Below are 70,643 nucleotides of genomic sequence, written 5' to 3' on the forward strand. Positions count from 1 at the left end.
CCCAGAGCAGCTTCGCTCAGCCCAGGTTTCTTTCCTTCAGGGAGGCAGGTGTTCACTGGGAACCCCAGCTCCTTTTCTTTTCTGGCCCACTGTCCTCAGTGTCAGTTTCACCCTCATGTACGGGAATGAGCCGGCTCCCTTGTACTTTTCCAAGTTGAAATCCAAAATCTGTCGTAATTACTTGCAAAGAATGTACTCTCTAGTGCGTTTTAAATATTGACGTTTTAAAATAAAATTCTTCTGTTACTCTTTTTAGTGTGTCCAACGGAGTCTAAAAAACCATAACGATTTATCTTCCATTTTTTCCATCTTTTATTTAAAAAAAAAATTAATGAGCTTTACACTAGCAGCCCAAAATCATAAATCCTGGCCTTTTTTCTTTGCATCTATATTTCCCCCTCCAGTTTTATCCAAATTTAAGGTAATTTTAACCTTGAAAATCTTTTTTGATCATCCTATCATGATTCTCTGGAACCAAAATATTTCTGTGAATTGAAATATTTTAAAAATGAGTTTCTTGTGACTTTTATTCTTTCTTTCTTTCTTTCTCTCTCTCTCTCTCTCTCTCTCTCTCTCTCTCTCTCTCTCTCTCTCTTTATGGCTGCGTTAGGTCTTCGTTGCTGCCTGCGGGCTTTCGCTAGTTTCGGTGAGCAGGGGCTACCCTTCGTTGCAGTGCGCGGGCTTCTCATTGTGGAGGCTTCTCATTGCAGTGGCTTCTCTTGTTTCTGAGCGCGGGCTCTAGGCGTGCAGTCTTCAGTAGTTGCAGCACGTGGGCTCAGTAGTTGTGGCTCGCGGGCTCTAGGCGTGCAAGCTTCAGTAGTTGTGGCGCACGGGCTTAGTTGCTCCGCGGCATGTGGGAATCTTCCCAGACCAGGGCTCGAACCTGTGTCCCCTGCATTGGCAGGCGGATTCTTAACCACTGCGCCACCAGGGAAGTCCCTCTTGTGACTTTCAGCATTAAACATTCTTGTTTAGGATTTTGTTTTCATCACAATTATTATCATACATGATCGATCAAAATACCGTGTGTATGATATCAAATAATGGACAAGTAAAAAGCACAAATAAAAATCGTTGGAAATGAATCTTTTAATTTGATAGAAGACAGACTTTGGGTTTTTTTTCAATTATTTCATATGATCATTATTACTTATTGCTGGAATAACATGGAATTTGACCTCAATTTCATTCTCATTTTCCATTTCTGTTGATGTAAAAGCCAAGAAGCCTTATTTACAGAAATGATTAGATGGAATGGAAGATCTGTTATGGTGATGTCACCCGGGGATTTGAACACCTGCCAAGCAAAGTATATGTTCAAAATCACATGCTATTTTATCATCAGAAAAGTCTTTTCTTGCTCTGTCTGCTGACACGTCCAGTAGATCCTAGTCAAATTTGTTGACAGCAAAGACTCAGAAGCTGCCGGAATCAGCAAAGCGTGTATCATCAGTCGTTGGAGTCACACTTCTTCAGCTTCTGGGAAGTGTATCCAGAGGTCTTTTCACCAAGACCTGTGAAAGGGCGATTAATTATGCCAGTGATTCTTTTTCTCAGAAGTGCACTGTTAAACCCATTATCACGGAAGGAAAGAAAAAAGGAGTGGAAGTGGGACCATAGCTGATTTCAATATGGCTTGGTCAACACTGGTGATAAAAATCTTCCAACATATCATATGTTTACATATATTTCTTTCCACACCCAGAAGCTATGGGCTTCATTCATCCAACATATAGGAAATTTGCACCATATAACAACATAATCAGCAAGGTCAGTCCCTTACTGACCTTACTGATGATCAGGTGAGAGATCAGATTATCATCAGAAGACATCTAACTGCATTTTTTCAATTCAAACAAGTGAGTTAATATGCGTCTCTATCGCAAAAATCCTACTTGGGAATTTTAATTCTGAGAAAGGCCATAGGTGGACACATCTGTAAATAGAGAGAAAGGACCAGACCTCTGCCTTGAGCTGGGAGCCTGCTGGTCTAAGGGACCTCTCTGTCAGAAGAAGTGCATCTTTGTCAACTGTGGGATTAGGGAGACAGGGTCATCGAATGGAATCGTCCTGCCTCTGGCCCTCTGCTCCCCAGGGCAGGCCAAACTGCCTTTCTCCAGCCATCCTTGACCCTAGCAGGAGGCTGCTTCCAGGGAGAGCAGGGAGAGCAGGAAGGAGCAGGAAGGGAGAGCAGGAAGGGAGAGCAGGAGGAGCATCAGCTGGCACTTCACCTTGCACCTTTGTTTGCTGCCCTGAGGCTTCTGCACCAGAAGAGAGCTCCCGGGGCGATAGCTACCTGGAGAGGTTTGGCACAGAAAGCTGAGCCTTTCTTTTGCAAAGTGGGAGGAAGACCCAGTGAACAGAGATGGGAGGGGTCCATCCTAGGAGAGCACACGCTTCGCAATGGGTCCTCTGCTCCTATTCACCAGGCCAGAGGTGATGGGGGCTTGGGCTGCAGGGGTGGCCCGGGATGGAGCGGAGGAGAAGTTCTGGAAAGGCATTCCTTCCCTTTCTGGCCTGGTTATCCCCTACTCACCTTGCAGACCTCAGCTCGACCTTGACCTTTCAGGGAAGCCTTGCCTGACCTCTGAAGTCCAACCCCCATCACAGGGTGGCCGTAGGAAAGTCCATCCTGGGGCTTCTAGAAAAACGAGGTGGTCTAGACTCTGGCCCTGGGACGAAAGGGGCACACCTGGGCCGTTCTGGGCAGACGGGGACTCACACGGACCCCTTGCCTGTGTCCCATCTTCCACCCACTGAGTCCCCGAGAACGGCCCGTGTCACTGGCTTGTGCTCACGCTGCCTCCAGGCGGGGACCCTGGTGCTCCTGGGGAGGGCGCAGTGCACTCGGCCCCCCTGGTGGCTGGCTCCTCCTTGGCCAGTTGGGATGCTGGCTACAAGACACCAGTATAAAGGGCTGTACTCGGCCCTGTGAAAAGGACGCAGGGGACGGAGGCCAAATCTGGGCAGGATCCAGCAACAAGCCTGGGAGCAAGGATGCTTGAGAAAGGTGGCCTGGCCACGGGTGGGCTGGTCTGGACCCTGAGCTCTGTCTCACTGGGGCTACAGTTGGTGCGGCCAGAGCACAGCCTCACTGAGCCAAAAGTGTCCGGAAGTCAGCGCTCGTTCAACCCCTAGAGGCAGTTTTTCCTCCACCTTCGGCCTCACTGGCTGTGTCCTTCGTACCCACACTGTGCTGCTCACCAGTCCCTACTCGGGGCGCACAGGGACACGGAGTCCAGCCCCCAGGTGCAGGGACGAGGGAATCCCTCCCCCATCCCCCGCCTCCTCCAGGCTTAGTAAACAGCAGGAAGTATCGCCCGCAGTAGGTAAATTAATGTTTCCCCATCACCATTGTTACATTACTGCTGCCACTGAGGGGGGGCGCCACACAGCCTCCTGTGGTCCATTCTTGGGGGCTGTAAGGACCGTCTGACTCTATCCATTACTCTGGCTGTGAGACCTTGGGAACATTCTTACCCTCAGCCTTCCCATCTGCAAAATGGGTAACAATGGGGAGGAAGATTTCAGTTAATGCCTAAAGCAACAGGCACTCCATTCGCCTGTGCTCTCCTGAGCCAGTCCTGCCACTGAGTCACCCCATGGGGCCTTCCCGCAGCTCCAGGCCTGGGGTGCTAACCCTCCAGGGCAGCCCAAAGGCCTTCCCGGGCCCCTGGTCTCGATGACAAGAGGCCTTTTTCTGCCTCTGCCGCCTGCTCCTTGACATCCCACGCGCCTGCCTCTAAGCCTGAGATGCGCTTCTAAGCCGGGGCAGACCCAGCCTGCTATTCTGGGGTCTTCTTTCAACTATTTTGGCAAAGACCAAATGGCAGCCTTCTTTAAAATAGATGCTCCCAGCCCGGAGGTCATTCCCTGAGAACCAGGTCAGACCAGGCCCGGACTTCTTCCCAGCAGCTCATTCAAGTTAAACCCAGACCCTGGCATGTCGTAGCTAGGACGAGTGCCCGACTGAAATACCGGCGGCAAAAGTGAAGCAGAAGCCAAAACAAAATCTGGCAGACCCCCCAAGATGCCTCGGGCTTCTCAGTTTCACAGATGCTCTGCTTTTCTTTGTGAAATCGCAGGGGCCAGCCAAGGAGGCGGCCAGGAGGCCAGAGCGAATTTGAATCCAGCAGCCATGGCAGCCCAGCCCGCTCGAGTTCGGGGTCACCCCATGAGCACGCATCTGGGGAGCAAAGTCTCCTGCCACTTGAGTCCCAGGAAGCCCACACAGCAACTGAGTTTCTGAACAGAGCGGAGCTCTGATCAGTGAGCCCCACTTCCCCTCCATGTCCTTTGCCAGAGGAACGAGTTTGCTCACCTAAATATTTTTGGTCCCTTAAGATCATACACATGTAATCGCGGAGGAGATGTAAAAAAATACGGAAAGGAATTCCAACTATAAAGTGATGCTACGTCTAATTTTACTAAAGATCTCGAGCTGCCGCATCCCAAAGACATCAAATTGCGAAACAGCTCAGGTGCGCATCCTGTCACCTGGTACCTGAAGTGCTGGCCATTGACTGAACAGGTTCCACCCCTTCGGCTCGAGTGGTTTTCCTAAGTATTTCAGCAGGCTTGGCCGTGCCCTCCTTCCCATTCTGACCTTGGTAAGATGGTCTTGTGATGGTGTCAGGCCAGCAGGGCAGGGAGTATTTTGCCCAGGGTTGAAGCTCACTAAGTCATTCAACAAACGTTGACTGTGCTCCTGCAGGTGCAGGCTCTGTTCCAGGCACGGGGACGTGGCAGAGATGCCGTCACCACTCCTGCCTCTCGGAGCTGCCTTTCCACGGGGAGGAGACACTGAGCAAGGAGTCCCCCACGGGGTGGGAATTTAGAAACGGGATCCGAGTTCCTCCAGGTGGGTGGGATGGGGGCGAGGGGCCCTGACCTGGTCTGGGGGTCAGGGAGGCATCCCTAAAGAAGTGGTAGCTGGTTGTCCTGAAGCTCTGCTCGGGGTGGGGCAGGCGACCTCGGCCAAGTGCAAGGCTTGGAGGTGAGACCCGGGGGCCTCTGGCATGAAGGGCAGAGAGCCCAGAGGGACAGCCTAGGGGGCGCTGATGTCAAGGGGCTGTAGGGACTAGCAGGGCTTTGAAAAGGCCCCAGGGCAGAGCCCTCTGGCCTCTGTGAGCCCTCTGGCCTCTGTGAGCCCTCGGGGGTGGGGTGGGGAGACTTTTGGAGGGAACTCAAAGGAGTCTGGCTTAGGGGCAACAGAAAAGGCTCTACCTTTCATGCACATTAAACCAAATCCCCAGCAGCTTCTGACACTGAGGGCTGTCAGCCCCTCTCCTCCCTGCAGTGTCTGGGCGGCCCCAAGGGTCCAAGCTGGGCCCTGGGATGTGTTTGACCTGCTCACCCATGGCCAGCCTGGGCTGCCCTTCACCCCATGGCTGAAGGAGCACATGTAGGAAACAGGGGCTCAGGGCACACAGTGGGACGGAGACATGGGAGGTGGGTCGCGGGGGTCTCCTGAGCCCCGGAGAGGCATTTCTATCTTGACCACAGAGTGAAGCGGTTGGAGCACTGAAGCTGGAGTACGGCTCCATCCCGTCTGTCTTTCTGAGAGCTTTGCTGCCACGGTGCAGGGCAGGCACACAGCTTCAGAAGGAGCCAGGCAGGAAGTCTTAGCAGCCTTATGGACACATGGCCTCTATCCTCGCTGCTCAGCTCTGCCACATGTAAGTTAGCCACACGAGCTTAGGGCAAACCCAGACATCTGACGCTGTGATTTTCCATCATCATTTCCCAGGGCCCCGCCCACGCCTGATTTGACCGCGTTACTTTGTAGTAAGTCGTCTTTACTGAGTCTTTCCAAAGCCAAGTCTTCGTGGGCCCTCAGCTCTCTTTTTGCCTTTGTGTTCCATCCATGTGTTTTACACTCCTTTAATTTCCCAGTTGCCCTGACAAAGACAGTGGGCCCAGGCGACTCGGGAACAAACCCAGCAACTGTTACTGGAGGGGATGGGAACATATTGATGGGAGACCTGTATGGGGTTCCACTCTGCTAACCACTTGCTGTGTGACCCCGGGCAAGGCGCTCACCATCTCTGAGCCTCAGTCCCCTCCTACCCTCCTGGTAGGAATTCAGCAAGAATGAGGAAGGTAAGAGCCCTGATCTTTCTTCATGGGCACCTTTAAGAGCAGTGAGGGCCTTTGTGGGCAGAAGGATCCTGCACTGCAATGCAGCGGAGGGGCCCAGAGTTTCCTCTTCAACACAGATGCTCCGGGCCAGGGTGAAACGGGCTTCTTGCCAACCTCGGTCACAGCCCAGGCCCCCGTGTGGCTCTGCTTCCCAGGACCCAAGCTTCGGTGAGATTGGGCATCACGTCAGCCCGGGATGTTTGGTTTCTCACGAGCCATTGTGGTCCCAGGGGGCAGGGGATGTGGACATGCCAGAAGCAGTGACCGTGCACTCAGAAGGGGCCCGGCCTCCGTCCATCCTGATCACCCAGGCCGGGAATGCAGCAGCAGAAAGGCCCCATGAGATGGAGTCTCTGATAGGTTCTGAGGGGAAGGGCCGTTTCCTCTGACCGAGGCCGCGGGTCACGGTGGATGGGCTGCCACAATGCGAGAGGGGCGGCCAGGGGCCAGAGCCCAGGCGGTGCCTCCGGAAGCAATTTGATCTGGTCACTGCCTCTTTTATTTTTTTTAATTTAAAAAAATTTTTTTTGAACTATAGTTGATTTCCAATGTTTCAGGTGTAGAGCAAAGGGATTCAGTTATATATATAGTCCTTTTCAGATTCTTTCCCATGATATGATTACAAGATATTGAATATAGTTCCCTGTGCTACACAGCAGGTCCTTGTTGTTTATTTATTTTATATAGAGTGTGTGTGTCTGTTAATCCCAAGTTCCAAATTTCTCTCTCCCCCCATTTCCCCTTTGGTACCCATAAGTTTGCTTTCTATGTCTGTGAGTCTGTTTCTGTTTTGTAAATAATTTCATTTGTATCATTTTTTAAGATTCCACATATAAGTGATATCGCATGGTAGCTGTCTTTGTCTGACTTACTTCACTTAGTATGATAATCTCTGAGTCCATCCATGTTGCTGCAAATGGCATTATTTCCTTCTTCTTTATAGCTGAGTAGTGTTCCATTGTGTATCTGCACCACATCTTCTTTATCATTTGTATGTCGGTGGAGTGGTCACTGCACCTGTACCCTCCGTGTCTCCCCTTGCCAGACGGAAAAGATCCGATGGCCTTGCCTGTGCCTTTAGGTCTTGTCTTCCTGCACAGTACCCACCAGATGGGACTCCGTCCACTCCACATTCCCCCCTGGAAAGCCCATCCCCACCTTCTCAGGAGGCGACTGACTCAACATCGGAAAGTCCCTCCCCCGCCCCAGGGTCCAGCACGGTCACGTCCATGGACACCCTTACCCCAGGGGCTGATAACCGCTGGCTCTCTGGTCCGCTCCTCCTAAGCGTAGGGGCAGCCTGGCACAGTCAAGGCCTCAATAAATATTGATTTGCTGAATAAACAGACGAATGTGTGAACCATCCTGCAAATACAATTTTTGTTTTCACTTAATAAATACACCCTGTCATCGTCCCACATCACTGCGTGGTCTTTGTAAACTTCCTCACTTCTGTAGACAGGATGGATGTACCATGGTTTACTTAACCACTCTGCTCCGTTAGGTAGTTTCTGAGGTGTTTTTTTGTTTTTTATTTTTTGCTTTTCTATTATCAACAATGCTGTGATGACCATCTTTGTGGATAAACATTTTTTTCCTGCATTTGGGGTGTGATCTTCAGAAGAGGAATCTCTGGATCCAGGCCAAGAATTTGGGGCTTGAAGTTAACGGTCCTCGAAAGCACGCGTGTACGCTGACGGCACCGTGTCGGAGGCTGTCCCACATCTCAGCAGCTCTGGGTTAAGTCGGTTTTGTTCTGGTTTTTTTCCTGCTATAGTCTTTACTAATTTGACAGGCAAGCACTGATACTGGATTTTTAATTTTATTTGTTAATAACTTTTCATTTGATAGTAGTTTTAGATTTATAGGAAAGTTACAGAGATAGTACAGAGAGTTCCTTTATGTCCCGCACCCAGGCTCCCCATTACAGAATTAACATCTTGCATGAGTGTGTTACACTTGTTCCAATTAATGAACCAATACTGACACATCGTTATTAACTAATGTCCAAGCCTTAAGCAGATTTCAGTAGTTTCTCCCTACTGTCCTTTTCTGCCCCAGGAGCCCACGTCACATCTGGTTGACTCCTCTCCTTAGGCCCCCCTTGGCTGTGACAATTTCTCAGACCTGCCTTGTTTTGATGACCTTGACGGTTTTGAGATGGCTTTTGATTTTCATTACTGTCTTTGACAGTGGCCGGGGCTGACGCTGATTCCACGAGTTGCTTTGCTGCGGGTGTCCCCTCCTCGAGGCCCCTTTATCTCTTGGGGTCTCTATGCTTCCCCCAGAAATCTGAGTGACCCTGAGATACTGAACACGAGCCCTCGCTGAGCACGCTGAGCCCCCCACACTCTATAGGCACCTGTTTTCCTCTTTTTTAAAATAATTAATTAATTTATTTATTTTTGGCTGTGTTTGGGTCTTCGTTGCTGCATGTGGGCTTTCTCTAGTTGCGGCGAGCGGGGGCTACTCTTCGTTGTGGTGCACAGGCTTCTCATTGCAGTGCCTTCTCTTGTGGTGGAGGACGGGCTCTAGGCGTGCGGGCTCAGTAGTTGTGGCTCGCGGGCTCAGTAGTTGTGGCTCGTGGGCTCTAGAGTGCAGGCTCAGTAGTTGTGGCTCGCGGGCTTAGTTGCTCCGGGCATGTGGGATCTTCCCGGACCGGGGCACGAACCCGTGTCCCCTGCATTAGCAGGCGGATTCTTAACCACTGCGCCACCAGGGAAGTCCCAACACCTGTTTTCTTCTTCAAGTGGGTCTGTTGCTTGGCAGAACTTGGGGATGGGCTTTCAGGTAGATGGCGCTAGGGTAGTCAAGGAGCAGAGGCAATACTGACATTGATTTCCTCAGCTTTGGAGGAGATCAAGCGAAGACCTGATCGGGGGCTGGTGGGAGGTTAGCAGCTACAGGAGTGACACCAGTCGCCTTTAGGGAGCAGTGGGGGTCTCTTTCCCAGGGCAGGCCAAGGCAAGGTTCCCAAACCTCTGCCTCTGCCCTCAGAGCCACAGCCCCAGACCCGGTTCCTGACCACACACAGGACAAAATGCAGAGTCCCCAGCACGGCCCTGCACGGGCTGTCCTCCCTGTCTGCCCCCACCTCGTGCCCCTCTGCCCATGCTCCGGGTGGCCCCTCAGCTGGCCTGGCTGCCTGGGGCCTGGGCCAGGACTCTCCCGACCACAGGGCCTTTGCACTTGCTGCCCAACCCGGCCATCATCACTCAGGTCTCAGCTTGGATGTCTCTTCCCCAGACAGATCTTCTTGGTCAAAGTATTACCTGTTCCCCTAACACATCACTCTCCGAGCTATACTGTATGACATGGCACATCTGAAAGTAGCTGTTTATCCCTTGTATATCTTAGGGGGGCCTCCATAGCATTGGCTGCACAGGTTGGGGAGCCAGCCTGGCCCGCTGTCCTCTCTCCGCTAGGAAGGCGCCAGGCTGGTGTGAACAGGATGTTAGTGAGTATCTGTGAGGGGAGCGAGAGTGGGCGGCGGGCGGGGAGTGTAGATGGCACTAAGCAGGCCTTCCCCACTGTCAGGGACACAGCACCACCTGCTGCCGGGGGAGGCCTCAGCGATGGCCGCCGCAGAGCGCCAGCCCTGGGGACAGAACTCCATCCTTGTGACGGGGACACTGGGGTGGGTTCGGGGGTGGGCACAGTGAGGAGGGCCCAGCACTGGACAGGGGTGAGTTTTTCCCAGTGACAAGGGGTTGCGTCCTCTTTGACCAGGACTGCAGTTCCAGCCTCATCCCCCTCAACAGCATGTCCTACAGGACCCCAGACTCTTAGGGTGGGCCAGCTCTCGAGAAACCCACCTGGGCCCTTGTGGACATCACATAGGGACTGGAACCAGTGACCTCTGGGTCTGCCTGCCTTGGGGACCCAAGGACCTTCTCACCCGAGTGTCTCACACTGCCTTGTTTACAAGATTGTCTAAGGGGGGTGGGGCATTGTTTTTTTTTTTTTTTTTTTTGCAGTACACGGGCCCCTCACTGTTGTGGCCTCTCCCGTTGCGGAGCGCAGGCTCAGTGGTCATGGCTCATGGGCCCAGCCGCTCCACGGCATGTGGGATCTTCCTGGACTGGGGCACAAACCCGTGTCCCCTGCATCGGCAGGCAGACTCTCAACCACTGAGCCACCAGGGAAGCCCGGGGGTGGGGCATTTTACAGGGAGAAACAGGCTCAGGGGCAAAGCAACTGTCCCATCCACACAGCAGTGAGTAAGAGGTGGAAAGATCGGAATTCACGTCCGTGCTCTGACCATTAAGAGCCAGTGCTGTGTGACCTTGGGCCGATGGCTTTGCCTCTCTGAACTGTTCCTCGGTGGAAAAACAGGGATGATAATAACAGCACATACTTCTTAGGCTAATCCTGAGGCCCAAGCGAAAGACCATGTGCCCAGGGCTCAGTGAGGCCAGCATCTCATGTGGCTGGTAGCCAAGCTGGCAGGACAAGAACTCCCGCTCCTGGGCCAGTGCCCTCCTCCCCCCAGCCCTCTGCCCTCCAGCCCTCTCGAATTGTGGTGCATTCTGTTCACGGGGAATGGAGCTGCCTGGTTCTCTCTGCCAGGGAGACGCTACTGAGCTGGAGCCAAAGTCCAGCTGTGTGCCCACTGCAGGCCCCAGCTGAGCCCCCATGACCACTGCCCCACGGAGGGCTGTCCAGAGATCACACACCGCCATTACTCTGCACCCACCTTGCCAGCATCTCTCCTGGGGGTGCTGAGGACCGGGCCCAGGAGGAGCCAGACCGGGGACTGAGACCTAACACCTGTCCCCCGCAGGAGGTGGCCGGAGGTAAGAACTTCCAGCACCCACGGGGGGCGGGGGTCAGCTCCTGGGCCCTGCACGTGGCCTCCCTCAAGGGCTGGCAGCCCCTCCCTGCCATTCCCCTGCTCTGCCCCCCGCCACTTCCTTGGGTTGTGATTCTGAGGAAGGTGCTGGTCTGGCTGGCGGCCCTCTAAACGGCCCCACCCGGGGGGGAGGGTGGGAGTGACAGGTGAGGGCACCAGCCCCTGCCCCTGTCCAGGGAGGGGCCTCTGACGACAGCCGCTCAGGGTCCTGTTGGAAAAGCCTCTATGCATCCCTTGGGCCCTGGGTAGGGAAGCTCCCATGGCCAGGCTCGGGGTGGGACCGGCAGGGGCTCTGACCTCCAGCAGGTGGCCTCGGGCTGGGCTGGCAATAAATCTTAACTCCACTCTTGCAGCAGGGAGGACACCCAATGGGCCACGCATTCTTCTCCCGTGCTCCCGACATTTGAAGAAGCCGCCAGGGAGGAAGGACTTGATGGCTCCAGGAGGCAAACAGGTGGAGGAGGTATCATGGTGTCCACCCTAAGGAAGCAGAGACCCCTGATATCCTTTCTCTCTTTTCTCCTTGGTAATAGAAACTCAGAGTTTTGCCTGCTGTAATACTGTCTGGAGTAAAGACTACATTTCCCAGCCTCCCCTGCAGCTTGGAGCAGCCATGTGACTAAAGCCTGGCCAATGGAAGGTAAGCAACACTAGTGGGTATTCTGGCCAATGGGAGGTAAGCGACACTAGTGGGTGTGGCTTCTGGGAGATGTCCTCTGAGGTTGGGGACATGCCTGTCTTCTTTGTTACTGTTGCAGGGAATGTGAATGGGATGGCTGGAGCCCGAGCAGCTATTTTGTACCATGAGGTCAAACCCAGATGATTACTATTAAGGAAAAAGATGGGAGGAAGCTGAGTCCCTGATGAATGTGACATAGCCTTGTCACCCTGGACCTCCTTTACATGAGAGATAAATGGTTTTATCTTCTTTAAAGTACATTTATCTTGAATTTTCTGGCCTTTGTAGCTGAGCTGAATTCTAACTCCAGAGGGAAAACAGATACTCTGGGAAGTTTAACTGGGGCCAAGATGAGCTATGAATCCAAATCCATTTGGTTCCAAAAGCAGCCTCAAGGTGGGGACACAAAGTGAGCATTGGAAGGACCCAATCTGATGCTGCTGGGGCTGGGGATGCCCCAGACTATGTGTTGGTGAGCTATAGGGGAACTGTTATCCCCACTCCCACTCCAGCCTGTCTCCTTCCAGCAGAAGGCCCGAGGTAGCCCCAGACAATGAGGCCCATATTTCAGTGGCAATGACTTTCTCAAGACCCACGTACCTGGGTGAAGGTAGCAGTTTTTGCCCAGCTCTCCACCTGCCCTCTAGCCCACAGAGAGAGAGAGTACACATAATGGTGGGGGCAGCCACGTACCCCAGGGCCATCATCTGTCCACAGGGCAGCAGGCACAGCAACCTCTCAGACCCATGCCTCACCACTAGGGACTTGGGGCTTTACCTCTGAGCCTCAGTTTCTCCACCTGTAAAATGGGGATCATAACCACCAGCCTTGCAGAGTGACTGGGACAGTTCAGTGCGGTGATGGGTGGGAAGCACCCAGCTCGTAACAGTATTTTATGTGCTAAGTTAATACATGTGAGCAACCCATGGAGATGTCCCTCTAACTCAAGGGTTCCCAAACGCTAGCGCATCACCTGGAGGGCCGGTTAACACAGACTGCTGGGTGCCTCCCCTGGGAGTGCGTTTCCAGCCAAATCCCAGGTCAGGAGACCGCATTTTGAGAACCACTGGTTTAATCAAGGACCCTAAGACAAAAATCTGAAATCGAGGCCCTTTTTAAGACCACCTGAGCCCAAGCGAGGTTCTGGAACCAGGTGGCTGGGTTGAATGCAGGCGCCAACCTCGGAAGCTGTGTGACCTTAGGCAAGTGGCCTCCCTTCTCTGAGCCTTGCCTCCTCACCTATCACATGGAGAGAATTAGAACACAACTCAGAGCCGAAATTCAGATCAAAGTGATGTGGGAGGTGCCCAGTATGTGCTTCTCGTCTTCCTCTTCCTGCTCCCACCCCTCAGTGTTGTCACCACCACCACCATCATCTTGTACAGGTAAACACCTTCTCGGCAGGGAGAGCAGCTCTCTGTCTCCCGTCCAGTCAGCAATAGTAGGTACCTGCTGCATACCTTCAGGACCCACGCCCACTGCCTGCTCCTTGCTTTGTGGCTGGGGAAGGGGCCCTTTGCCCTCCAAGCATCATCCTAGGCGGGCAGGTTGGGATGGCCTGGCAGAGTCCAGTCCTCCCGGGTCTAGTCAGTCCTGAACTGATGACCGACTCCTTCCCGACTGCCTGACCCAGGGTGTGACCCAGCAGGTGCTGCGGGCACGTCACCAGCAGAGGCACCACCTTCGCCCACCAGGCTTGGGCAGACCCTGTGGTCCTCAGTCAGCTGGGCCCACCTGGGGCTTGTCTCTGAGGTCACTGCCACCTGCTGGTGGGCAGTGGTACTACAGTCAGGGGTGCCCTCCAAGACCACTTGGGACAACCCAGTCCCCACCTTCTGTCCCCCACTTGCCGCCAAAACATAGGAGGACCCAATCAATCCCACTCTCATAGAAAGACTTGCAGCCCTGGCTGTGACGATCAAACATTTAATTAATTAATTAATTAATTAATTTATTTATTTATTTATTTATTTATTTGCGGTACGCGGGCCTCTCACTGTTGTGGCCTCTCCTGTCGCGGAGCACAGGCTCCGGACGCGCAGGCTTAGCAGCCATGGCTCACGGGCCCAGCCGCTCCGCGGCATGTGGGATCCTCCCGGACCGACACGAACCCATATCCCCTGCATCGGCAGGCAGACTCTCAACCACTGCGCCACCAGGGAAGCCCCTGATTTATTGATTCACCCATTTAAGGTGTCAATGGGCTTGTATTGTGTTGTGCGGCCATCACCACACCAGTGTTAAAACATTCTCTTCACTCCCAAAAAGAAACCCCCATACCCATCATCAGTGTCCCTCCAGCCCCTGGCAGCCATCAGTCTACTTTCTGTCTCCACGGATTTGCCAATTCCGGACTTTTCATATAAATGGAATCATAAGTATGTGGCCTTCTGTGTCTCGCTTCCTTTGCTTAGCATAATGTCTTCAGCCTTCATTCATGCTGTAGTATTTACCAGAACATCATTCCTTTTTATGGCCAAATACTATTTCATTGTATGACTACAGTATTTTGTTTCTCCACTCATCAGCTGATAGACATTTGGGTTATTTCCATTCTTTGACTACTGTGTGTGCAGGCTTTCAAGTGGGCATATGTTTTCAATTCCTTTGGGTCCATACCTAGGAGTGGAATTGCTGGGTTATAGGTAACTCTGTGTTAACATTGTAAAGAATGGTCATACTGTTTTCCATAGCAGTTGCACCATTGTGCCCACTCCTTGATGTCCTGCCTGTCCTTGGGGACCATGCAGGGTAGTAGTACAAGCACTGGGGCCCAAGGGACCTTGGGACCAGCCCAGACATGCTTTTCACTGGCTGTGTGACCTCAAGGAAATTGCTTACTCTCTCTGAGCCTCAGTTTTCTCATCTGCAGAAGTGATGACAGGATGTAGCAGATGCTGTTGGTGTTCTGTCCATATCCACTTGGCCCTCACTGTCCTATGCACTTGGACCCCAGGGCTTCCTATCACAAGCCCTTGGGTTTCTTCGTCTGAGGAGAGTGGGCCAGACGTTCAGGGAGTGACTGTCTCTGTGTTGGCGGATAAACAGGCCAAGTGCCTCACCCCTCAGGTGGGTGATAGGGATAGGTGGGGGACCAGCAGTGAGTATACAATTACTTACAGATTGCGTCTGGTTCTATGAACGAAAATAACAAGTCACTGCGAGAAAAAATAAGAGGGGACCCCGATTTTGGGTAGAATAGTCACAGAAGGTCTCTCTGAGAAGGCGACACCCTGAGAAGTGAAAATCAAGGAACCAGTGAGGTGAAGAGTGGAGAGAAGAATATTCCCAGATGGCAGCATGTGCAAAGGTCCTGTGGCGGGGAAGAGCCTGGTACAGACCAGCAGTGGGTCCGGAGTTAGGAAAGGGAGAAAGAACAGAGGATGTGGGAGGCAGGCAGGGGCTAGAAGAGCATCTTGGTGAAGAGATGACCCGTTTGAAAAAGCCATTAATGCTGCATGCTGGGAGGTTCAGTCTGCTCTCCTGAGACAAGAATTTGAGCTTGCATGGGAAGACTCATAGAGACAGGAGGTCAAGGAGGAATGTCTTATAAAGAAAAAGGAACCCAGACCTAAGAATCAAACGGGTAGGGCAGGTTTCCCCTGACTCTCTCCTTTCCTTCGCGTATTCAGCCAGCATTCCCCAGGGGCTCCAGGGATGGCCCCATCCTCCTTGAGAACCAGGGGGCAGGCTCTGGAGCCTTCTGTCTGGGCAGGAACCCCAAGTACCGTCTGGCCAGCCTTGCCATTTTGCCCTTGTTCTGCATCCACTCTGAGTGTCAGTTTCCTCACCGACTGGTGGAGACACAACCCTTGTCTCCTAGGGTTGTTTTCAGACAACCCGAGTCATTAGATGGAGGGAGTTTGGAGAACACGTGAATTGCTTGGACCGGGCTGGCCTTGAGTCAGTGCTCAGTGAGGGGGAGATTTTAATCATACTCACCACGACGGTCTCCGACCCACACCACAGCCAGGTGGTGACATCACAGCTGACATAAGAGCCCTGCCACCTGTGTGCCAGGCACCAGCCTCCACTCCTAAGCTGTACTGAATCTTCAAGACGGCCCTGTGACGTTGGTGTCATTAATTGTCCCCATTTCACAGAGGAGGAGACTGAGGCTTGGACAGGGCAGAGCACCTTACCCGGCTCCACAGCCTATGAATGGGGTTTTAAGACTGGGTGGGCCTCGATGGAGACCCAGCTTGGCCCAACTCCAAGGCCTAAGGTCCTAAACAGCCCTCGCGCCATGAAGCCAGTTCTCCTGCCCCATCTCCCACCTCCATGCCCCCGGCCCAGTCTTGACCTTGCCCTGTGCCAGGGTGGCTCCCAAGGGGTATGGGGATGTTGTCAGGTTATCATCTCGCTGGTGGTCACAAGGCACTGGCTCTCGAGAAAGGGGTCCTGAACGACGGTGTCCCATTGTCCTGACTGGAGCTGATCTAGTTTTCCTGAACTTCTCCAGGTCGCTGCTCCCAACCCGCTCCTTTAGAGAGGCGCCCCTGTCCCCCATAAGGCTGCAAGCCCCCGATGGACAAGGTTAGGCTGTTTTACCTGTGTAGCTGCTCTGCTCAGCAAAGGGCCCGGCATTTGGCTGGTGTATGCTCAATGGGTGGATGGTGGATGGGTGGATGGATGGATGGATGGATGGAGAGATGTTTGGGGAGAAGGATGGATGAATGGGTAGATAAATAGATGGATGGATGTGCGAATGGACGAATGTATGTATGTATGGATGGACGGATGGCTGGATGGATGGAGAGATGGAGAGATGGCTGGATGGATGGAGAGATGGAGAGATGGCTGGATGGATGGAGAGATGGAGAGATGGCTGGATGGATGAATGGACGAATAGCCTGCCCAAGGCATAGAGTTTCCCAGGAATTCCCGCATTGCCATCAATACTCACTGTGTGTTGCCCCACGAAACTTTCCCTTCACTCCGCACCTTTGAGCCCGTCAGAGGCGAGCACCGCATGGCAGGCACCTCGGGGAGGCTCGCTCCGTTCTCGGTGGGTCTCCCAGATCTTGCTGGAAAGCTCCATGCCTGGCCTTCTCCTCCACCCGCTCATGGCTGTGCAGCTATTTTTAGAGACCAATCACCCCTTGTGTCTCCTCAGTGGATCTGGACGATCACTGTGGGAGCCCACTTGACAGATGAGGACATTGAGGCTGGAATGGGGAGACAGGGCTGATCCTGGGCTCCCACAGCCAATCATGAGACAGCAGAAGTGGCCGAGGCCGTGTTTGAATTGGTGCGTCTGAACCCAACACCTGTGCTGCCTCTCTTCCCACTCAGTAGCCCGTCTCCCAAATCCCATTCCAAGGGATGGACGTGCCGCCCGACCCGGGCGTTCAGGCACAAGTGTGGCCGCCCGGGCATTCCAGCTATTGCAGCTGAGAGGGGCTGGGGGGTCAGCTCCAGGGCTATATCTGGCTCTCCCTGGAATGTGGCCCAGGCAGGGTCGCCCTCCAATGGGTGGGCGCTAATTATAGACCCGCTTCTTCACCTTTCAGAGTCCTTCAACCCCCTTTGAACCCGCCGTGGGGTTCAAAGGCCTGCTCCCAGCAGCTGAAGCTTGGTTACCCAGGGCCCGTCCTGCCTTGCCCATTACAGGCGGAGAGGGACAACAGGGCCGTCCAGGGCCAGGGCTCAGGGGCCAGCAGTGGGTCTGTTGGCTTCATGCAGGCAGCGGGCGGACAGGGCCTGGGAAAGCAGAGCGGCTCACAGCCCCCAAGGCCAGTGGCTGCCTCTCCCATCAGCTCTGTGCAGGGAGGGGTGACCGACTGGCCACAACTAAAGATTCTTTCTTTCCCAATTTATTCAGCACTGTTTATTGAATGCCTCTGGTGCTCCTTCTGACTTTGGTGGAGAGGACAGTGAGGCCAAGACCACGGGTCCTGCCGTCCAGGTGCTGCAGCTGCTTTTGCTGTTCTTTTACAATTTTATCCACTTTTCCTTGTCTTCAGCTACGACAGCAAAAGAGATCATTTATTGTCCGCATTTTACACTCAGCCACAGCTGAGAACAGAACTAGTCCAGAACGTCACAGGTTCAGGGCAAAGGACCCAAAGGGACCATTTTGATACAAGCCAGGTGGGTCTCTCAAAGGTGGCTGAGGGGATCAGAATGGCCATCGATGTTCTAGATCCATTGAGACAAGTTCTAGACGGTGGGCATGCCGTCCAGCAATTTGTATGAGTGCTCCTGGCCTCTGGCGTCCCGTGTTTCTGCTCCTGTGGCTTCCATGGGTGAACAGGTTTACTTGGACCTCTGCCTCATCTTTTTATTTGCACTTCAGCCTGTGCATTCGCTTCCTCCCCCCACTTCACTCTTATGGCGCGGAGGTTTCTCAGAAGGTGGCGCGAAGGCCAAGAGCCGTTTTACCCACTTTTATTTTCTTTATTTATTTTTTTTTTCATTTTTCCCACTTTTAAGCCTACAGTTTTGTGGCCCACATTCTCGAGCTTGTGTCACCGTCATCACTATCTGTTTTCAGTACTTTTTCATCATCCCAGATCGAGACTCTGTCCCCAGGAACCGCTAACTCGCCCTCCCCCTCCCCCAGCCCCGGGCCCCCACCATCCTTCTTCCTGTGTCTATGCATTTAACTACACTAGGGACCTCAGTATATGGCATCATGCGGGATTTGTCCCTTTGTGTCTGGCTTCTTTCGCTGAGCATAATGTCCTCCAGGTTCATCCACATTGTGGCCTGTGTCAATTTCCATCTTCTTCAAGGCTGAGTAATGGTCCATTGTACAGACGGATGACATTGTGCTCGTTCGCTCATCCTTCGACAGACACCTTTTGATCACTGTGATTCACCCTGCCGTGCACTAGGGTGAGCAAACACCCATCGAAGCCCTGCTTTTGCTCCATTTGAGCCTCTGTACCCAGAGGTGGGGCTGCTGGACCACATGCTTATTCTGTGCTGCACTTTTCAAGGAACTGCTGTCCTGTCTTCCACAGCATCTGCCCCATTTTAGGTTCCCACTTGTGCAGGTTCTGACCCAAAGGCCCAGAGACCCCTGATGACCCCAGACCTGCCCCATGCCCTCCAGTCTCTCCCCCTGCCCCGGCTCTTTCCCCCTTGGCTGGGCAGGTGTGGGGGAGGGAGTGAAGTTGTTGATCCTGGAGCCTCTGGGACGCCCTGTCCTGGCTCAGGTGGCAACACGTCTTGGAGCTCAGGGACCCGGTCTCCAGCCTCTGCCGCTCCAGGCATAAGCAGGAGAATCCAGGGTGCTGGGCTCACCGGGCTCCACCCTCGTCCTGATTTCCGTTTCCGGGGACCTTGCCTGCTCCCACCCCCTCCTGCATGCAGCCCCCAGCCCCTCCCCCATGAGGGCCCTTTGGGGACTTGATGTTTCATGAAGGAGAGAAGGCAGCGATTAACACAGGACCAGAAGGTGGGCTTGGAGGGTCCGGGGCCTCCTCAGTGGAAGACGGGAGGAGGGATAAGATGCTGGCTATGGACAACGACGTCTCTTGGGGCTGCCCGGCCAGAGTGTCACCCAGAGAGACCCCTACCAGATTCGGAGTCCTGCAAACATGCCAACCGGACAGAGGGGAAGCCAGGCGGCTGGTGGCTCTGGGGTGGGTGGGCCTCGCTCCCCGGGTCGGGGGAAGCAGCGTCTCCCCTGGCAGGGCCCCTGGGGCCTCCTGGGGGCCAGGTGAGGCAGGAGGGGAGGTAGAGTGGAGCAGGGCAGAGGCAAAGCCACCTTTCCCATGAACCCGACTTGGGCCCAGGAGCCCTGGCAGCTGGTAGACACCCACTCCGTGGGGACCACACCTGGCCAGCCCTCAGCCTCCCTCCCAGCATCGGGCAAGTCACACTCCAGGGTCCCCTTCTGTGAGACGGGCGTAGCTGTGGCATTGCCACACGGGTGACCCCCTCTCAGGTACAGGGCCGTCTGCCCGAAGTCCCAGGGACGCAGCAGCTCTTAGTGACTTGGGGGCCGGAGCCTGGGTTCCACTACATTCACTTAAGTGCTTGTAAACTGACACACGATGCTTCTTCCCTTTGGGGTTCATTTGCATTTTGCTTAAAAAACAAAAAGCTGGTTTCAGGGGCGTGTCTGGCGTTCAAGAACAGAAAGGGACGGGACCACGTGTGATGGCCCCTCTTTGGAAATCCTCCGAGGCCCCATCCTGAGCACCCCAAGGCCCCCCAAAGCCCATGTGAGATGGGCCTGGTGTTGGCAGCTTGGCGGACGCTGCAGGTTAAGCTTGGGGGCCTACCCTGCTTTCTCCTCAATCAACAACAGCAGGGTCCCTCTCCCTTTGGGGGGGGTCACCTGAGCGGATAGGCAGCTGGGCCCCTTGTCTCCTGTATGAGTTTGCTCAGGCGGCTGTAACAGAGCACCCCAGAGCTGGCGGCTTAAACAACAGAAATGTATCGTCTCCCAGTTCTGGGGGCTGGAAGTCCAAGATCTGGGTGTGGGCAGGGTGCGCTCCTTCTGGGTGTTGTGCGGTGTGGAATCTGGTCCAGGCCCCTCCCTAACTTCTGGTGATCTGCAGCGATCTTTCCCGTTCCTCGGTGGTGGAAGCGTCACCCCAACGTCTGCCCTCATCTTCACGCGGCATTGACCTTGTGCTCAAGTCTGCCCTCCTATCTCCCTTCTTACAGGGACACTGTCATATCAGAGCAGGGCACACCCCGCTCTAGCACGGCCTCATCCTCACTTGGCTACATCTGCAACAACCCTATTTCCAGATAAGACCCCATTCTGAGGCACCGGTTAGGTACTAGGCAGGATTTCAACATATGAATTTTGCGGGGGTGTAACTCTCTCCTGACCCACACCCGAAATGAAGCTGCTTGGCCTGCAGAGGGCTCCGGACTGACCCAAGCACAGTCAACTACGGAAAACACACTCGTTTTCAATATTAACCAAGATCCCAAATGTCTCCCTCTGCCTTGTTTAGGGTCTGTCGGTTAACGGTGTAGCAATGAGTGCCGGGGTGGATGCCGCTGCATCGTCCTAAGGACACGCGGGGACCAGTTCACCTGCTGAGTCTCAGTTTCCTCATCTGCAAAATGGGAGCAGAGGTAGCACCTTCTGCATCTTATTCCAGATACATCACAAAACTCAAGGGGGACAGCCCAGTGTGAACTCCTGCTCGTGATCGTACCTGTGAATGTGCATTCCTGCACGTGAGGTGGGGGACAATTCCTCGGAATCTGACTTGCTGAGGGGGCTGTGGTGGGGGGGCAGCGTCCTTGTCTTTATGCCCAGCAGCTCTTTGCCAGGATTTTCACATGTTGCACAGGTGTTGGTGCTGAGCCGGCCTTCCTGTGTGTTTGGCTCGTGTGGGTGACCCCAGCAGGGGAGCAGTGCCGGTCCTCTGTGGGCACAGGCTCAGGCCATACCCCTCACCTGGGCCCCAGCCGTGAGGGAGGGCTGCCCCCTGCAGGATCCAGGAAGAGTGAATGCACTGTCCGAGCCATTTGGCTCTCACCTGGGCCTGCCCCAGGCGACCCCCACCCACCAGCACTGTTGGGGAAGCAGGCATTGGGGGGCCGGTAGGGACGGCAGCTAGTCGGGCCACCTACTGGCTGTGGCCTCCAGCAAACCGCATCCCCTCTCTGAGCCTCGACTTCTTAGGCAAAGGCAGGACCGCTCAAGGCCCTGGTGGTAGGTTGCGAGGATCAAGGAGATGGGGGATGGCCATACCTGGCCTGCAGCCCAAGTGCACAAAATAGTCCACGCGGGGCTTCCCTGGTGGCGCAGCGGTTGAGAGTCCGCCTGCCGATGCAGGGGACACGGGTTCGTGCCCCAGTCCGGGAAGATCCCACATGCCGCGGAGCGGCTGGGCCCGTGAGCCATGGCCGCTGAGCCTGCACGTCCGGAGCCTGTGCTCCGCAGCGGGAGAGGCCACAACAGTGAGAGGCCCGCGTACCGAAAAAAAAAAAAAAAAAAAAAATAGTCCACGGAGAAGCACACAGCTTCAGGAGAGAGGGAGTTTTGGGGATTTCTAAACAAAGTAGATCTCTCTCTTTCTCTTTCTCCACACATGTGCACATCTATGCACAACCAGGAACACACAAACACACATATATATGCATACACTCACGCACACACACACAGGCACAGGAACGTATCCACACACACGCAAGCACTCAGGGGAATTCACACACACACATGCTCGTTAGCTTCTTCTTTCCATCCACACAAACCATCCATCAGTTTCAAAAAAGTCCTGCCTTTCCAACCCAGGGGATTAAAACGCGTCTTTCTCCCAGTTTCTCAGAACACAACCTTACATCTGAAAACATCGATCTGGCATGGACTCTGCCATCATCATAAGCAAATATGTGCAAGTCAAAACTGCAAGTGTTTCCTCAGGCTGCATCATTATCTGTTAAATAACAACGTAGAATAAAATACTTTAATGTTTTGATCCCACACATCCCCCGCCCGCATTGTCCCACGTCTGCCCTGCAGGGAGATGCCTCCGTCAGCCAGACCTGGGTGGTTGGGGTCCTCCTGGCCGACGTGAACCCACAGGTGTCCTCGTTTAAAGCGGCCCCCTCCGAGCCACAACGCGGGGCCCCCAGCTCCCACGTGACCCTTGTTTGAGAGAAGCAGGAAGGGTTGAGAACGTGTTCTGTTGGCCCTGGAAACAGCAGCTGGGTCTGATGCACCCAGGGGCGGGCAGAGGAGAGTCAGGGACAGATTCCTGCACACACTGGGTCAGCTTTGACCATGGACACTGGGCGTCCGTCGGCTGGTCCGCACCCTCCAACCAGGCGGCCTGAGCTCGGAGCCCAGCCGTGGGGCAGGGATGCTCAAAGCCTCCGCTCCCCAGGCTGGGGCTAAGCTCGGCCTCCCCGAACCCGCAGCCTCCTCCACTGTCGCCGCCGCCGTCAGGGCTGGGTGGCCCTGCCTAGAGGCCTGGACTGTCTGCGGCGGAGCCCGGCCGCGCCCTGGAGCAGCCTCACCATCTCGTGGTCCTTGTGGTCCAGCACCCGAGGCAGGAACAGCGAGGACTTCTGCGTGCGGCGCGTCTTGAAGCCCCTGCGGGGCCGGCCTTTGCCGTTCACAGACACGTACCACAGTCTCTCGGCGCTGGGCTGGCGCCGGGCCCCACGCCCGCCGGGCACCGTGCGGTACAGCCGGGAGGCGTACGTGTTGTAGCCCAGCTCGTGGATGCGCTCCACGAATTCACACTCGGCGTTGTAGCTCTCCTGTGGGGCGGGCAGGGGCCAAGGTCAGCGGCACAGAGGCCACGAGGATGTGGGCGGGGAGGGATGCCCTTAGCAGGGGTCTGTGCCAGCCCAGGGCAGGGTGGGGAAGGTGGGTCCCTACCCTCTTGGAGGCGGGTGTCTGGAGGGACGAAGGTGCAAACCCAGAATGTAAGGAGCTTTCACCAGTGTCCCCGCAGGCGGCTGTGGGGTCTCTCCAGTCAGGGGCTAGAGGAGGGGCGGGTATGCCTTACGCCAGCTCAGCTGTGGGTGGACGGGCATGCCACGGGCCATCCCCCAAACTGCTTCCCTCCCCGCGCTGTGCCAAGGGGCAGGGCTGGGGGCGCAGGGAAAGCTCCTGGGACTGACCGCGGGGCAGGAGACCCTCGGGGCCTGTGCCCATCTGCAGAGGGGGAGGGGAGCAGCTACTGATGCAGGTGGCCCAGCGGCCTGCAGCCCCATTCTCAGGGGTCACAGGTTGTTCGGGGCCAGATCCACGCATCAGGCAGCTTGGGACCCCAAAAGACCTCAGGAAGCAAGATGTTAAGCACCGAACACCTGTTCCCAACGACACGGGAGCCCAGAGATAAGGCGGGAGAGCTCTGGTTGAAGCGGGGTGGTGGTACCTCCCCCATAACTCCAACCTCTCCTCTCTGCTCTCCAGACCCTCGGTGGATGCCCAGAGCTCCTTGGATCTGAGTACGGACTCCATTGCCCGAGACCAACTTCCAGACTTTACAGATGGGGAAACTGAGGCCCAGGGGTGGTACCAGACCCCAGGGCACAGAGGGGTGTGATGCCCTCCTGGCCTGTGCCCTCCCGCTGCCCTCTGGGGTGGGTGGGCTCGGGGCAGACCTGCCCCACCCCCACGCCAGGCACGCTGCATTAGCATCTTATCCTTCACCCCTTCACCCCCCCCCCCCGCATTGAGTCTTCGTGAAAAACTCAGCGGCTGAACCAACTCTCCTCCCGGGCCACTCTGTCCTGGAGAAGGTACGTCCTCCAGGGCTGAGGCCCATCGCCCAGGGGTCCTGGCGGGCTTGCTCTTTGCTGGGACACTTGGGGGGCCACCAGAGGGGTACAGTCCTGTGAGCCTCAAAGGGCAAGGGGCTCAGGTCCTATGGAAGGGGTTCTTGGGGACCGGGCACTTGTTTGCATCTTGTAGGGGCTCCTGGGTTGGGGGGGGTCTAAGATCACCTGGAAAAAGGCATCACAGACTCACCGTGACAATAGTTCCCAATGCCAGTCCCGTCCCTGCGGTCCCGCCTCAGACTCTGCTCCACACGTGCCGCCCCCAGGGTCCCCCCAGCCCTGGGCTCCACCAGCTCAAATTCTATTTGCTGCTGTCAGACTCCGCCCCCCGGGGGTGCCGCTTTCCCAGCTCGGCCTCGCCAGCACCTGGAGCTGGTCCAGGAGAGCCCGCCAGGGCAGGGCGGAGGCGGGGACCAGGCAGCGGTGCACAGAGTGGCCAGATAGCTTCCCAGCGGGGCGACACTTGGAGGGGAGGGCATTTTCTGGTGGGCATTTGGTAGCCGGGACACTGCAGGCAGTGAGAGTACAGGCAAAGGCGTGGGCAGCGGGCGACGGGCAGCAGCGCTTGCCCTGGAGGGCCAAGGGGTCCGGAGCCTGGAGTGGGGTCACGAGCTGTGCAGTGATGGTGGGACGTGGGGGCAGAAGGTGCCCTGGGTGGTTCCTCCGTGAGCTGAGCTGAGGAATCCGGGTGATAATCTGTGGGTAATGGGGAGTTCCCAGAGGCCATCACATGAGTGGATTTTCATTTTAGGAAGATCCCTGAGCAGGTACCTAGCATAGAGTATGACATATGGTAAGTGCCTAGGACAGTAAGGAATGAAGGAATGAATACCAGATGGATGGATGGATGGAAGGATGGAAGGATAAGTGGATGGATGGATGGGTAGGTGGATGTTGATAGATGGGTGGGGGGATGGATGGATGTTGATGGATGGATGGATGGATGGGTGGAAGGAGAGGGAAGGGAGGGAGTGTGGACTGGAAGAGGGAGACCCTGGAGCCCAGGAGCTGGGTCCCAAGGCTGTTGCGACGGTCCAGCTGGGAGATGATGAGGGCCTGAGTTATAAGGGCACTGGCCACAGGAACAAGGCAGAGGGAGGCAGAAATTGAAGAGAGAGATTCAGGAAGTATATTCGAGGACTTGGAGATGGACTGAACGTGGGGCTGAGACAGAAGGATGTGTCCACCAGGACTCCTAGCTGACCTTGGGCTTGAGTGAGTGGCCAGTGGGGTAACAATTACGGCAGAGGAGTCAGGGGAGTTGCTGGGGTCTGTTGGGTCGTGCTACCCTCTGCCAGAGTGGTCTCTGTCCTCTGCTGTCAGGACATTTCGGGGGCATCTATAACTCAGAAGGGAGATCAGGGCTGGAATTGAGGGCTGTGAGGGTGCAAGGGCCACCGACTCACAGAGTGCATGAGCTAGCCTGGAGGGTGGGAAGCACGGGAATGGCAAAGACCAGGGAACTCAGACAGCCAAGAGGGCGGTGGGAGCAGGCGAAGGTGGTGGCAGGATGGGGACGGGGGCGCAGGTGGCAGGGATGGCACCTAGGCTGCCTCACTTCCCAGGTTATCTGCAAAGCGGCGAGGCCTTCCCTGCTAGGTGCTCTGCAAAGTTCCACCCCATCCAGCTGGACCTCCTGGCTATCCCGGGTGGACCCAAGAACCTTTTCGCCGTCTCCAAAGCCACTGCTATCAGCTCTCAGGGATAGAAGCCACAGGGAGATTCTGACCCACTGGGATCCCCCAGGGCATGCTTTGTTCTGTCCCCCAAAGTCCTGGGCCTGGGTCTTCCATGCAAGAGATGGCAGAGACCTGAGGTTTCCCTCCTGATTCAGCCCTGCCTGCCCCCCTCAGTGAACTTTCCCAGCGTGAACAAAGGCCCTCTCTGGTCCGTAAGACCTGCACGAGCACTGCAGGCCAGCAAGGTGGGTCCTCTCCATAAGGGATGGGAGCAACTGTGGGAGGTCTGAGGCCATTTCAGGGAAGAGGAAGTCAGTTCTTCTCACTTGCCACCAGGGCCGCAGGGCCGGAGGGGTCTGGAGAGCCACCGTCCACCTCAAGAAAAGTCACACCAGACCCCGGGCTAAGGGCATGTCCTTATAAACCACGACTGGTGTTTGCAGACTCTAGAAGGACATACAGAAAAGGCTGGGCATCCAAGGGTCCCTCCGCTCAGACACAGCTTCTGTCAAGGGGCCTCGGGGGTCAGAGAAAACAAATGGGTACATTCCAACTTCCGCATTTCCCTTAGCAAAGCCGTGAAAACTCTGCGATGAAATCATCTGCTTGAAGGAGGATATTCCCCTGCAATCCTTGATCGCGCTTTGCCTGACTTCAGAGGGGCTGGGAAATGTTGGTGTGTTTCCCCTGCAAACGCGACTGAATGGAGAAAGGTAATTGCAGGGAGGTGGTCCTCGGCTGCGTCGTCTAGGTGATGTGTGGATGGAAAACCTCTCGTTGCTCAGGGAGTATCAGCCAGATCGCATGTAATGACGAGTTGGAGGCAGCAAAGTTCCCAGCACGTGTATTTTACTCCACGTATCCCCCGCCCTTGGGGGAGGGACACTGCCAATGCCCACAGTTACAGGACACTTTTTGTTGCAGAGACGCAGGCGGTGCATAGCCTGGGCTCCAAAGCTGTGTGTCTGGGACCTGGGTCCTGTCTCCCTTCTTCTTGGTTCCCTTTTATGAACTCACAGCTCTTGCCTTTCCACCCTTGGGAAGACCTGGCTGTGCTGTGCCCTGCTTCTTCCCCTCCTCACTCCCAGGAGAGCTCTGGGGGAGCCCACAGAAGAGCTTTTGTTTTTTTTTTTTGGCTGTACGCGGGCCTCTCACTGTTGTGGCCTCTCCTGTTGCAGAGCACAGGCTCCGGACGCGCCACAGAAGAGCTTTGGCCCAACGCACATCCCTGCTTCATCCCAAGGCCTTCTAGAGTCCATTTATCTTGGTAGAAATTTGGGGGACAATCTCTCCCGTACTCTCAGCTACCTTGAAGGTGACCACAGAATGGCTGGAGGAACATTTTCTAACCGGACAGCACTGGAGAACATAGGACGTGTCTCCCCCCAGCCAAGAGCTGCCTCTAAACAGAAGCAGCCATTGGTCGAGGGGCCACGGGACCTGGGGTTCCGGTCCCAGCTCAGTCCTGCACGTCCCCGGACAAAGCATTCTACTGCCCACGTCCCCTTATGTCCTCTGATGTGATGCTCAAGGGAGACGGCCCACCCGCCCCACATGAACAATTGGACTCACCGAAGCATAGAGCCGTCCCTTCTTGTTCATGGCCAAGTACCGCCCGGAGAAGAGCCCTTTGATGGCCACAATGCCCACCTCCACCGCTGTTATCTCCAGGATACCTGGGAAGAGTCAGGAAGGCCCATCACTCCCTCCACCTCCCACAGAGCCCAGAGGTGAGGGCTGAGCCCCTGATGGCCCTGCCCAAAGCCAAGCCCAGCTCCGGGAGGGGGAGGTGAGGGCAGCACACGCCCAAAGGGGGTGACTTTGGAAGTTCAGGGGAGGGAGAAATGCCTGGGTGGGAGGTGCAGGAGAAGAATTCAAACCTGGGAGGGAAATAATCAAACTAGTATTTCTCCATGCTGACTCTCTGCAGGACATGGAGCCCCTTGGAGCCTCTCCGCTACTCGGTGAGCTAGTTTCACGATGGGCCAGACAAGCAAGCTGAGACCGCGGGGCTGTGTGACTTGCCCAAGACCGCGCAGGTGTTTGAATTGGGATTCAAAGCCCTGCTGCAGATGGCGGGGTCTGGACTCCCCTGCTCACGGCAGCACTGGGTGCTAGGAGAGGCCCCGGAGAGGGAGCTAGGCCCTTGCTGAGGTGAGTTGATAATGGAATCCACTGGTGCATTTTGGGTGCCACCCAAACCCGCTGGCAATGTACGTGGGCGTGAGATCATTGTCTCGGGCCTGTATGCAGGTTACAGGATGTTGGCAGGAGGCCGGATTAGACCCCGGAGCTCACAAAGGGAAGCCACCTGCGCTCACCGCTCTCCACTGAATGTAAGAAAGGTGAAATCTCCCCCAACGCCTCCCTTTTGGACCCGAAAGCACTTTTTCCGGGGGCCTGCAACGAAGCCCCAGGTGGGGCCATTGTCCCCCGAGAATGGCTCTGAGGAAGGGCGGCTGGGGTAACAGCCGGTGCCCTCTCCAGGGGGCGCATCTCTGCCAGTGCGTCTGGCCCCGAACACGTCAGCCATCCTAGGGCACAGACGCGGGCCGCCGGAGGCTTGTGCAGAGCGTACGGGGGTGCAGGATGCTGGCCTCTCGCGTCCCCGGACGCAGGCTGGGCGGATTCCGCGGCGCCGGCCCGAAAACCAGAGAAGCGCGCATCTGGATGCGGGACAGGGGCGGCTGCAGGCGCGCGCCCTCCTCCCTCAGCCTATGGGCTGCCCGCCCTGGATGCCTCAAGAATTTGGATGCTCTGCGACTCCAAGGGGGAGGCTGGATTTGGAGAGAAACGAGGTATCGCTACTAGGCGAGCGCAGGCGCTCCCGTAACCCCGTCCTGAGCGCGGGGACATCCTGGCAACATTTGGCTCCCACCGCGCGGCTCCGGAGGCGTCTGCCGAAGACGCCCTCGCACGACTGCGGCTTTCCTGGAGGAAGTAGAGTTTTCCGGCCACCGCCGTGAATCCACCGCACCACTTCCTGCGCCCGGCGAGGGAGCAGAGCGCGGGTCGCAGTGGAGGACCCCCGAGACCCTGGCCACACTCCCACGCTCCCCACTGAGTTCCTGCCTCGGGCCTCCAGCTCCCCAGCGAGCGGCGCTGCTTCCAGTCACCCTGGCCTCGCGCTCCTGCAAGGAGGGCTCAGCATGAGCCCGGGTCCCCCGGCCGAAGGAACCAAACCTTGGAGCCTCGCGGGACTTCGGCTCCAGCGCAGTCCGGGCGCGGGTCCTGGCTGCTGGGCGCCGTGAAAGTGTATCTGCGCCCCCAGACCCAGGCAGACGCCCCTGCGTGCTCCTAAGCCGCAACCCGCGGCCCCCCACCCGGCGGTCGGGGCGCGCACCCGGCCTGTCTCTCTGCGGCCAAAGGTAGAGGCGGGAAGCCTGGGGATTCCGGTCTGGGGACACGATTCTCTATCCGTGCGGCCGCCTCCCCAGAGCCCCGCTATGTCCGCGCGAGTGTCCTCCGCGCACAGGCGGCGCGGGGCGGCCGCGAGGGCGGAGGGGATGATGGGGCGCCCCGGGGCGGGCAGCAGGAAGAGAAATCGTCAAAATTAAATAAAGAGGATGAGAAATGCCTTGTCCGGGGCCTTTTCTCCGAAAAACTCCAAAGGGTCAAACTTGGCAGGACCTCCGAACCCAGCCAAGCAGGGAGCCCCCGGGCGGCCTACTTCGCACCCCCTCGGACGAACGGGCGGGGTTGGGGGCAGGCTGGGCCAGGCCAGCCGGCCCGACAGCGGGCAGCCACCGCCCCGAGCCCCCTTCAGACGTGTCCCGCGCCCCACCCCAGCTCCACTCTCGCTCTTCTCCCGGACGCTGAGGGAGGCCAGGGGACCCCGGCGGTCTCCCTCTGGCAGCAGGGCTGGTCTGCGTCCCTGGGCACCCTTCGCGCACCAACCCCTCCTGCGATCCTCCCCGGGGATGCCCCGCGCGGCGCCGCGGGGCCGCACACTCACTGTAGGCGCTGTTCTCTAGGCTGCCGTTGACGCGGCCGCTCGGGTGAAGCTGGAGGTGGTACTTGGTGGCGCAGTAGAGCTTGCGGCGCCGGGGCGCCCCGCCGAGGTGTTCGTAGACCCCGCCGCGGCCGCCCGCATCGCGCCGCAGCCGCCCCCCGGGGCCCGCGGCCGGCCAGCCGGGCTCCAGCAGGCCGAGCAGCAGAAGCCAGATCAGGCCCATCGCGGCATCGCGCCCGCCCCGCGGCGGCGGCGGCTGCAGCAGAGCGCGGCGCCCATGGAAGGGACGGCGGCGGAGCCGCGGCGAGGCGCTCGGAGCCGGCTCCGCGGGGTGGGGGGAGGGGAGCGAAGAGGAGGGGCGGGGGCGGGTGGGAGAGAGAAAGAGAGATCCTTTAATTTTCACCCAGGATCGGGTGAAATTTCCGTTGTTGCGCAAAAAGCTGAAAGAAAAGACGGTTGGGCAACAAAAGGCCGACGTGGTCCCCAGGCGGAGGCGCGGGAGGGGCGGGAGGCCGGGCGGCTGGGGAGCCCGGCGGGGCGCGGGGTTCGGGCCGGGCGCCGCCAGAGCACACTCGACCCCCGCGGCCAGCCGTCGAGCCGCGGCTCCGCTCCGCCGCGCGGCCCGCGCCACCGTGCGCCCTCCCGGCTCTGAAAGGTCCCTTCCCCGCCCCTCCTCCGCCCCCTCCCTCAGACCAATTATGCCTCCGAAAATTATAGACCGAGGCCTCGAGGCGGCCGCCCCAGGCCCTGTCACCCCCTCCCGCCCCCCATCAATCCCAGGGCACAATGGGAACGCCGCCGGTGACTGATGTCCGCGAAAACAACTTGCGGGGAAGTCGCGCTGACAAACGCCCATTAAAGGCGGCGCATAATGAAGGGGGCTGAAGAGCACGGCGGAGGGGAGGACCCCGGGCGCGGGCGCGCGTGGGGGACCCCAAGGTTCTGACTGCGCCCAGGGCTCCCCGTTGGAGCCAGGACGCTGTTCTCGGCGGCCCGAGGCTTGGCGGGACCGGTCGGGAGGTGCCGTATCCCGTCGCGCATCCCAACCGGGCAGATCGGGAAGGGTGAGGTTTGCGCTTGGAGGGTCCTGTCCCAACAGCAGGCCGGCCAGAGAGCGGGCTGGGGAGGTAGGAGGGGGACAGGAGAGCCAGAGAAAGGGGCACAGAGTCAGAGCCCTAAAGCAAGAGAAACAGACAGAAAGACAGGGAGAAAGATCTCAGAGAATGGGAGAGAATATGACAGAGAGGAAAGAGAGACTGAGAAACAGAGATGGAGACCAAGAGAGCAGGGGAGTGATGCCCAGAGAAAACCATGGGAAGCCTGGTGGCCACAGAGAAGGGAGATGGGAGGAAAGTGGCAAGGGTGGATGGATATCCTGGCCTGGTGGGTTCCAAGTAGCAGTGTCGATGCCCCTGGAGACTGCGTGGGGGCCCCTCCCCTAGGGACCCCAGTGAAAGGGGGCTGAGCATGGAGTGTTGGGAAAAGCCACATCCCCACTCCCTCTCTTGTTCCCGCAGCCTCTGTGCCCCAGCAGCCCCCTGGCCAGCAGCCAGCCTGATACTGACACCCATGCTCAAGCAAGGGCACTTGCGAGGTCGGGGGATGGGGTGGGAGTGGGGTGGGGGTGTGGGGGTGTGGGGGGTGGGGGGGTTGGGGTGGGGGGGGCTGTAGGGTGCAGTAGTCTAGGCTACAGCATTGGCTCCCAGTCCAGGAGCTCAGGGGTGAGCCAGGTGGGCTGGCATCTCCCATCCCTTCTACGTACATCAGGATTTGGCACCTTGGTCCTTCCCAGGGGAGGGGCATGTGGGGAGTGCACCAGGGACTCTCTTGAGCGGCAGGAGGTAGCAGGGCCCATTGGGATATGTCTCACCACCCTGGCCTAACACAGATAGGGCAGCATGTCCCCAGTGAGTCCTCCCCAGTACAGTCAGTGCCTGAGTGGCCGCGGGACATCACTCGGTACCCCAGTCCCAGAGAAGGTGGCTTCTGGCTAGGGTCTGTCTTTAGACTTAAAGACCAGGCCACTGATTGCTAGAGCCCCTTAATGGTGGAGCCTGTTTCACAAGGGATGGAGGACAGCCCCCAGGCAGCCCCCGAGGTAGGAGCTAAGGGGAGCCCATTGGAGCTGTACCCACAGGGCTGGCCTGGGGCCTCTGGTCACTTGAACTTCCAATGAGAACACAGGAGAGACACAGTGAAGGCTGTAGGTGCCCTAAACGCCATTTGCTCTGCTTCTGGGGGTCAGGTACCTCCAGAAGATGGGAGGAGCCAGAAAACTCCAACTTGGGAAGCTCTGGGTTTGCAGCCTCCCTCCTGCCGCATGCCTGGGGCCCCAACAGTGCCCTGGGACCAGTTTCAAACCTTCTCATGGTGGGTCACCCTGCACCCACCCCAGTCTGCCTGCACCCTAGAACTGGTGGGGGGAGGGGGCTCCACAGAGCAGGGGTCCAAGAGTGGTGAGAGGTCAGGAGGGCAGGAGGTTCTGCTGGGTTTGTTCATTGTTGTACCCTCAGCTCCTAGACTGTGCCTGGCTCACGGAAGCCTCTCAGAACCGATTCCTAGAATGAATGAATGAATGAATGAATGAATGAGTGAATGAGTGAATGGCTTGGCTGCTTTCTAGCCCTGTGACCCTGGCCATTCGGCATCACCCCTCTGAGATGCTGCCTTCTCGTATATAAAATGCCTCAGATAGGGACTTCCCTGGCGGTGCAGTGGTTAAGACTCCACGCTTCCATTGCCGGGGGCACGGGTTCGATCCCTGGTCGGGGAACTAAGATACCACATACCACGTAGCGAGGCCAATAAAAACAGTGCCTCAAATATAGCGAGAGAAACTCAGTAGAAGTGTCCCTGCGAGGGTCCTGCCGCCGCGTCAGTGCAGACCTGGCCCCATCAATAGGGAGCCACAGTTCATTCTGCAAACCAAGATGCCTCCAAGAGTGAAACAGGGCACTGTGAACAGACATGCCTGGACAGCTGGCCCCCCTTCCCCAGGTCCCTTCCAGTGGGCCCGGCTCACCACGGCTTAGGGGGATTTCTCCAAGGCAGCTGAGTTCCCCGGGTCCTGGCCGTAGCCTCCAGACTGAAGGCATAGGTAGTGCCTAAAACCCAAAGCTGCCATCTGCGCCGCACCCCGCCTTGCCCCGCTCCAGGCCCTGCGGCAGCCCCATCCTCCGCTAGCGTTGGGGGGCACTCGCCCACCTGCCTGCACCCCCAGCCCACTACCTGCGGCCTCTCCCTCCTGGCCCCGTGCCTCTGCTTCCCCACCCGCTGAGGTTCCTCTTCATCAGAATCTCCTGGCCCCGTCTTTCCTGCCCCCCGTCTTTCCTGCCCCCCGGACACTCGCACACACTGGGATCTGACTCTGGATGTCGCTGGGCTGCCAGGCTCTCGGACACTGGGGCCCAGCTGAGGGAAGGGTGCCTGATTTCATGGAATCTTCCGGGCCGGGCAGAGATGTCTTTCGCAGAGTCGTGCTGGGCTGGGTGGTGCGCTCACACATCCCCACCGCGGTGACCTCCCCTTCAATATGGAACCAGCTTGGGGGGTAATGCGGTAATAGCCATCCTGTTAATTGCTTCCAAACGGTCTCTGCATCCATTTGACTAATTGGTCTCTTCCAGACCCCAGGCTGGACACCCTCAGGCTTGGCCCCTGTCAGCCTCACCACTGCTCTGGGACTTCTGCTCTGGGTGTCCTCACCCCCAGATCCCCTCCCAACCCTATCTCGTACCTGGGTGACCCCCTGTGACCCCACTTAGGTCTAAGGCGACACCTCCAGCCCTTCCCCTGGAGAGGGAGCAGGGGAGGGGAGGAGACAAAGAACGGTGTTCTGTGACGTGGTCCCAGCCTGCCCACCGGGGTGACTATCAGATATGGCGCTGGCTTCAAGCCCCAAACTCACTCTAATTACCCCCCCCTCCCCAAGAGCAGGGGAGAGAGGCCTTGCCTGCACTGGACCCGCTCAGAGCCAGCGGGCCCTGAAACTCGACCGATAGCCCTGTTCAGCCCCACCTTAGAGGTGAGAAACGGAGGCTCAGAGACATGAAGAGACTTGCCTGAGGTCACACAGCTGGGCGGTGAGGTGATGTGACAGGAACCTCCACCTGCCTCAGTGTGGGCATCTGGCCATTTGACCCCCCGGTAGGCTGCAGGGTCCAGGGATGAGCAGGGGAATCTTTATTCTCAGGCCCCGTCTTTGCTTCCAGCAAAGTCAGAAGCCAAGGAGCAACGGGGATGGTCCTTGAGGGCAGACTCTCCAAGCCCAACCGGGGCCAGTTTTTGCCAAGAGACACTGCCTCTGGGTAGACCATTTGGCTGCCCTCCCCAGCCAAGGCCGCCCCACTCCTAAGGGCAGAGCCTGGTCCCAGTGCCAGGCAGGAGCCCCCAACTGGGGGGCACAGCTCCCTCTTGAGGGTCCTCCTGGATGCACCTGGCTGGGGGCCCCCTTCTTGCCAAATGTCCCAGGACCACTGGGCTGCAGGGGTGGTGACTCTGCTGGCACCCAAGGGGCCTTGAACACTGCTTGTACCCAGGGAGAGTGAGGGCTGCTGGGCACAGGGAGGAGGGGACCTGCCGCTTTCCTATATGCCGGCAGGACCTTGGTGGAGGTCAGTTCCGGTACCGGGTCATGGGTCAGGAGCATCCCAAGGGCACAGCGGCTCACCAGCGGGGCGGAAGGAGACCCAGGAGCTCACGTGAAGTCTGGGGGCCTAGGGGCTGCGACCACCCAAGCTGAGTCTTTTAAAAAGTTTATTTTTATGTTTTTAATTTTAAAGAGCTTTACTGAGATATAAGTCCACATACTCTACCATTCACCCCTTTAAAGTGTACAATTCAATGACTTTTAATGCATCGTTGCTGTGCAGTCATCACCAGGTCGGCTTTGGAATCTTTTCATCACCCCAGAAGAAGCCCTCAACTTTCAGCTGTCATTTACCTATTCCTCCCTCCCTGATCCGCCTTAAGCAACACGCGTCTACTCTCTGTCTCTATGGGTCTCCCCGTTCTGGACACTTTATAGAACAGACTGGGACGTTATCTGTCTCCGTGTCTGCTTTCTTTCACTTGGCGTAATGTTTCGACGTTCATCCACGTGGTAGCGCGTGTCAGTGCCTGCATCCTTTGCATGGCTGAGTTATAGTCGCTTGTATGCATGGACACACTTCGTTCATCCGTTCTTCTGTCAATGGACCTTTGGCTTGTTTCCTGGCTGTTACGAAGCTCCAAGCTGAGTCTGAAAGGAGGAGGAAGAGGAATTGTTTCAGGATTGAGGGCTGGAGGGGAGACACACTGTGAGCTGCCCCCGCCCCTGCCCGCACCAGACCGAGGGCAGCCTCTGGCCCCTGTGCCCCCTCAGTGCCTGGCATGGGGCCGCACACGGGGCAGCTGGAACAACCAGGAGCATGGCCTCGGGGACGTGGCCTGTGGCCGTGCCCTCCGGTGCCTGGCCAGACCTCTGCATGCCCCAGTCTCCCCCTCTGTAGCAGGAGTGACCGTCCCTCCCCCTGCACACACTGGGTGTGAGGGTTCAGTGAGGGAGCGCTCAGATCAGTGCCCACTGCAAGCCATCAACTCACCCATGGCGACCAGCAGGGACCAGTGCCTCTGCAGCTCACCTTGAAGGGTGACTCGGGGTAAAGGGCAGGGTGATAACCATGCAGCGAGGGCCATCATAACAGGTCCCGCAGCCCGGGGGGCTCACACACACACAGTCCCTGTCTCCAGTCCTGAGGCTGGAATCTGAGATCCAGGTGTGTGCAGGGATGGTCCCTCCTGAGGCCTCTCTCCTCGGCCTGTAGACGGCCATCTTCTCCCTGTGTCCTCACGGGGTCATCCCTCTGTGTGTGTCCATGTCCTGACCTCCTCTTCTTATAAGGACACCAGTCCTATGGGATTAGGGCCCCAACCTAGTGACCTCGTTTTACCGTAATTACATCTTTAAAGATCATATCTCCAAATACAGCCACATCTTGAAGTAGTAGGGGTTAATGACTTGAACACCCGAATTTGAGGGTACACAATAGCCCATGAGGAGTGCCAGCCATGAGGTGTGCCCCCAGGCCTGTGGATGGGGAGAGGTGGAGACAGGGGCTTGGCCTGTGATTTCTACCTGCCGCCCACCACCCCCATCATGGCCTGGCAGAGCTTGGTAAGAGCTATGGAAGCAAACCCACTCCCACAAGATCACCCCTGCCCCACCCTCACCAGGGTCTTACACATGCTGGTCCCTCTGCCACCCGGGGCGCCCATTAGCCTTTTCCTTCTAGAAACTCCTGCAAGACCAGTGCACGGCACTTGGAAGCTCCCAGCTCCCCAGGCACGGTGAGTCTCCCTCTCCTCCCACGTGCCATCCTGACCCCGAGGCCCGCGTCTCCCGGCTGGGAGGGCAGGCAGGCCCTGTCTGTCTCTGTCCTAGTGCCATCCTGTGTCCCATGGCCAGGATGGTGGAGACGGCCACCAGGAGCTGTGGGGCGCTGGCCAGTGGAGGCCGTGGCATGAAAGGTGCTCTCAGGGCGCTGGCAGGGAGGAGTGCCCTGGCCCTGCCCCCAGGGGCTGGCATGCTACCTGTGTGTGCCTTCACTTCCCACAGGGCCTCTGGGCACGGCTGTCTGACCCCAAGCCTGCAGAGAGAAGGGGCTGTGTTCTGGGCCTTCACTGGCTGGCCACCCCCCACCAGCAGACTGCCTGCCAGGGGACAGGCTGCCAGATGGCATCAGTGGACCGGTGGGTTCTGAATCCTAGTCTCTCTCACTGTGGGCCCAAATCCTGGACCAGGCAAAGGCGTGAGGGAGTCAGGTCAGGAAGGGGCTGGTTGGGCGCACGCTTACTTTTGTTGTTAGGAAATGTTCCTTATTTCCCAGCTTCAGGAGGCCGGGGAAGGACACTCACCTCCCCTCTCCCTACTGGGTGAGCAAGACAGAGCCCCAGGGGTCCCCTGGCATCTCCATCCTGGCCAGCGGCCAGTGTTGCCTGCAAGCCCGCTGGGCCTGCCACGCATAGCCAGTGCTATAACTCCTCACCTGCAGGGTTAGGACCCTGGCCTCAGGCATGGTCAAGCCCCTGCCCATTGGCCTTGACTAGTCACTGCTCCCGGCAACACCCTGGGAGCAGGGGTTCTGCCGGACCTTGGGATCTCTGCCCTGGCTGTTCACACCACCTACAGCACCCAATCCCCTCTCTGTTCCCATTGTTGGCTTGCCTAGATTCTTCCTGTTCTTGGCGGTCCAGCTCAGAGAGTCCCTCCTCAGAGGGGGTGTCCCTGCATCCCCCTCCCCACACTCCCTGGCTGGATCAGGAGTCCCTCCTTCCTGCTCCCCGAGTCCGTCTCACCCACGGGGCCGTGAGGTTCTAAGGAGGCCAGGACTGGTCTGCTGTTCTCTACTTCCTCAGTGTCTCCACCTGGGGCTTGGCCTGAATCAATCCCCCTGGAGATGATGAATGAATACATGAATGAATGAATGAAATCCCCGTAGCAGCCTTTGATCTGATAACACTGGTCATTTGAGTGCAAAAGTGCAGAAAAGAAGTTGGAAATACGGGTCCTGACGATACTGGCACTTAAGGCGGGCGGGCGGGAACAAAACAGCATCATCTCATCTCACCGCCTGGCAGGGTGGGCAGCCCATTTGGAGTCACTGCTTCCAATAGGGATAGAGGGGGTTTTCTGGAACATCGGGTCTGGCAAAACTCCAGAAAATTTGTAGACTAGAAAATGACCCGTCATAAGAACTACTCATCAGAGGCGCGGAGCTGATTCTGAGGCAGTTTTCAAACGGGAGGGAGTCCGTCCAGCAGACAGAACTGTCCGGGTAGCTGCAAAGAAAAGGGTTGCACTCAGGCGTGTCCTGCAGAGCTGGAAGGCGTGCAAGCCAGGGCCACCTCTAGGAAGGACATTAGGCAGGATCTGTGACGATGGTCACTGGAACGCCCCTGGCTCTAGGAATCCCACAGGTGGCACGTCATCTCACAAAGTCCATAAAGAAATATGCCTATAGGAACGCCCACTGCAGCCTCATTCACCAGGATATCAACCCAGATACAATGCAAACCACCCCCACGTGGAGACTGTGGCGTGCAGTCGCCGCCGTGACAGAGAGCTCCCTGGACGGAAGGCTCTTGGGATGGCCTGTACGGGAACCACACAGTAGCATCACAGCGTGGGGACTGCAATCCCATTTGTGACTTGCTGGGTTCAAATCCAAATTCTGCCACTTACTACCTGTGTGGGTTTGGGCAAGTGAACCTCTCCAAGCCTCAGTTTCCTCATCTGCAAAATGGGATGATTACCGTGAGGCTGAGATGAGTTAGCACAGGCAAAGCACTCGGGGCAGTGTCTGGCATGCCTGGGTACCGGACCTGTGCTTACTGCGTTATTAGTATTTGTGCACACTCGTGGATACGCAGAATGTTTCTGAAAGATACAGGAAACTGTAGGAGTGGTTAGTTACCTCTGGGAAGGAGGATGCAGGAAGGGATGAGTGGGAAGAGGACGGTTCACTATCACCCTTTGGTGTTTTTTTTTTGCGGTACGCGGGCCTCTCACTGCTGTGGCCTCTCCCGTTGCGGAGCACAGGCTCCGGACGCGCAGGCTCAGCGGCCATGGCTCACGGGCCCAGCCGCTCCGCGGCATGTGGGATCTTCCCGGACCGGGGCACGAACCCGCGTCCCCTGCATCGGCAGGCGGACGCTCAACCACTGCGCCACCAGGGAAGCCCCACCCTTTGGTGTTGATTTCACTGTTGTTTTGATTTTTACTGTGAGCAGGTATTGCTTTGGTGATTCGTAAGGCAGTTGGTGCTCGAGACACGCTTAGCCGAGGCCATTTGGCTGGGGCAGAGGGGACAGTGAGGGATCAGGATTAACGCCTGCAGAGACGAGAAGGAAGGAAGCGGACGGGGGGCAGCGGGGTCCTGCCCTGTACCCTGTACACGTGCATTTTCCTCTGACAGCAGCTCTGCCCAGGAAGGATGCTGCCTCTGGTGGGAGCCCAGGCAGCAGGAGCTCGGTGCGTGTGCACGGCGGGGCTGGATTCAGACTCCACAGCCAGGCTCTCTTCCACTCATCAGCCGGACCCGCGAGCGGAAAATCAGACCCACCAAGGGTCCCCTTGCAGGTTATTCTGGGTGAATGTCTCAGCACACCCAGGAACCTTCCCGCCACCCACCTCCGCGCTGTAAGTAATGAACGACAGTGTAGACCTGGGCAGGGCTCCTTGGAGACCCCAGGCCCTAGACCCACTCTCCCAATTCACACGCAAAACCCTGGCACAGGGAGATGAAGGTAGGTCCGACTCGGGGACTGACGGACGGCGGCATTTAAGCCGAGACCCCACTTGACTTAAGAGGGAACTTGGGGCCCAATAGATGCGTCCACGGCGGCTTGAGGCCCACACAATGTAGCTAATTGGCCTCCGCATTTCTCTCTCTTGCATTTTAAATCCTTTTAGCCACAGATTACGGAACAATGGGCTGAATTCTTGGCGCTGTCATTAGGCTGGAGGACGGCGCGGGGTCGCTGTCCCTGGGCCAGCCTCGTTACCGGGTGGTTGAGAAGTGTGGGTGTCTCTCCTGGGGACGTGTCTCAGAGCCACGATGCCAATTTCATCCTGACGAAGGAGCCTCTCCCCGCGGCTCAGGGCCTGCAACCCAGAAGGCCCTCAGCCTGCTCTTTGGTGCTCTTGTTCTGAGTGAACAGCAGGCACCAGAATCCAAGTCAAACCCCGACCTCGGCCCTGTACAGGCACCTGTTCCCAGGGCGGGGGATCCTTTGGAGTGTGGGCCCGAGGCCGGGCTGGGCTGCACCGCTCCCCAGAGCACCCTGCCTTTGCTGGACGATCACCTCGGCCCCTCTCGTTCCTGCGGCTTCTGATCTCACCTGCCTGCAAACTGGCAGCCATTGCCCCCACCCCATGCCCTGCATCCTCTTACCTGACCCTCCCTGACCCGCGGGGTCGCACCAATGCCATCTCCAGGGCGCCGGGCCATGGTGTGGGGTGGAGGCTTTGACCCAGTCACACCTGGACTAGTAAAGATGCCAGAGCCCTAGGCCCCTTCCCACTGCCCCCCGGCCCGGCTACGAATGTGGGATCACGGGAGTTTGGGGAGCGTAGGCCCCTGAAACAGAGCTCCTGGTAAAGGTGGAAGACAAGCGCTTTGCCCCATGGCGGGCACCCCTCCCAGGCTCTGTGTTCCCCACACGGCTGCTGCAGCCTCCCTTATAAATCACCAGTGATGAGCTTTTTTTTTTTTTTTAATTACATTTTATTTTTGGCTGCGTTGGGTCTTCCTTGCTGCACGCAGGCTTTCTCTAGTTGCGGCAAGCTGGGGCTACTCTTCATTGCAGTGCGTGGGCTTCTCATTGCGGTGGCTTCTCTTGCTGCGGAGCACGGGCTCTAGGCGCACGGGCCTCAGTAGCTGTGGCACGTGGGCTCAGTAGCTCGCGGGCTCTAGAGCGCAGGCTCAGTAGTTGTAGTGCACGGGCTTAGTTGCTCCGCGGCACGTGGGATCTTCCCAGACCAGGACTCGAAACCACGTCCCCTGCATTGGCAGACAGATTCTTAACCACTGCGCCACCAGGGAAGTCCTGATGAGCTTTTAAACAGAGTCTTTCTTGCACCTAGATGAGGCCCCATTTTGACAACTTGACTCCACAGCAAAGAGAGATCCAGGGTCCTGGGTGCCTTCACCTGGGGACAACCTGGCTGGGGTACCCACTGTCCCAGTCCTGCTGAGGCTGCCATGGGACTTTGCCGCAGGCTGGTACGTGGGCTCTTTCCGCAGTGCCAACTCACAAAGCTATTTGTTTTTATAGAGATTTATAGAGATATAACTCTCGCGTCACACAGTTCACCCTCTTAGGGTGTTTTAGTGGGTCCGGCGGGTTTTAGAGTATTCAGACGCCCAGCCATCACCACTATCAACTTTTAGAACATGTTACTCACCCCTCAGAAGCCCTTCACCCGTAAGAATTGCTCGCTTTTCTCCCAACCCCCAGCCGCTGGCCAGTACTCACCTAATTTCTGTTTGCATAAACAAGCCCATTCTGGAAATGTCACATAACAATAGGTGGTCTTTTGTGACGGGCCACACCTATTTTTTCTTTTTTTTTTTATTGAAGTATAGTTTATTTACAATGTTGTGTTAGTTTCAGGTGTACAGCACAGTGATTCAGTTATTCTTTTTCAGATTCTTTTCCCTTATAGGCTATTATAGAATATTGAGTAGAGTTCCCTGTGCTGTACAGTAGGTCCTTGTTGGTTTTCTCTTTTATATACAGCAATGTGTATCTGTTAATCCCAAACTCCTAATTTATCCCTCCCCCCTTTCCCTTTTGGTAACCGTAAGTTTGTTTTCTATGCCTACGGGTCTATTTGTTTTGTAAATAAGTTCATTTCTATCTTTTTTTTTTTTTTTTTTTTTTTTTTTAGATTTCACATATAAGCAGTATCATATGATATTTGTCTTTCTCTGTCTGGCTTACTTCACTTAGTATGATAATCTCTAGGTCCATCCATGTTGCTGAAAATGGCACTATTTCATTCTTTTTTATGGCTGAGTAGTGTTCCATTGTGTATTTGTGCCACATCATCTTTATCCACTCATCTGTTGATGGGCATTTCGGTTGTTTCCATGTCTTGGCTCTTGTGAATAGTGCTGCTGTGAACACTGGGGTGCATGTATCTTTTCAATTTAGAGTTTTCTCTAGATAGTTGCCCAAGTGGGATTGCAGGATCTTATGGCAACCCTATTTTTAGTTTTTTAAGGAACCTCCATACTGTGCCCCATAGTGGCTGCACCAACTTACATTCCCACCAGCAGTGCAGGAGGGTTCCCTTTTCTCTGCACCTTCTCCAGCATTTATTATTTGTACACTTTTGTTTGTTTGTTTGTTTTTTATTTTTTGCGGTACGCGGGCCTCTCACTGTTGTGGCCTCTCCCGCTGCGGAGCCCAGGCTCCGGATGCGCAGGCTCAGCGGCCACGGCTCACGGGCCCAGCCGCTCCGCGGCATGTGGGATCTTCCCGGACCGGGGCACGAACCCGCGTCCCCTGCATCGGCAGGCGGACTCTCAACCACTGCGCCACCAGGGGAGCCCTGATGATGGGCATTCTGAGTGGCATGAGGTAATGCCTCACTGTAGTTTTGATCTGCATTTCTCTGATAATCAGCGATGTTGAGCATCTTTTCATGTGCCCGTTGGCCATCCGGATGACTTCTTTGGAGCAATGTCTTTCTGAAGCAAAGCAAAGACACCCTCCTCTCTCGAGCGCCCCCTCTAGCACCCACTAACAACCCACACATAGTATATTGTGAGAGGTAGGGCCCCAGCTCCCACCTGGTGTGGAGACAGCAGGCTTTTCAGCCATTTCTTTCAAGCTAGACTCTGAAAATCGGTGGGCAAGACCCATAGGGAGGCTCGTAGGGGCGGCCCGGTTCAGATCAGGCTGGCTGAATTCCAAAGGAAATAGCAGTGATAGTCCTAACAGTGAGTGTAATTACAGCCCCTATGTGCAGTGCCAGGAGTGCAACTGGACGTAAATATTTTTTGCAATCTTCACCGGCTTAGGCCCTGCAGTCACACTGCTAGATGTGGCAGGGCCAGCAATTGGTCGAGAACCTTCTTCCCAGCTCTCTGTCCTGCAGCGTAACCCCATCACTGGCCCTGGGATGGGGAAAGGACAGGAAAGCCCCAGGAGCCAGAGGCAGTACCAGCTCTGGGGACCTGCCCCTGGGAGCCCTGATGGTGCAAGGTCATTTTGGAAGATAACCCATGAAGGAACCTGATTTTGGATGACAAACCTCTTGTAAAAGTATTCTTAAAACATCGGGCCTTAGTTCCCTCCCAAAAGAAGTTCGTCGCGAGCCCGTCCGTCAGCATCTGTGTCTCTGTGCATCTCCCGCTGGGATGACGGCACGGTGCCACCCATCAAGGTGGCCTTGGGAGTATTCGTTCAAACCACTGGTGCCTCATCTGTGACTGATGGAAATCAGACAGATCAGACCTCGAGGCCACTGACATCCACCTGGAGGACACATACCTACCTGGAGACCCCTGACAGCCGCTCGGCACGTGTCATGAGCACTAAGGAGACATGGCCATCTTCACCATAAGCCCCGCCCAGGCTTCAGTTGCTTCTAAATTTCCAACAAGGCAAAGCTGACATCCACCAGCTATGGAAATTGCTGTCTTAGACCATCTGTGAGATCAAATACAGTCTGAGAACTCCTCTATAAACATTTTGTCATTCTCTCATTCATTCATTCATTCATTCAACCATTCAACAGCATTTTGAATTCCTGCTTCGCGCCAGGCCATGAGCTGAGGATGCAGTTTGAAGAGGACACATTCCTTTCCTAGTGGAGGCAGGGGTGGGTGGGGAGGGCCAGGAGACACCTACCACCAGGGAGAAGGTGGGTGACAAAAGTGAGTGACAGCAACACACTCAGGCCCTTTGGGCACGAGCTGGGGGCCCCCTACTGAGCCTGGGAAGGTCAGGAAGCGGCCTCTGCCCGCTTCATGCTGGCTAGCTTCGGACCCTAACTAACCGCTCAGTAAGCATCGCGGGTCCCTCCGACACTCCAAATCTCTCTCATTTTATTTTCCCCAAAGAGTTCCACCTTTGGGCATGTCTTCCCTTTCACCCCACACCCCTCTTTGCCTGGAACCCGAGTTCTGTGCAACAGGCAAGGTAGAGACAACTGGCTCCATTTCACAGGTGAGGAAACTGAGGCACAGAAGGTAACCAGTTTCCTCAAGAGCACACGGGGGGAGTGGATGAGCTGAGTTTTGAATCCAGGAGCCAAACCCACACACTGCTCCCCGTTTAGTAACCATCAACGAGAAAGAGAAAGCCAAGCAGGCAATGCTATTCTTCTGGATGTAATTTGTAGCCCGCAGGGGGTGGTCACACCCAGAGTTTGACAAAAACTATTTGCCAGACACTGATATAGTACTTGCTATAGACAACGTGCTCTTTGAAGCATTTTATAAATATTAACTCCTTTAAGCCGCATAATGACCCTAGTGGATTTTCTCAGAGAGGAGAAAACAGAGGCGCAGAGAGGTCAAGCAACTTGCCTGTTGGTGCTCAGCGGCCTAAGGGCAGAGCCAGGATTCATAGGCAGGGACCCGGGCTTTGGAATTTGTCTGAACCACCAGGTGCTGCTGCCTAACTCAGGACACCTTGAAGGATAATTACGGTGATTATGTGCTGGGTGGGGAAAAGCTCGTGATAAAATATTAAGTGAAAAAGCAGCATCCAGTATTGTATGTGTATTTTGTTTGCAAACAGGAGAAAAAAAATAGACATCCTTTTATATGGAAAACGTGATAGCCATGTATTACCTGGGGCCTGGTCCTGGCAGGGGGCAGACATAAAACACAGGACACAAGAGTGATTAGCGTGGAGGAATGGGGGTGAGGAGGGACCTTTTTTCCTACCATGTTGATCCCACCCTATTGTCTTTACAACAGAAATAGCTCGTTTCCCCATGAGTGGGTTTCTTTAAAGTGTCACTTTAAAGAAAATTCCTTTCGGATTCTCCAGGCTCATTCAGGTGCCTGGAGTGAGAGGAAGGGGGCCCATTATCCCGGGCTCGGGACACAGGGACAGGAGTCCCATCTCTGCTGGGCTTTGATCTCAGAACGCATCACCTGAAAGAAAAATGGCCTTTCTCTGGGATGCTAGGACATCCGGATGTAACCAGACCCCACGTGCAGAAATGTGTGTGAGGCCGGAAGCTCAGGCCTCCCACGGACCCCAGCTCCCCAGCAGTGCTTCCACGCAGGCATCTCCCCCAAGCCCGTCGTAGGGACCCTCGGAGGGTCCTGGACCAGCGAGGCAGTCGACCTCGCCCGAGACGCCCCAGCTGCAAACCCACCAGCAAAAGTGCGCTACACACGACCACATCCCGAGTTGTCAGGGGTGGAGGGAGGGGGAGGGGTGGGGGCTGTGGCCACCAATGCTGTTCACACAGGACGGAAGAGCTTGGGGACACTTCTGCCGTGGCCGCCGGTGCGTGGCCGGGGTCGCACACTGAAGCTGCCTCGCTGCCACGATGAGCACCGCAGGCCATGTTGTCCTGGATGCGGCGGCACACGTAGTGGCTCAGAAGTTAGGCTCTGGCCTCAGACCTCGCAGCTCTGTGTCTCCGTTTGCTCATCTGTAAAATGGAGACATAACAGCACCTACTTCATAGGGTCTTTGTGACGATGACCCCCCAGGCGCAGTGAGCACTGGAGCAACGTCTGCAGCCTTCGCTCTCCAGTCCTTGCAGCAGTCCTGCGAGCTGCCTCCTGTCACCCACGCTTTGCAGGGAGGAATTGACATACAGAGAGCGTAAGTGACCGGTCCGGGGTCCCTGGGGGTGGCTTCCTTTCTGGGCCTTTCGTGGGGTCACGGCATCTCCCGGGTCATCACTGGACCCCCAGGTCCTGGGACGCGGCAGGGTCTCCCCTATAGAACTCCAGCAGCTGCGAACTTCCACCAGCTGTCTCTCAGACAAAAAGATCTGACAAGAACAAATGGATTCGTTTTTATTTTTGCTTACATTTATTTCAAAGGAAAATCCACACCTTTGTCAAGAATAGAGACCAACATCCTTTGCCCTGATTACAATGTAACTGTAAAACATCACTATGTAACTATTAAAATAACTGCAGAAAACGGTATCAAGTTCTCACAAGTCGCAGGCTCAGACGCAGGCCCCGCTCTTCCTTTGTAAAAAGGGAGGCGGGTGGCGTAAAGGCCAACTGCGATTAAGAAAACTTGAAGAGAAGGAAGAGAGCTTTCTCACCATTTTATGTGATTTCAGCTACACCATCCCCCCTCGGTCCACTGGAGTCCCTGTCCCACAGCCAGCGTCTTCCTCATGCCAGCGATGTCCCAAGCCCTGGACCTATGGGCTGGGCTGGGACGACGGGAAAGTGGTACAAGCATCCGAGTCTCTGTCCCGAGGTCCCCTCAGTGGGCCTGGGTCTCGTGCCCCCACAGGCTGCCTTCTACAAAGCCAGGAGGGCCTCCTACTGCCCCTCTTGCCTCCCTCCTCAGGGCTTTCTCTTGTACCATCTCCACTCACTTCCTTATTTACAGTTGGAGCCAGAGGCCCAGAGAGGGCACGAGGCTTCTGAAGGTCACACAGCGGGCTAGGGGCCCCAAGGGGCTGGATTCCTTATTTATTGACGATGGCTGCAGCGACCTTAGCTACACAGTGATCGTATCTAATCCCCCCTCACCCTGTGCAGAGGTGGAGACCAGCTCAGAGGGTTGAGTGACGGGTGCAGGATTTGAATCCAGGCCTGGCGCCCTGGCCCCCATCCTCCCTCGGCCCCGCCCTCTCTGAGCTGCACTGCTGGCTGCTCGTCGCCCACCCACAGCCTTTTCCCGGCGTCCTGTCGGGATCAGTAGAGCCCAGCACACTCCCTCTTCAGAGCATCCTGGACTCCAACCATCTCCGCCCCCCCAATTTGTCTGAATTCTGTGGTCTTTAAAAATCATTCATCTTCAAAGCCGGGAAGAGAAAAGCCTCCAGAGGGGCCAAGTGGGCATTGTGAGTGGCTGGGAGAATGTTGCTTAAGTCCCTGAAATGATGACTAATTGGAACCCGGGGGGTGGGATGGGGGGGTGGGGGGGTGCTCTCACTGTGAGCACTGCACCTGGGGGAGCCTTCGGGTGGGCAGGCAGGCGCGTCCCCTTCCCAAGCTGGTCCAGCCGCGAGTCGAGGGCATCACAGCCCAGCTAAGTGGTGTCCACAGCCCCAAGTCAGACATTCCAGCTTTGGTTTGGGAAACCACAGGCGCCCTGAGTGAGCCCCACTGGACTTGGGCTCCTGGGTGGGAGGCACTGCAGTCGCGGGTACCGGCTGGGATGGGGGGTTGTAATAACAGCTTTAAATAAAAGACATTTATTCTCTCACGGTTCTGGAGGGCAGGAGTCTGAAATCAAGGTGTTGGCAGGAACGAGCTCCTTCCAAAGGCTCTGGGGGAGGAGACTTCCTTGTCTCTCCTGGCATCTGGGGGCTCCAGGTGTCCTTTGGCTTGTGGCTGCATCCGTCTTTATATGGCCTGCTCTATGTGTCTGTGTCTTTGTTTTTTCTTCTTACAAGGACATCTGTCGTTGGATCAGGGTCCACCCTACGCCAGCATGATCTCTTCTTAACTCACCTCTGCGAAGACCCTACTTCTAAATAAGGTCCCCTTCACAGGTTCCAGGAGTCGGGACTTGGAGACATCTTTTGTGGGGACACAGTTCTACCTCTACCCTCTCATGGTGGCAAATCCCTTTGTGGGCATCACCGTAGAGAATCTTTCCCACGCAGCAGCCTGAGAGGGAGACGTGCTAGTGGTGACCAGTGGGGAGAGGGAAAGGAGGAAGAGAAAGATAGGGGTAGGGGATTAAGAGGTACGAACTATTAGGTAAAAAATAATCTACAAGGACATGTTGTACAACACGGGGAATGTAGCCAATATTTTATAATAACTATAAATGGAGTATAACCTTTAAAAAGTGTGAACCGCTATATTATACACCTGTAATTTATATAATATTATACCTCAACTATACTTCAATTCAAAGAATTCATTTACTGTGCTGAGTCTGTAATGCCTAGAAAAGATAGCTTAAGCCAACCTGGTGTTTTGTTAGTGAAGAGCGTTGCTGTAAGCGTGGTTAGATGCGATGTGTCGAGTACTCACACAGCACCCAGGGGACCAGGATTCCAGGCTGATCTTTCATGATTCATTGGGAAAAAGCATTTAATCTCTTTGGGCTTAAGCCTCTTCATCTTGGACCATAAATACTCATTAGAATAAGTATTTCCTAAAATTCTTCTATTATACAATGCTACAAAATAAAAGTCATGTATTAATGACAAAAGAAAAAAGCCATAGGCCTGAGCAGATGCAGGGGGCGGGGAAATAGCCTCTACCTCCTGTGGGGGGAGCTTCAAAGCCACATGGCAAAGGGTTGTGGCGACAGGGACGGGCCAATCAGGTGTGGAGGTGCTGCCTCTTTGCATACTACGTATGCCACGCACCATCTTGAGAATCTGAAGGATGTTGTGGACCTGCCCTCATCCCAACACCCCCGTGTGTGTACACACAGCATTTTGTGTACGATTTTAGGGTGTTCGTGCACCCTTGTTTCTGGCCCATCCGTGGAACTCCCCTGTGTGCCAGCAGGGTCCTCCAGGGTGAATCAGCCCTGGGCAACAGGGCCGCAGCCATCAGGGGGCCATTGGGAGGCCCTGTTGAGGGCTGGTGGCTAACCCTCTTCTCCCCAGTGGAAGACAGTCCCAGTTCCCGTTGCTGTGTTACAGACAGACACTCAGGGGCACACACACATTGTCCCACGATGCTCTCAGGCCCTGTGGGTCAGACCCGGGTGCCACAGTGCAGGCAGCTTGTCTCCCCAGGCTTCAGCTGGGGAGACATCCGGAGGCCCCTGGGGGGAGGTGGCTCAGAAGCTGGGCTCTGCTGGGCCTGCTGTGGGGCTTAAATTTCTCCCGATGTGGCCACTGGGTTCCGGAGGGTGTGTCCCCAGAGCAGCACAGCAGGGGGGTGAGGCGGGAGCGGCCCCCTTGCCTTTCGTCTTTTTAACTTTATTGAGGAGTAATCGACAAATATAATTGTGTGTGCTTAAAGTGCACAACGTGACGACGTGATATACACACACGTGGCGGGATGATTTCCAAGATGGAGATAATCGGCACCTCCATCGCACACACTGAACCCTCCTGTGTGGGGTGAGAACGCTTAAGACCTGCTCTGAGCAGAGTTCAGGCTATGACACCGAGTTATTAGCTGTGGTCTCCACGCCCTGCGTTAGAGCCTCAGCAATTACTCTTCTTGTGACTGAAATACGTGCCCTCCGACGCAGCTCCTTTCCCCCCACCCAGCCCTAGCCATCACCCAGCATCACGCCCACCACTTTCTTCTGGTGAGCCTGAGCCCACCCAGACTCAAGGGGAGGGGACACAGAGCCCTCCTCCCGTCGGAAGGCTTCTCAATCACCTTGAAGCAATTTCTAAAGCCTGGCAATGACTCTCCGAGGGCAAGTTGCAGGGAGAGGCGCCCACTCAGCACCTCCCACTGGGGGTGATGGGAACTGACGGAGAGCGCTTCCCAGACCCCCCGAGATACAGGCGACCACCACAGGCTTGGCTCCCAGGGCGCCCTGAGCCTCCCTGACCCCCGCCCTTCCAGGGGATGGGGTCTCGTTTGCCCAGTCCTGGTGTACTCCCTTGCTCAACCTAGCAAATGGGGAGCCCTGCGTTCCTGTTTTAAGTAGGCAGCCAGGAGAGACTGCCTGGTGCCACGGTCCTTCCCAGCTAAGCAGAGACTCCGGGTCCCTGTGCTGGGTTCTAAGCCCAGCCCTGCCATTCACGGCTCTCCCCCAAGTCACTCAATCCAGAGCCTCAGGGGTCTCGGGGTGAAATGGAGATAATGACAGTTCTTCCCTCTGGAGATGATTAAGCGTGAACTGCTTAGCACATGGCCTGGGACACCCCAAGTGCCAGACATCGGCTGTTATTATCATCAGAAAGATCAAAGTTTTGAAGTTTCCCCGGACCCTTTCCCACGATCCCCCATCTGCCCTAAATCCATAACCTTCTCTGGAGCAAGGTATCTGCCTCGAAGAGGCTCCCAACAGAAGGACCTTTGCTTTGGGGGCAGTTCACCCAGGACTCCTTCGATCCCACACCCCCTGGCCTTGAGACCCTTGGGGCACCTGGTTCCTGTCACATCGAGGAGTCGGCGGCGTCAGTGCCCCCATTTTACAGAGGAGGAAACTGAGATCAGAGTGTGAAGTGAGTTACCCAAGGTCACTTTGCCACGGAAAGGAGGCCCCAGGATCAGAAACCGACTGTGTGATCCCAGAGTCAGCACACGTAGCCACCGGCTGCTCTGTCTCTGGCCAATCACAGGTCAACCACATCCAAAAACTGTCACAGAAGCAGCGTGTGGGTCGAGTGCCCTCGATGGGCCAGGATGACACCACGCCCTCTTTGCAGACCATCTCGTTTCATCCTTCAACAACCCCATGGGGTCTATTTGATCATGACGCCCTCTTAGCAGAGAAGGAGCCCGAGGCAGAGACAGGCTAACCAGCCCCAGGTCCTGCCACGGTTCGAACCTGGATGGCCTGAGCTCACGCGTTATTCATCTCGGGACCATCCCGCACCAACATGCAGCAAGCAAATGAAGGGGAGGATTTAAAAACACAAAGTAACCGCTCTAAAACTAGTGCACACGTGTCGTGGCCGCGTCGTGTGCTTTGCTAAGTGCTGAGGAGCGGCCGTCATGACCCTCACAGCGCCCTGCAAGAATGAGTAGACCCAGGACCTCACTCTACAGATGAGGAAACCGAGGCTCAGAGGATCTACGTAGTTGATTTCAGGTCCTGTGTATGTTCATTTCCAGGCGGCCCCGCACTGCCGACGGGCAAGCAGAGGGGAAGAGCCACCTTCTCGCATCTTGTCTGCACGTGGCGTCTCTGTGTCCCGGCGGGCAGACCCCCTGCAGGTTTCTGCCTCCTGGTGAGGCTCCTTCAGCTGCTGGGGGCCCAGAGCTCCGGCCCCTCCAGGCTAGCTCACCTGGGCTCTGGCTGGAGGCCCCGCCAAGCACCTCCCTGCCTGGAAACACCTGGCTGCCGCCTCCCCGTGGGATGCTTCAGACACTGAGGGCAGGTGAGAAGCCAGGGGCTGACTGCCCCCACCCCGAACCCCCGAGACGGCTGCCCTGCTCAGTGTCGTCCTTAAGAGGCTGGGGCCACAGGTCAGGCTGGGGCCCGGCGAAACGCAATCGTCCTCCTGGGAGAGGGGCCTCCTCTTGGCGGGCGAGGCCGTGGAGGCCGTCCCACGGAGGGCCCTCTCAGGAGCATCACCTTCCCGCGGCTCCGTCCTCCCCTTTGTTGAGATTCCCACATAGAATATCAAAGCTGCGGGGCCACAATGCCCCACTGAAAGCTGAGTCACCCCGGTTCTGTGACACCACCAAGCCCTCCTGCCGTCTCGCTCTGAGCGGGGCTCCTAGTGCCAAATGAAAAGGAAACCCCCGGCCAAGGGTGGGACTGGGCTGCGGCGGGGCCTGGTGAGGCCGGCGCTGCATAAAGGGGCCTTGTTCGCAAATCAAAAGGGCCTGAACACAAAAGGGAGAGAAGAAAGGGCCGGGCGGAGCGGCCAGCTGCAGTCTGGCGCACCTTGAAGGGCACGGAGTGCCAGGCCCGCAGTGCCCGCTGGCGGGGCGGCCCCTCCTCCACCGCTCCCCTGGCAGCACTGGGCTTTTCCAGAAGCCCTGCAGTGGGAGGCAGACAAGCACGGGGTGGGGTCTCACATGGAGCCAAACAGCCGCCCCCTCGAGACCCTGGCACCGGGTGTGAGTGGGGGGTGCCCACGGGAGCAGCTGGTACCAGCTTCCCACCAGCACCACCATCAACGGCACCCTCACCACCAGCAGCACCAACAATGCCAAGAGCATCACAATCCCCGGTCCCGCATCCGTGAAATAAGGACGATGCCGTGGTACCCACCTTGCAGAGCTGTTGTCAGGATTAAATGAGTGCATCCAGAGAACGTCCTTAGGATCGTGTGGGCAGAGGGCAACCAACAGTTAGGAGGCATTTGCCCTGGGCCAGACTCCACTCTAAATGCCTCACGCGAGGCATTTGGTCCAGAGGGTGCCACTCTTGTCATAATTCCCGCTTTACAGATGAGGACGCTGACGCCTGGAGAGGTTCGGGAGATTGCCCTCAGCTGGGATGTCGCGCCCCAGAACCTGAACACAGGCAATCTGCTTCCAGAGCCTGTGCCCAATGCAGGCTGCCAGGCTGCCTCTCCAGTGGATGAGCCGGGAGGACCCAGGGCGCGAAGGAGGCCGAGGCCACCAGCAGAGCTGACCCCGAGCCCCTGCCCGGGGCACGCCCAGCGCTGCACCTCCAGGGCCCACAGGATCTATCTGCCCAGGGGCTGGACTCAGAAAAGTGCTGCAACGTGGTCTCAAGGCAGCAACGATCCATGGCCTGCAGCTGCCGGCCTGCCCTGTGCGTCTCCGACTTGCTGGCATAACAGTCCCAGCCCAGGATGTACCCAATTCCTGGATAAATCAAGGAGATGTATTATGTATCCTGACACGATTCGGCCTGGCTCCTGGGTCAGTGGCACGGGCGTTTTTCTCCGTGATCAGCACCCAGCCACCAAACTGATGGGCTCCCAGAGTCTAGGCTGCAGCTCCCAGCCTGGGTGACTAACTCAAGCTTTTGCCACTTTGTGACATTTCTCACCAAGAAGCAGCCCTCACGAGACCCCAGGAACCCGAGGTCCATGTGTCCTCAACCAGGTGCTAAGTCTCTGATGCTCGGGACAGCACGCCCTTTGCCCTTTCAGGATGAGAGAGGATGATTCCGCAGATGCCTTCGTGTTCTCGAGTCCGACTTTCCACCCAGAGTCAAGTTCGCCATGACATCCCGAGGGGCCAGCCCCGCCTTAGGCTGACTCCAAAACCCAGAGAGCACATGTTTGCAGTCAGACAGACCTGAGTCCCAGTCGTGGTGCTGCCACTTACCCGCTGAGCGGCCTTGGATAAGTAAGTCACCCTCTCTGGGCCTCAGTCCCTCGCGTACAAAATGAGGATGATGGTAATGACAGCCATCTCTCGGGGCTGTCATCAATGAGTTAATCCATGTAAAGTCCTTAGAATAGTGTTGGCAGAGAGCAAGCCCTGTCTTAGCGAATAACAACAACAATAATCATAACAGGATGATGATAGTGATGGTGATGATGGTGTCGAGCCCAGTGTTTAGCTTAAGTTCTCAGAAAATGATAGTTGTTGGGAATGGCAAGTTACCTTGGGCTACAAGGCAGACTTGCCCTTCAGGGCGGAGGACTTAGCAGCAGCCGGTTCCTCACTCGGGGGCCCAGGTGGGCTTCGCCAGCCCAGCCGTGAGCTCAGAGGAGATGCGGGATTGAGTGGCCGCGTTGTAGCAGCCCGGTGGCAACCACAGAGAACCTCAGGGCCTCGTCCTGGGACTCCAGGGCCGCCTGCACCCTGAAGGCACTGGCAGACACCCTTCTGGGCGCCTGAGTAGGTACTGGCTTTGCTCCTTCCTCAGTTCATCTGCTCGCCCAGACCTAGAGCTGCCCATCTCATCCGGGTACCCGAGCCCTGTGCTGCCAGGAGCAGCCTCCAGCCCAAGTCCTGGCCTTTGAGGGAGCTGGTTATGCTGGGGAGGCGGAAACGGCTCTGCACCCTCTTACGTGTAGCGGCAAAACCAACTTCTTAGACAACACTTTCAAGTAGGCTTCCCCAGCCTGGCCCCCACTGCTCCCCACAGCCCAGGTCTCTTTTTGGTTTTTGTAAATCGCCATGGCCAGCTTTGACGTGGCCCTTTGATGATCTGGGTCATCAACAGGCAGGCCCTGCACAGGGAAGCTGGCCTAGAGGCAGGGAGCCCCCTCATCCCAATGGCAAGAAAGGAACAGGCTCCTCTCTCAAGGCTTTGGGGGGCAAAGGAGTGGTGGTGGAGGGGCTGGCTGGCTATGAAGCAATCCCATAGAGGCCCTGCCAGCACTTGGGTGAGGTTAGGGCCTTGAGGTCCCATGGGTCACGTGGTAGGTGGCAGCTGAGGATGGAACCTCCCAGAGGGAACCCAGCACAGGGCCTTTGGAGTCAGGAAGTCTGGTTTGCACTTCAGCTCTGGCGCTCTCCAGCCTGTGGCAGGTCACTTATCCTGCGTGAGCCCCAGTTTCCTCATTTTAAAAATGAAGGTGGTGATAGAAAATCAAACCTCCTGACACCATGGCAGTTGGGGACTAAATGAGATGATGCGTACAGTGCCTGGTACACAGCTCAGCAGGAGCTGTGATGGTGAGAGTGGTGATGACGATGATGATGAAGATATGATGTCAGCGAAGATGGTGAGATGATGATGATGATGGTGATGGTGAAGGAGTTAATCATGACGGTGGTGAAGGAGATGGTGATGATGATGATGGTGATGGTGAAGGAGATGGTGATGATGATGATGGTGATGGTGAAGGAGTTAATCATGACGGTGGTGAAGGAGATGGTGATGATGGTGATGGTGATGGTGAAGGAGATGGTGATGATGATGGAGAAGAAGTTGATGATGGTGAAGATGAAGATGGAGGAGATGATGATGATCTTGAAGAGGGTTATAATGAAGAGGGTGAAAATTCGGATGTACGGCTGTATAGGCTGAAGATCTACTGCAGTTCTCTCTTTACGGGCACAGAGAAGGGAGGAACTAACCCAAAGTCAAAGCAATTAGTGGTAGAGCCCAACCTGGCATCTTAAGCTCCTAACTCCCATTCCAGTTCTCTTTCCCCTCACCCCACATCCCTTGATACCACCTTGAACTGAAGCAACTGGTCTAAATCCTTAAGTGTGTCCCCGAGATTCATGGATACCCAGAATTAGATGCCTTGGGCTTAGATCCCCAGATGTGTGGAGTCTGCCTGTTGCTTCCTCCATTTCCCTCCTCCCTTTCTTTAGAACAGAAGCCCTGTAGGTTGATATGGCCAGTGGAATGCAGGCAGAAGTAATCGGTTGGGGTTCTTAAGGAGCTCTTTTTGCCCTTCCCTCCATCTTCCTCCCTCTGTCTGGGATGCCAACAGGGTGGCTGGATCTGGAGCAGCAATCTTGGATCATGAGGTCATGAGAAAGGAAGTTCCATGCTGAAGAGTGAGGAGAAGAAAGGGAAAGGACCAGGGTCCTTGATGACCACAGAACTTCACACCAGTGCCAGGATGCTCAACTGTGCTGCAGAAGTGAATCACCTGCCCTGTGGAGCATTCACGCTGGTTGAGGGAGACAGGAAATAAAACAATAAACATGTGAATGTGTTCAAGTCAGGTGGTGATAAAGCCAAAGAAAGGGATGGAGAGTAGCCATGTTGTTGTGCTGCTTTAGAAGGAGAGAAATTCCTCTAAGTCCTGCATAAAGTCCATCAGAGGGGAGGAGGGTCTTGGAAATATGCTTCGTGTGGTCAAGGAACAAACAGGAGTCAGGGAGCTGGGGTTGTGTGAACACTGGGGTGTAAATGGAGTTGGATGTGGACCTCCAAAAGACATGTCCATGTCCCAGTCCTGGAACCTGTATTACCTCATATGGCAAAAGGTATAATTAAGCTAAGGCTCTTGAGATGAGGAGTTTATCCTGGACTCTCTGAGGGGGCCCTACATGCAATCACATTTGTCCCTATAAGAGAGACACACAGAGGAGAAAGAGGGGGAGCTGGGGGCCATGTGACCACAGAGGCAGAGACTGGAGTGAGGCAGCCATAAGCCGAGGGTTGCAGACAGTCACTTGAAGCTGGAAGAGACAGGAGGGATCCTCCCCTAGAGCCTTTGTGGGGAGCACAGCCCTGCCGACACCTTGAATTTGAACTTCTGGCATTCGACTGTGAGAAGATGAATTCTTATTGCTTTAAGTCACCACGTTTGAAGTCCTTTGTTACAGCATCCCCAGGAAACGAACATGGCGGTGAGTGGTGGGTGCTGAGATCAGAGACAGAGGTGGAGGCCTATTGCACAGGGCCCCGTAAGCCACCTTGAGGACTCCAGTGAGAGGAGCGGCCATTGCAGGATCAGGAGCTGGGTGTGGCGGGATCTGATGTGCATTTTTAAAGGACACTCTGGTTGCCAGGTGGGAGGAAATGGGCTGGGAGACATCTGCAGTCACCCAGATACTAGAAGGTGCCCCTGGCCTCAAGGGCCCTGCCCAGGGCTGCCCCACATGCCATCGGGCAGTTGCTTTCGGTGTTCCAAGTGCTCTGGGGGCAGAGAATAGGGCATGGCTGGGCCCCTCTGATTAGCCAAACAGAACAGATGTGTTTTTAATGGGGAACAAGAGGCCATGTGCCCTCTGGGCAGAGACATGGTTGTGTGTAAATACTTAGAAAACTGGGTGTGATGTGTTCATATAAAAAAAATTCCCTTCCTTTTCTTTGAATGACACAGTGGAAACACCCAATTGTTTTCACACCAGCATACAGGCTGGTCAGTGACCTTCAGTGGGCTGAGGCAAAGGGGACAGAAGGCGAGAAGGTGGTCCAGTAGCCTTCAACCATAAGCCCTCCATCAGCTAACAGAAGAACCTGGGTTCAGCTGGCCCTTGGGCACCCCCAAGGCACGGTCACCAATGGGAGCTGCATGGAGACAAAGACCAATGGCTGAGACCGAATCCTCAGGTAAATGGTTTTATCAGTCAAGTGGAATCAGAGACCTTTGCAGCTGGGTGAAGAGGTAAAGCTACTGTACCTAAAATTAGTTTGCAGAAGAGATCATTTTTCTCAAAGTGCCTGCACATTCCTCCAATCCACCTTTGCTCACACTACATCACCTCTTCTCTGCTCTTCACCTGTCCAATTCCTGGCTCTAGGTGAGCAGGTGCCTAAGGTGGGTGCAGTATTCAGGAGACCCTGGGCTGTGAGTGCAAGAGGACTTCCTTGGGCCACCCAAGAGGAGGATAAAATCAAGACAGGAAAAGCACTTGGGGCATCTAGTTAAGGGGCTGGGTGGAGTTGGAGAGCACAGTGCTGAGCCTGGGGGCCACCCTGTGGTTCAAGGACATGGCTGCTGCACTGCCTACAGTGGGGGAGCTTTTAAGGGCACCGAGGAGCTCCAGCATCGCCCAGACTGCTCTAAGCCATGCCCCAAGCTTGCATGTCCAAGGCCATCACCTCCATGGTGCGCCAGCCCAGACTGCCCCATGACTTCCCTCTCCTTGAGCTCCTTTAGCATTCATAAGACAGAAGGAGAGAGCCCATGAACACCTGCTGTGTGCCAGCCTCTGTTCCCGGGCTTTACGTGTTTTGTATCACTCTCATCACATCTTGAAAAACAGGAGCTATTGATACCCTCCTTTTGCAGATGAGAAAACAGACTCAGAGAAGTGGAGACTAGTCCAGATTCACACAAGCCTGTTTGTATATCCCACTGTCTTTCCCAGCTCAGAATTCATCTCATTCTCCAAGTATGTATTGAATGCTGTTTGGCACATGGCTCTGTTCCAAGCACAGTGGGTATCATAATGAACATAACAGATGCAAACCCCTGCTTTTGGAAGGAGGCTTCTGGTGCTGGAAATGTTCTGATCCTCAAACACAAGTGTGTTCAGTTTGAAAATCATCAAAGTGTACCTCCACCATCTGTGCATTTACTGTACTTAAAGAAGAAAAATGTTTAGATCCCTGCCTTCACTGAGGTTACATCCTGGTGTGTAAGATATGGTAGGCTGAATTAAGGCCCCCAAAGATATGCAGGTCCTAGTAACTTGAACCTGTATGTCACTTTGTGTGGCAAAAGAAACTCTGCAGATGTGATTAAGTTAAAAATATTGAGATGGGGAGAGTATCCTGCATTATCCAGGTGGGCCCTGATTATAACCAAAAATTTCCTTATAAGAGCTAGGCTCAGGGAGATTTGATGACAGCAGAGGAAGTAGGACATGTAATAATGGAGGCAGAGGGTAGAGTGATGCAATTAAGAAGTTATGAGCCAAGGAATGCAGGCAGCCTCTAGAACCTGGAAAGAACAAGGAGTGGATTCTCCCTGGAGCCTCCAGAAGGAACCAGCCCCGATGACACCTTGACTTTAGTCTAGTGAAACTAACTTCAGAGTTCTGGCCTCCAGAACTTGAAGAGGATAAATTTCTGCTGTTTTAAGCCATCAGGTTTGTGGTGATTTGTTCCAGCAGCAACAAGAAGCTAATACACAGAGAACTTTTATTTTCTTGAACCACTTGAGATAGTTGCCAGTGTGATACCTCACCACCCCCGACTGCCCTAGTGCCTATTTCTTACAAACAGTGACATTCTTCTGCATTATCACAACAAACTATCAAAATCAAGAAATTGATGCTGATCTATCACTACACACTTCTGGCTTCACCAATTGTCTCAATAGTGCCTTTCTAGCAAAGCATCCAGTTCAGAATCTTAGTCTCCTTCAGTCTGGAACCATTCTTCAGTCTTCCCTTGACCTTCACGGTCCTGATGTTTTTGGATGCAGGCCAGTTATTATTATTTTATTTTTGCGGTACGCGGGCCTCTCACTGGTGTGGCCTCTCCCGTTGCGGAGCACAGGCTCCGGACGCGCAGGCTCAGCGGCCATGGCTCACGGGCCCAGCTGCTCCGTGGCATGTGGGATATTCCCGGACCAGGGCACGAACCCGTGTCCCCTGCATCGGCAGGCGGACTCTCAACCACTGCACCACCAGGGAAGCCCCAGGCCAGTTATTTTGAAGAGTGACTCCCATTTGGGTTTGTCTGATGTGCCCTCAGGATGAGGTTCAGGCAGGTTCTGCATTTTTTTGCAAGAAGTGATGCTGCATCCTTCTCACTGCCTCCTGTCAGGTGGTGTGCAAGTTCAGTCAGCCCACAGCTGGTGCTGTCCACCCTGATTGGTGGAGTCTGCTGGCCTTCTGCGCTGTGATGTTCCTCCACTTTCATAATTAATATGTATTTCAATTTATTTGTTTACTTATTTATGTCATCATGGAGTCATGGTTTCTTATTTTAGTCAATGAATTATAGGACATTTCTATCATTATTTATTTTGACCCTCAATTTGTTCTACGTTTGACCAGTGAAAGCCCCTTTTGATGCGTCTCATAATTCTTTGAGTGCTTCCCGATTCACTGGAATAAGATGCTCCAGGCTCACCTGGTACCTTCCCTGCCCCTGGAATCAGCCATTTCTCCAAGGAGTCCTGTCTCTCCAACGGCATCTGTGTTTCTCAGTAAAGCAGGAAGCAAGACCACCAGCTGAGAGTGAGAACAGGGAAGGTGGTGTTGGAGGTTCGAGCAGAGAGGAGGCCCCAGTTTTCTCTAGAAAGAGTGGAGGGGGGAACAGAAGAGAGGGGTTGAGAGTAAAGCCAGTTAGTGGGTGACTGTAGCCTGTTCTGTTTTACAAGCATTCTTCATCTTTTCTCCCCATTTTGCAAAGTCCTTAGGGCTTATGTCTTAGTCAGCTTAGGCTCTATAACAGAACAGCACAGACTGGGCAACTTAAAAGACAAACATTTGTTTCTCCCAGTTCTGGTGACTGGAAGTCCAAGATCATGTGCCTGCAGATTCAGTGTCCAGTGAGGACCTGCTTCCTGGTTTTTAGATGGACACCTTCTCATTGTTTCCTCACATGGCAAAAAAAAAAAAAAAAAAGTATATGTTGGGAAAAGCAAGCTCTCTCATGTGTCTTCTTATAAGGGCACCAATCCCATCATTGGGTCCCCACCCTCATGATAAAATCACTGCCCAAAGACCCCACCTCTTATCATTACACTGGAGATAAGTGTTTCAGTGTATGAATTTGGGGGGGGAGGCACAAAATGTGGTCCATACCAGGCTATATACCCCAAGTCCTCACTGGGAGCTCACAAGAATAGAAATTCAAAGAAAATCAATCTTTAGGGCACACAGAGGTCTTTAGATCAACTTGCTGAGTCCTCACCACACAGTTGGAGCTCCTTACCTCGGCAGCTTGATAGACCCATCACACATCCTTTGAACTGGACTTACAGGGGTTTTCCACCTGGCTGCTTGCAGATTCCTCACCATCCTGTCCCCTTGCCCCCACCCAAAGACATCAGACCAGGAATTTTTTTAGCCTCTGTGTGGATCTGAGCAGGCAATAACTCCCTTGGTCAGAAAAGAGAAAGTTCTAATGATAGTGGATGGTTCTGGAAACTAGAAATGCCCTCCCCAACAGGTTCCTTAGGGGGGAGCGAACTAAAGCATCTTCAAACTGCTTCCTGCCTCTCCACTCCCTCTCACCCCCTACAGACACCCTTCTCAGCAGGCCAGCAGTCAAGTTTACAGCAAGGACACCCCCTGGGAGACATGGACCCAAAGCCTGTGCTTAAAAGGGGAACTCATATATATGTAATGTATATGCAATTATGTACATAAAAAGTACACACCCCTTCTGAAGTCACAATTCACCATTCTATTTTCTCTTCAAGCAAAAGAAGGGAGGAGAGGGATGCCATTCTGTACCTCCAAGTTTTGGGTCCCTCTCCTTGGAATGCCAGCCTTTTTCCAGGACGACTCATTCATCCTTCCAGGCCGGCTCCCTCACCTCCTCTGTGAAGTCTCAGGAGTCCCCAAGACCACCCTCCAGTTCACTGATTCACTGGAAGGTCTCACAGAACTCAGCACAGCTGTTATACTCATGGTTCCATGTTGCAGCGAAAGGATACACATTAAAATCAACAAAAGTGAGAGGCTGGTGGGGCAGAATCCAGGAGACGCCAGGCTCCAGCTTCTGGTTGTCTCCTCCCCGGGGTCACAGCCTTCCAGCAACCTGTGTGACAACACGCCTGGAGTCTTGTCAACCAGGGAAGCCCACCCGAGCCTGGGTGTCCAGGGCTTTTTTTCGGGGGTCAGTCACATTGACGTGGAGCGCCTTGTTCTCCAGTCCCTCCAGAGACCACACTGATAGAGCGAGGCCAAAGGCCCAGGTGCACACACTCTTCCAGGGACGACGCTCTGAGTGCACCAAGGTTATCTCCCAGGAGCCAGAACAGAGTGGCCAAGTCCACCAACAACCCTTGACCACACAGAAGCCTCCTTTGCTTCCACCCCTTCCAGCTCCCACCTCTGGTCACCTCTGTTCCACCAGCTGCCCTCTATCGGCACTGATCACACAGACAGTCATCTGTGCATCTCCCTCCACACCAGGATGGATGGAGACATTCCCATGTCTCTTGACCCCACCCCAGAAGGTTCTGCAAATCTCTAAGCTTCCTTTCTTCAGGATTATCCTAAGGCAAGGCCTTCCCCTTGCGTATCTGCCCCTGAAGCTGAGTCAGCCTGGGATGTGGGGGACATTCATTCATCAGATGGTAGCTGTGCACTTCCCAGGTAACAGTCCTTGTTGAATAAGACGTATCCCTCCCCTCACAGATCTTCCAGAATAAGAGTGTCGTTATGCTCAAGCCTCACCACTTCCAGGAAGCCCACCCTGATTGCAACCCCTCCCAGGTCTTCAGTGACTGGTCTGTCCTCCAAGTTGCCGCAGACTGGCCGACTGGACCCAGCCCCCAAGGCCACCCATGACTGTCCCAGCAGGGTCAAATAGTCCTTTTCCTGGGAATTTGGAATAGGGAGACAAGAATTATAGCCAAGCTCTGAGGGGCACTTGTCTTAGGACATGACCTAGAGCCACCTTGGGCATCATTTTTGGCAGTCAGCAAGGGGAATGTGAGTGAAGGGTGGTGCATGGGGAAACAGTGGCAAGAGTCCCTGTGGCCTCGGAGAGAGCGTGGCCAGATCCCTGGTGACTTCCCAGCTCAAGGCAGTGGGCCCCCGGGCACTGGGAAGATACCCCTCTTCCGTCCAGGTAGCTTCATCTGTCTTATTCCTGGTGATGTAAACCTAGATCATTTAGTGAAGGCAGTGCCTGCCTGTTTCTTTACTGAAGTTACTACTTTTCCTGTTGTACTTCATTATTATTTGGGGGGAGATACTTTGAGACTGTGAAAAGACCTTGTTTCTCCTTGAAATTTTACCCACTTATTTGAGCCTCTATCTGTGGATCTGTAACAATTATTACTGTATTGTTCTAGTGGTGACTTTCTATTTTCTCAATTCTTTCTACATTTATTAAATGGAATTCTTTTCTAAGGAAGAGCTGTCCCCTCTTCCCATCACTTATTTACTCCACCCAGATTTAGCATACAGGTGCATTTCTTCCCCTGCTGCAGGGCAAACTTTCACGTTAAGCAAACCTTGAGATTCCTGTCTTGTCCACAAACTGACCCCGTGTGTCAGCCAGTGACAAGACTTCGTATATCCTACAAAATTTCTCTGATGCTCTCGCAAATAAAAGCTTAGACTGTGCTCACAAATAAACTTTTTTTTTTTTAAATCTGGGAGAATGTTTTCTTGTGTAAAAAACGTACAGAGAAGGGTATGGGGAAAGTAATTGCAGGAAGAGGGAATAGCATACACGGTGGCTTAGAGGAAAATTGTGAAATCCAGTCCTTAGCTGGAATCTGAGTTGCTTTCTGAAGATGATATCATTTACACAGCATCTCTCCTACTTCTGGGCTGGTCCCCTCTTCAAGGCCCTTTTGTTGATCCTCGTGGTTGAGTGACTGCAGAAATGTTTTTAATTGTTTTGTCCCTGAATCCATACCTCTGGACACAGAAATCCCCATCAGGGGGCAAAGTGTTATTTCCTCGACCCTTGAATGCCACCTTGAATCTAGGCTTATCTTGTGATTTGCTTTATCCAGTAAAGCACTGGCAGCAATGACCAGTTGGCAGTTCTGAGCCTAGGCCCCAAGAGGACCGTACCATGTGGACCAGCCCAGGTTAGCCTGCTGGAGGAGGAAAGACATGTAGCCCCATTGCCCCCGTCACCCCAGCTCAGAGCCAGCCCACCATCAGACATGGGAGTGAGGCCATCCTAGACCAGCCAGTCCCCAGACAACCCACCAGATGACTGCAGACCTACAAATGACTCCTGTCAGGATCACTGAAGCCTGACCCAGATCAGCAGAACTGCCCAGCTGAGCCATGGGTAGGTTTTTTAAAAACAGAAACAAATGTTTATTATATGAAGCCACTGAATTTGGGGATGGTTTGTTACACAGCAACAGCTAACTGCTACAGTTCTTCACTACTCCCACATTCAAAACTAAATTCTATAACACTCAAAGAGATGCCGTGTATGAAGCTGTCTTCTGGTCCAGACTGTCATAGGGTGCGTGACACCAAGAGGGATTAAGTGACCTGCCAGAAAGGAGACAGCAAGTTACAGGCAAATACAGGGACAGAACACAGGACCCCAGCCTCCAGCCCGGTGTTCTGTCTGTAACAACTTCTGCTTTCCCTTAACCACTCTGCTTCACCAAATCTCAGTTTTCACATCTTCACACTGAGACTCTCTAACTCTACGAAGTGTCCCTCAGGGTTCACCTGCACTGACCCAGGGCTGAACTTGGAAATCCAGGACTGCTGCCCACCTGGGGCAGGCTCCTGCTTAACCTAAAGAGAGGCCACCCTCACCATCTCTCCCTCCACTTTCTCCTGGAGGAAACAGCTGTGCTCCGCCAGCTGCTGCTTTGGGAGGGGCCTCAGACACTGCGGGCAGAGAGAGTCCTGAGCGCACTTTGCAACATAAGTATCTGTAAATTAATGATCAATAAACGATATTAATCATGGGAAAGGCTTTTCTCTGGGATGATCCATGTCTAAATAACAGTAACAATGGCGGCAGCAATAACACTAAGTACCACTTATCGAGGTCCTGAGCGTGTCTTGTGCTGTACCTCACTCCATGCTCGTAGCCGCTTACGATAGAGCAGGCATGGTCCCCACTTCACAGGTGAGGATGCGCAGACGTGCAGAACTTGCCCAGTGTCACACTCGATCACCCCTCAGAGAAGCTTTCCCAACTGCCCTAGTGAGAGCAGAGAGCCCCCATGAGTGCCTGCCCCTCACATTGGTCATGTGACATGTCACCCACGTTCCCTGCCGCCCGCCCCACCCCCCCCCAGGATGGGCACCCGTGAGCTCAGTCTGTCCCACTCACAGCTGCACCCAGAGCCTGTGTAACCGAGCAGGACCATATGGGGCCTTCCCGGAACAGACCCCCCCCCCCCCAACCATGTCCTCTGCCTGTCTCTTGTCTGTAGAAAAACTTTATCCTCCTAGGCCTTCCCCAAGTTCCAAAGAATAAACGTAATCAGAGAAGTGAGAAAACGCAGAGAGAAAGGAAAATAGTCAAACAAGACAAAATAATTAATAATAGTTTAGCCATTAAACAAAGTCAAGGGCCTTTAGTTCCTCCTCCAGAGTTATAATGTTCTGAGCCATGTCCTTGAGCTGTTTTGCAGATACTGAGACCCCCACCAGGTGGAAGAAGTTAACCACATGCTGCCCATGAACACGTAGACCCCAGACTGGTGGGAACCAGAAGGCTGATGACGTCGACTCCCAATTACCTCACCACCAACCAATCAGAAGACCATCCACAAGCTGATCACAGACCCCACACACCCCCTCCTTCACCCTGTCTTTAAAAACCTTTGCCTGAAATCCATCGGGGGAGTTCAGGCCTTTTGAGCACGGGCTGCCTGGACTCCTTGCTTGGCGCCTGCAATAAAGGCTACATTTTCCTTCACCACGACCTGGTGTCAGTAGATTGGCTTCACTGCACACAGGCAAGCGGACCCACGTGTGGTTCAGTAACGCCCGGAGTGCGGCAGGGGCTGAATGGAGGCTGGGAGTGAGTGGTCTGCTGGGAAGTGCTGGACCCGGAGCCCCCTGGAGCCTCCCACCGTGCAGCAGGTCACGGCTGCCCCAGAAGGGCCTGTGCCTGGAAGGAGGAGGGGCTCAGCCTGGGGAAGTCAAGTCTGCAAAAGCCAGCAGAGCTGCCAGCAGTCAGGCCCGGGCTGTGCCTGCTCCAGTCGGTTTTAGGATCCCCTTCCTGGGCCACGACAGTAGGTGGCCACTCACCCCCGCTGCGGTGGAGGGGGAGACCCTCCAGCGCCAGGGTCCCTCAGATGCCCTGGCTCCTTTTCCACGCAGAGCCTTGAACTTGCCGACTGTGGGCTTGGCACTGGGACCTGCTATCAAACAGTCCTGCGTGGGAGTCTGAGATGGTCTGAGTTGGTAGCTGTAGTCGCCCTTGTTTTTCTGTTTTATTTTTGACGTTTATAAAGGGATTCCTCTTATAATTCAATCTGTTTTTTTTAATAACATGAAATATTGACTTGGTTCCAGAGTCAGATCTGCCATGCAAGGCTGTATGAGTTTGCTGTGGCTGTTGGTGTCTTAAAAAACACAAATGGACTCTCTCGCAGTTCTGGAGGCCAGAAGTCCCCAGACCAAGGTGTCCACAGGACTGCTTTCTCCTGAAGCTCCAGGGGAGAATCTGCTTGCTCGGCTGTTTCTCGTTCTACGGGCCACCTGCATCCTTGGCTCGTGGACTGCCCCCCACCCCGTCACTTCGACCTCTGCTTCTGTGGTCACAGCCCCTCTTACTCTGACCCTCCCGCCTCCTCTTATAAGGATGATCTCCCCACCAGGGATCCGGAACAATCTTCCCATCTCGAGATCCTTAACTCAATCTCACCTGCAAAGACCCTTTTGCCCGGTACATCCACATATTCACAGGTCCGGGCATCAGGACGTGGGCATCTTTGGGGGACCATTATCTTGTCTCCCACAGGAAATACAGTCGAGGAAGTCTGGCTTACATCCCTGTGCCCTGCCCCCGAGAGAGGTAACTATTCTTTCACTTCACACACAGTAAAATCTACTCCTGTGGTGCCCAGTTCTGTGGGTTTTGACACACGTGTAGACTTGGGCGCCAACCCCATAACAGAGGTCAGAATGTAGGCTCTTGGGGCCGGGAGGGACCCTTGGGGGACCTGATCTAGTTCTCCCAGCAAAGCAAACCCAAGGCAGGTGTCTCCTAGGTTTGCTTATCCCCAGGCTGGAATCAAATGCCCAGTAAGAATGGCCCTCCTGGAGGTTGCATCTAATGGGAACAAGGCTAAATCGATCTATGATACAATGCATCACTCGACGACCGTGCGTGGCTACCGAGCACGGCGGGGACCCAGTGCTGCCTTGGATTATGGCTGAGATGGCAGGAACCCCTTCCTCTCTCCTGGAATTCGGCAAAGGCAGCTCTAACTCTGGCCCTGGGCGAGGCAAGGTCCCCCCAGCCCCGGTTACAGCGGGGCTTTTTGAAACCTCATCAAAATGAAGCGTGGCCTCGGGCAAGCTGGCCGGGGGCTGGTGGCCCACGGGGATGGCGTTCCCAGAGACAGCAAGGAGCCTGTGGCCCTTTTCTCAACTGCCGAATGAAAGCTGCTGACCTCAGCGCCACAGAAAGGCGAGAGGGTGAATCGGTTCTGCAGGGACTGCAGTTCCTTTGAAGGGCCTGTCACTGGCACCGGGTGGTCAGAAAACATTTTGTCATGCACGTCAGCAGCCTTTCTCTGGCCTCGGGTGGCCCAGGAGCCGCTCAGCGCCCACCCGTCAAGCTCATGACGAAGTTGCAAATTGCCGTCTTAGAGCGACGCTCAGAAGCCAACCACTTTAGCCCGCATCCAGGAAGCTGTCACAGGCCTGTCCCCGGGGGACGGGCTCCCCCAGGAGCCTTTCTGTGGGGGCAGAATGCGGAAGGCTTGATTGGTCGCTAAAGGAACTGCAGTGACCACCAGCAGCTCTGTGCTTCCCTCGGGGTCAGGCTGCCTGCCCCATTGCCCCACTGCAGCTAGAGGTGCTGAGCCCCACCCCCATGTGCTTAAGGCCCCACATCCTTGTTTATTTCAGAGCTGGCCTCGGGAGATCCATCGGCCGGGCTGCGCCTCTGGGCACCCACCTGGCTGCCTGCACTGGCCTGGAACCTTCCTTCCCTCCACATCCAGGCTGTGGTCAACTGAGAAGCCCAGCAGAGCCACTGCCAAACGCTTCCCTGGCATTTGATCTGACAGTGATGATGCGGACTGTGGAGGGAGTCACTTTGCTCATTCTGGCCCGAGCCCCTGCACACCCTGTTTCACCGAATCCTCGAAACACTCAGGAGGGAAGGAGTCTTGTCTCCCATTCCACAGGTTCAAAATGGAGAGGTCAGCGGGCTGCCCCACCACACAGCAAGTGGCAGAGCCGGACCCAAACCCGCTCCGGAGCCCAGGCGCCGCATCACCCCTTGAACCGTTGCATGATTGGCTGTGGAGTGGCACCCGTGTAACCACCACCACCCGGCAGAGAAGAGATCAGTGTCCCGCAGGGTGACCGCTGACCCCTGTGGTCTCACCCCAGTTGGCTACGTGAACGGGGTGGGCGCCCTTCCTGCATCTTTCCTCTGAGTCCTTTCTGCCAGGGTCGCCCTCCAAGGCCGGGTCCCCCTCCCACACTCAGAGGGCAGGCCGGGCAGAGCTGGTGCCTGGGCCTGGCCTTCTGGCGCTGTGGTCGTTAGGAAGGGAGGCCCTCCTTGGCAAGTCATCAGTCTGTCGGGGTTTGTGTCCCTGGGTCCAGGAGCGTGGTGACAGCGCCGGCCCCGGACTCAGGCCTCACCCGTGGGCCCTGGACAGGATCACGTAGACAAAGAGAGACAGAGCCGCTGAAGACGCTCCTGGCCCTGCAGGTTGACCAATTCCAAAAGTACAAACACCGCCATGTGGGAGGTCTGTCTTTTTTTATGGACCTTAAGAAAAATTCAAAACCACACGTATACACCAGAGATGAGACGGCGTTGCCGGAGCCGAGACGGAGCTGGAACTCGTGAGTCTGCGGTCCGTCCAGGTGGCCTGAGCACCTTTATCTTCCACACGAGTGGGAAAAGGTACACATTTCTGCTTTCTTAGCGCAGGGACAGGAAGTCAGACCCCACTGAAAACGTCCCCACCACTGCCCCCCTCGGAGCACGACGTGTCAATAGCCATTGTGCTCATATCTGTGCGTTCTGAAGGCTCGGCGTGCCTGTCTCCCACCCCCAACGTGTAGTCCAGAGCGGGCGGGAGGGAGACGATGGGAGCAGAGAAAGGGGAGCTGGGGGAGGGGCGGACGGAGCTGCCAGGGTGATGCTGGTCAGGGCAGCGACTTCTAGTCAAGGCCTAAATGTTGAGAAGTCAGCTGTGCGCGGGAGGTGGGTGGGTGCAGGAAGAGGCGGGCAGAGGCGCCAGCTGGGGTAGAAGCCAGGCCAAGCCGGGCATGTGCCCAAGGCGGGGCCTGAGCCCTCGCGCCTGGCAACGGGGCTGGGGAGGTGGCTGCCACACGGGGTGGGCAGGGGTGGGAGTTGAAGGTGCTGGGCTTTGGGGTCAGAGCCCCGGGTCAGCACCTCACCTCTTCATTTACTGACAAGGAGGGTGGTAACAGTATGGTCTCTGGGCATTAGGAAGAGAGATGTTGCCAGCCCAGAGAAGGGCAGCTTTCTACCCAGGGTCACACAGCACGTGAGCATAGAGCTGGGTCCTCACCACTGCCTCTCTCCCCGCCCAGACCATGAAACAAGTGGCTGAGGACACTGAAGGAAAGAAACCAGGACCAGAGCTACTGAGGCTCCTGACTGAGGGCAGCCCAGAGGGAGAGGGAACCCGGGGCTCCAGGAAGGAGGACCAAGCTCTGGAGGTGCTTCTATCCAGATGCTGCAGCCAGGCCGCCCGTGGGCCTCCGTAACCTCCTACAGGAAGTCTGCCCCGACCTCCCCCAGCTGGTGTTCCCGTAAGCTCCTGCTGTTCACCTGTCCATCTCTCCTGCCAGGTCATGACCCCCAGGCGTTTTATCTCCAGTCCCTCCAGCTCCACCCAGCAGATGTGACACTGAATAGTGGACGCGTGAAGTGTGGCGGCATCGCAAAAGGGCTCACCCTGGACTCCGACCCGTCAACCCCGAATCCCCGTTTCTGTCTGGAATGGGAACTGACCGCCGAAAACTCGATTTCCCAGACCTTTGCTGGGCCCGTCGCCGAGTGTGCGGCAGTGGGAGGGTACGATGGTGGGAGAGGCAAGGACCACGGTGGCCTCTGCCCCCTCTGAGGACAGGAGGCTCGGGGAGAGGGGAGGGCCCTTTGCTCCGTGCTAACCCATCCCTCCCTCACCTCCACCTGGAGATTCAACTCCCCCGGTGACCCCAAGCTTGGCCTCCTCTTCTCTGTGTCTCAGTTTCCCCGATTCTTTCCAGCTTTGGAATTCTCGGGGGAAAATTCCAGAAGGACAGCAATTGGAGGCCTCGCAGGGCTCAGATCTGCCCTTGTACTTCCTTAGCTTAAAACCCTCAACTGTTTCCTTCCAGTTAAAATTTGAACTCTTTGGCTCACTCAGAGGGACCTTCCAAAGCGTGTCACGGTTTAACTGTCAGCTTTTCCCACCCTTAGAGGGATATAAAATAACGGTGCATCTTACAATCAGTGGTGTCTTATATTATATGAAATACGGCAATGCCAATCAGTCTGACCAGTCCCATTAGCTCATTTAATCCCAGCAACAGCCCTAGGTGGTACTTACTATTATTATCCCATTTTACAGAGAGGCTCAGAGAAGCTAACACCTCACCTAAGGCCACACAGCTGGGCTGCCCATGCAGTCCACCCGGGGAACGTAGGGTCAGGTGCCCTCTTGGGGAACGTGATGTTTTCACTGGGCCTCGATGAATCCTACAGTTCCTTGCTGGAGGAGCGGTAGCAGAGGCGGCATTGGGATGGAGACATCTCCCGATCAAAGAACAGAGGCAGGGTCTTGGGAGACATTTAGGGAACGGGGCGGCTGTAGGGGGGCTGGCGTGTGAGGGCATGGCTGGAGTCCTAATCGCAAGAGGTGTTAGGTCCACATTATGCTGGGCCTTGAATGCCAGTGCGAGAAAGAGATTGTTGGGGGAAGCCGTGGGGAGCCACTGAAGGCTGTAGAGCGGGGGCGTGACAAGGCTGGAGCATCGTCTTAGTGGCTCCTGTGTTTTCAGGCTAAAAGGAAGCTCCTTTTGCTGGCAGGCCAGGCCCTTCCAGATGGGGTCCCTGGCAAGCTCCCCCCATGCTGGTGCTTCCCTGGTCCCTGAGCCCACAGACCTACTCCTCCCAAAGGTCAGCCCCGTCCCTCACATTGTCACCTGCTCCAACATCACCTCCCGGGGGATCCCTCCCTCACTGCCCAGTCAACACGGAGCCCGTCCTCCCCACCCCTTCCCCTCCCACCGTCCCCGGTCTTACCGCTGACCATCCTGGAAGGGTCCTGTCTGTCTTTACTGTCCGCCAGGCCCCGCTGAGTGGAAGTTCTAGCAGCCTGGGCCCCTCTCTGCCCTTCTGTCGCCGCGGCATGGTCTAGAAGGAGTGACTCAGCCAGTGATGAAGGTTTGAGTTTACTCCACCGGCAAGGGCCCGTGTGTGTCTATTGTGAGCACTAGGTGGCACCTGGCTTGGGTACAGATGGGCGTGGAGGTCCCACCAGCCCTTTTCTTCCCCCCCCCCCCACCTCATGCCTGCTGCGACAGCCCATGAGGAGCCTGGGGTGAGATGTCAGCTGGTCGGGCGTGGTCCCAGCCAGGCACTGACCAGGAGGGCTGGGTGGGCTGGGCCCCCAGCAGGTGTGCCAGGTGTTTCGCATCTGTGGTCCCTCTGGTCCCCCAGCTCACAGGTGAGGGAACAGAGGCCCAGAGGGGCATTGGCTGGGCTTTTACTAAGATCCCAGCGCGGGCTGAGGCTTTTCTCTGCCTGGCCCTTGCAACCTTGGGCCACAGCGATGGTTGGGTTTGAGTAAAAGGCTCAGTTTCCTGTTGAGGGCGATCAGTGAGGTCTCGGCTAGCCCTCAGCTGCAGAGCCGGGACGCCAGGCGGGACGGGCGCCCAGCGCAGCCAGGTCCTGCGGGTTTCTGTTCCCTGGGCCCAGGTGCAACCCCGGGCGAGTCCCCACACTTCCCCAGCCCTGTCTGTGGACCAGCGGGTGCCGGCGTGAGGCTGCCTCGGGGCTGAGGCCTGCGTGCCACACTCAGCAGAGGGCTGGGCTGACGTCATCACGATCGTCACTGTCACCCCATCGTCTGACCCACAGAGGAACTGACTGCAAATAGGGAGGCTCCTGAGGGTGTCCGAGTCTGGAGCTGCCATCCCTTACACGGAAGGGGCGGGGACACAGGCCCCTGTGGGCATCCAGGGTACCTCCGGCCCCCCCCACTTGGTGCGGGGGAGCACGTGCCCTTTGAATCAATGGGAAATGACTTGCCCCTTCTCCCACCCACCTCAAGAGCCAGGTACCCACATGAAAAGGGCTCGAGTGGGTGAGCGCCTGCCTTTGTCATCCGCTGCCATTAGGGCCGGAACTTTTCATGGGAAAAGTAACGCTTTGGCTGCCTGAAAGGCAGGGGGGTGCTGCGCGGCCTGGCGGTTCCAGGGGCGACCGACCTGGAGCCGTTTGAAGTCCACCCGTTATCTGCCGCTGGGGCTGTTTGGCTTCTGCCGGGGCATAAACAGGGTGATTGAAGTGGGCGGCTGTGTCTTTCCGGACGACAAAAGTCCCCTCGTTAATTGCCACATCAAATGATCGGGAACCCCCCAGTGGAAGCCCTCAAATTACTGTGAACACACACTGCAGCCCGAAGGCCGCAGCGGTGCCCCAACCCCGGCCGCGGCCCTGCTCCCCCCAGATTAGGTTACTTGC

The 70,643-nt window shown here is 55.7% G+C and overlaps 1 protein-coding gene across 1 annotated transcript; it reads right to left on the reverse strand.

Moving 5' to 3' along the window:
• Window positions 1–22,538: 22,538 nt before the first annotated feature.
• FGF3 (fibroblast growth factor 3) lies at window positions 22,539–29,742 on the reverse strand (the record flags this gene model as incomplete). The annotated part of the gene is made up of 3 exons (XM_082660542.1): window positions 22,539–22,859; window positions 27,140–27,243; window positions 29,523–29,742. 3 exons carry the CDS (start codon window positions 29,740–29,742, stop codon window positions 22,539–22,541), a joined length of 645 nt encoding a protein of 214 aa, XP_082516668.1.
• Between the last annotated feature and the right edge of the window lie 40,901 nt (window positions 29,743–70,643).

This window comes from Grampus griseus, assembly GCF_964374135.1.
Source record: "Grampus griseus genome assembly, chromosome: 8".
Lineage (NCBI taxonomy): Eukaryota > Metazoa > Chordata > Mammalia > Artiodactyla > Delphinidae > Grampus > Grampus griseus.